We start from the raw sequence: 70,453 nt of genomic DNA on the forward strand, positions 1-70,453 counted from the left end.
AAATGCTGTTTTGATTATATAGTTTGTACGCTGCATGAAGTAAAAGCTACTCTGTTAAAATCTTTGCCTCTTCTTCGCAGCGATCTCCCAAAATCACGCTTCAGACATCACTCCACTCGATTGCCTTTTTTAAAACCCCTCTTTTAATTTCATCACTTGTAACGTAAAATCCCGAGATTCCCGCTCTTTCTTTCTCAGAAGGATATTCATTTTGTGCTCCGATCAATTTTTCTTCCTCTCAAGCTGTTGCACTCAGGTTAGTCGCTACTTGATTTTTCCCTCCATATATATCCCTGATTTGAAGATGTGAAAATCACAAGAACCCTTGAATTTTCTCGGATTGGTTTTTGTATACTCCATGTTTTTAGTGATCTTGAGGTTTTAGAAAACGATCATGGGAGTAAAGTTACCTTTTTGTTTTGTATTGTGGCGAAACCATTGCTGTACTTAATTTCAAGAATTTCGTGCCCTCTGCGTATACTTTTTGTTTTGTGATGGAAAGCGAAACCTATCACTGAAAAAGACTAATTCCTTTTCCAAGAAGAAGAAAGAATTAAGCTTTTTAAAACACCACTGACAAGCTCGACTCTGACTAAATATTTCAGGGAAAAACTTTCTAGGAACATGAACGAACTTCACAAGGACTACTTGTTGCGTTTGGAGAGAGCATGCGGGCCGCTGCTTCAACAGCTTCAGGTGTTACATTATTAGATCTTGTTTAATTACTCATAAAATTGCACTTATTTTTCTTGTACTTTCAATTAGTCCATTTCTTTAAAGGTCTTTTCTTTCGAACAGAGTCCCAATCTTTGACTTCTTGTTAGTTATTTAGTGAAGTTAATTAATTTGTCTTTTTTCAAAAAAAAAAAAAAAAAATTAATTTGTCTTCTAGAGTTAAATAAGCTCTGCTACAAATTTCAGTAGTTATTTCACGTATACCCCTAAAAAATCAAAATTACTTATTACCTCCTCTAAACTTCTAAAATTCACAAACTACAATTTTTTATGCTTTTAATAAAGGGTACAATGAGTATTTTATAAATTTAAATGATTTTTAATTTAAAAGACAATAAAATGGGTAAATTTGTGTGTTTTTGAAGTTTAGAGGGGGGATTACATAATTTTGAAGTTTTTGAGGGGTATACATGAAACTTTTTACTTTAATAAAAGAAGGTATGGTTGCTGCTTTGCAATTCAAATATGGTATACTACAAGTCAATTAAAGTATTCCTGTTCTTTTGTTTCATTTTTCATGTACCATTTCTTAGGTAATATGGGATGAAATCGGTGAATCTCTTGCTGATAGAGAAAAAATATTTAAAGACTTGGAACATGAGTGTGTGGAGGCCCACCAAATAAAACTCGACAAGGCCAGCCATCTTCGAGCTCACTTGCGTCAGTCCATTGCTGATGCCGAGGCTGAGGTGGCAGCTATTTGCTCTGCCATGGGTGAGAGACTGGTTAACAACACACAGGTGCTTAGCCTTAATTTGTAGCAGTAGCAGACTTATCACTATGTCATTACATACCTAGCTAATGGGTAATCTAAACTAAGATAAATTTACTCAATTTGGCATTAAAATTTGGGGGAATTTCATATATGCCCCTCAAAAACCTCAAAAATTACATATCCCCCTCTAAAATTCATAATAATATATTTACCGTTCTAAATTTCTAAACCTCACAAATTATAGCCAAATTATTGACTTCCCTGTTAAAACTTATTTAAATTTTATGACATGGTCCATTTCTCTACTTGTGACATTTAGGCACATGCTTGTGTGCACGTCACAAGTAAGAAAATAAATCATTTGCTCTCAAAACCGACCAATTAGAAAGACCAAATATTTCTCTTAAACATGCTTCATATTTTTTATTGTTTTAATAAAAATTTAAAATGAGTTTTAACAGAAAAAACAATTAATTGGGTAAATTTATGGGGTTTTAAAATTTAGAAGAATAAATATGATATTATGAAGAGAAGGGATCCAATTACACCCTTTTGTGGTGACATCGAATTACACTCTCTATTTTCAAAGTTTTTAAATTCCAAACAGTCGATCCAAACCGTTCAACATAATAAATATGTTAAAATGTGCTTGCAGATCAAATTTTACATTTTTTGGAATTTTTTTACTATTTATTGAGTATTTAACAAAATCGCTATATTTAGACTGTTAAATTTTGTACCCATCTTAATAAATAGTAAAAAAATTTAGAAAAATGTAAAATTTGATTCTTCAAGCACATTTTAACATATCCATCAAGTTGAATGGTTTGGATCAACTGTTTGGATTTTGTAAACATAGGGTGTAATCCAGTGTCACCAAAAAAGGGTGTAATTGGATCCCTCCTCTATTATGAATATTGGAAATTAGTAATTTTGAGGTGTTTGAGGGGTATACATGAAATCCCCCCCCCCAAAAAAAAATAAGTTCTCGTGAAAGCCATTGAATAATACTACTGAAGCCAGATACATGCATGTACTAGCACTCTAGCAGTGAGGAAAGTATAATTAATCCATGCCAAAGTTTTGAACATTTTAGTGTATGCAGTTATCAACATTCATCAAACCATTGTACAATTTCTAACTGGTATGGTAAAGTTTCCAGATAAATCAGAAGGATGGAAGCTTAAAGTCTGAGGTTAGTGCCATAGTTCCTCTACTCGAGGAGATGCGAAATAGAAGGGCTGAGAGAATCGGTCAATTTCTAGAAGTTACAGAGCAAATACGCAAGATAACAAATGAGATCAGGCCAGCAGGCTGTAATCAGTCAGAAATAACCTTTGATGAGTCTGAACTTACTACTAGAAAGCTGGAAGAATTGCACAAGGAGCTACAATCCCTTCAAAAGGAGAAGGTTGGTTTTTATTTCTGACAAGTAAATGAGTAATTAAGTATTGTTCTACCTTACTGACCCAGTTGACCGACTAATACTAGAATATATTCAAGTTAACCCAAAATCATTTGTAAATTTATAAAAATGAATTACTAAAGTTAGGAGCAGAATTTCAAATACTCTGTTGCAATCTGTAATGACTGGAAATTATATCAAAATTTGTTCACCGTTTTAGTTTATACAGATATTTGGGGGTGTTATTGTAAAATATGATAGAATACTGCATATGGCCAAAACAGATAAGAAGAGAAGGACAAAACCAGGAAGTTTTGTTTGCAATTGTACCATGTACTGGTACAATATTCTTGTTGCAACTGTTGCAAGGCACCGACATCTTAATTCTCCATTAAATCTGAATTTTAATTTATTCTTTGACAGAGTGAACGTCTTAAGATGGTCATGGGACAGTTGAAAAATTTGAATTCCTTATGCATTGTGCTGGGATTAGAATTTGAGAAAATGGTTGCAGAGGTGCACCCTACTTTAGATGAAGGAGAAGAATCAAAGAACATAAGCGATGATGTTGTTGATCGGCTAGCATCCACAATTCAGAGATTGCGAGAGGTTAAACTCCAACGGATGAAGAAGGTAAATGCTCTCTACAAGTATATACCAAGGTAGCAAGGTGCAACTTAGCAACAATTTATATATATTAAGCCTCAACAGTGCAATTTAAACCCAACAAAAGTAAAGAAAAGGTTCTATTCAACCAATTTACCATTGATGAAAAGCCCCCATTATTTTTGTGCCCCAACCATGCCTCACATCCTTATCTCAGTTTTCATAGTCCAAACAGTCGATCCGAACCGCTCAACATGATCTCCATATTAAAATGTGTTTAGAGACCAAATTGTATATTTTTTTTGGAACTTTTTTACTATTTTTTAGATAGGTACAAAATCACTTTTTGTGGATGATCCATAATCTTATGAAAAACAGTAATTTTGTACCTATTTAAAAAATAGTAAAAAAGTTCCCAAAAATACAAAATGTGGTCTCTAAAAACACTTTAATATGGATATCATGTTAAGCGGTTTGGATCGACTGTTTGAACTTTGAAACTAAGATAAGGATTTGAGGCATAATTGGGGCACAAAAACAATGGGGCATTTTAACCCTACTCATTGTACAATTAAGCGCAAACAAGCTGAGGAAGTAGGAATAAAATTAAATGAGTAAATTGGTACTACTGAGGAAATTCTGCTTCACACGTTGGATTTGACCGAAACAGCATTAGAAGCTGTAATCATGAGATATTGATTATTTTCATCTCCATATTTCGTAACAGCTTCAAAATCTCGCGACTTCACTGTTAGAGCTTTGGGACCTAATGGATGTTCCAATAGAAGAGCAACAGTTGTTTCAAAACATTACTCGTAATGTCGCAGCTTCAGAGCATGAACTAAATGAAATAAATATTCTCTCCGTCGGTTTTCTTAAAAGTGTAAGCTATATACTTAATATTGCATCAAAAAGAGTGGCAGTACTATGGAGTAATATGAGCCAATTAATTACAAGAAATAATGTCATGTGACTATGTGAGCCCCTAGTGCATATTGGTTCGTACTATGGATCAATATCTCTATTTTTAAAGTCCAAACAATCGATATCAACAGTTCAATTTGACCTCCATATGAAAATGTACTTGTAGATCAAATTTTACATTTTTTAGAATTTTTTTATTATTTTATTAGACAGGTAGGAAATCACTTGATCTAAATATTCTAGACCATTCAAAAGTAGTGATTTTCTACCTATCAAAAAGATGGTAAAAAGAATGTAAAAAATGTAATTAGTCTGCAAGTACATTTTCATATAGAAAACATGTTAAACGGTTCAAATCAACTATTTGAACTTTGAAAACGGAAATATTGATCCATAGTACGGACAAATCTGCGCTATGCATAGTATTGTAGCCTCACTCTTTAACAAGTGTTACATGTGCCCTTTCAGGAATGTCAAATATTCATTTAACCTGTATAAAACATTGCTGTACTCCCACCAAGTTTGTAGTCGCTCATTGTCCTTTATTTTTGTAAAATAAAGAGGTAGAGGGAGGAGAGTAGCTTAAGTATTTTTGGTAGAAAAAAGTAATAGGATAAATTCAAGATGCAATCTAAACTAATTTGTTTATTTTATGTATGTATTTATTATTTTGCTTATTTGTTTAAGGGAGGGATTAATGCATGATATCAGAAAAAGAGATCATGATATTGACTGGTCTTGTTTTGATACTGTTGTTCTATCGATCTGAGGGATTATTAAAGAGAAGTTCAATTGCCACAGGCTGAGGTAGAGGTTTCAAGGTTGGAGAATCTCAAAGCTAGAAAAGGTAAAGATATTGTTCTGAAGAAGAAATTTGAACTAGAGGAGTTGAGACAAAAGACGCATCTACTTCCGGAAGATGGTGAAATCAATTTTGCTTTTGAGGCTGTTGAAGCTGGTACAGTCAATAATCAGTCTTTTTGTTTTCTCAACCAGCCTCTTTTCAAAGTTGTATGGATCTTTCATCTTCTTTTAGGGAAAAAACAGAACAGTTAGGAAATATTAGGGACTCTCTTGAATCTGCTGCAGAATTTCAAAATGGCACTCGAACTTAAAAACCAAAGTTAAGTCTTACGAAGAATTACTAAATTACCCTCAACGTTCCAGATCGATTTATGTAATCCTTACACCCTAGACATTGACAAAGTGTCTACCATCTTTTTTGCTTGACATTTTTTTTTTAAAATGGAAATAATGTTGGGAGGAAGGGTAAAATAAAATTGTCAATATTTGACAGAAAACATAGAGCTTTTTGTGTAGTTTAGCAGATGGTTTGTAAGTTTTGAATACGAGAATTTTGGGCTCATTCAAAAAATAGTAAATATATTGTCTGTTTTGCAAAATGATCTTCTTGTATTTGTCCCTTTCTTGGGATTTTGTATTTGAAGCATGTCATTTTAGTCCTTCCTGTACAATTTCAGGTTGTTTCAATTTATTCACATTTTCTCTTGTGAACAGAGTTAGGATTTTCTTTTTGCATATCAAATAGAGTCATCTTTCAAAAATGGTATTGATATTTAGATAACAATAAGCTGCTTTGATTGACCGTTAGAATAAGAAATGGTATGATTTGAAATTTATATTTCGGTCAAAATATAAACACCTGTACAATAGCCTAACTCGTGGACATTTATATTTTTCATTTTGTCAGGAGCTCTAAGCTACTCTTTACTGATGGAGCAGATTGACAATCAAATCTCCTTGGTTAAAGAGGATGTTTTAAGCAGGAAGGATATTTTAGAAAAGGTCGAGAAATGGTTGAATGCCTGTGAAGAGGAAAATTGGTTGGAAGAGTACAGTAAGGTTTGATATTTTTCCTTCAATATTTTTATATGTTTTCTGAAGTATGTGGTAGCCTGTAACATCCAAAGAATACAAATATACTTGTATCACAGTTTATATAAAGTTTGGCTTTTCTTTGTTTGAACTGATAACATTTAGGACTGGTTGAGACCTGAAGTTGATTTGAACCCAAAATGACTTGTTTCCAAGTCGATTGATCTGTTCTTTTGCTATCTGTAACAGCTAACGACTTTGCAATTAGGTTCAGTATTAGTGAGCATTTGTACATGTATCTCTTTCCCGATTACAATACTATTTAATGCTTAGTAACATATGCCATTGCTTTAGGATGAAAACCGTTATAATGCTGGAAGAGGGGCTCATCTTGCCCTCAAGCGTGCAGAGAAGGCACGTGCTATAGTGAACAAAATTCCAGGTGAGTGGCTAAATTTGTATAGAAAAACTTGCATATATTGTTAAGTTGATAAAGTTTGAGAAGTTGCACCTAATCTTTTACTGTTCTCATATTTTTCAGCTTAGAACAAACTCTTTTGGGTATATTTCAAAAATACCTCAATGTATAAAACTTTAAATCAATGTTGATCAAAGATCACAAAATAACTAATATAGAGCTGAATATTTTTACTTTTAACTCAACAAAATGAATTCCACAGGATGTCTCACTGCCTTGATTTTAATTCGATCTGGGCTAAAGAATGTTTTTTAATACAAGTACAGCACTGTTAGCATTTAACAGGAGATTTCTTTTCAATATCTGCAATTTAACAATTCGGTATGATTTTCTCATCCTGCTAAAACTGGTGGGCTCGCTTATTGCAAAACTTAGAAATGTTGGTTGTTTGCAAACAAATTAATTGGTAAAATCTTTGTAAGTTGGGGGCAATAACATGGACTTGACTAAATTTCACTGTTGTATCTTTATAAAGCAATGCTACAGAATCTATCTGACAAAGTCACCATGTGGGAGAGAGAAAGAAGAAAGGTGTTCACTTATGATGGAGTGAGAATTTATTTCTCTTAGTTTCTTTTTATTCAGGTTATCCCAGTATTAGTACGGGGCATTGAAGAATTTCTTTTTCTTTAATTCATCTCACTTCAGGTTAGTCTTCATTTAATGTTTGAGAAATATAATGTGCATAAGATGGAGAAAGCACAAGAACTAGAACGCCAGAAGGTAATATCTTAAATTAATTATTTCTAAGTTTTTAGCTAAGGTAATTAATGACAGATTCATTCATTGATAATTAATTAACTTGACAATCTTGCAATCGTTAAATAATTTGTAATTTTTAAATTCATCAGTTGAAAAGTGATTCGTACTTTACGCATGTCATGTATGTGATATTTACAATTGTCCATATTTAATGACATATCATGAATATCAAATGACACTTAAATTGTATGAAGTTTGTCAGACAACCCAATCCATAAGGTTAAAAACATGTCTACAATTTTATTTTAGTATTATTTTTTTTAACTATAGTTAATTGATTTGAAAAATGTCGTCAAGGTAGTGAGTTATCAATAGAGTCCAACCCTTTAATCAATTAGTTACTGCCCGATTTTTAAAGTGTGTATGCAAAGCATTACAAAGTATCTACTATCTATCCATGCATATTAGTCTATAATCTGGTTATTACATTTAATTATGAAACTGTGATATGATAGTAAGAAAAGAACCTTCTCTTTTACTACAAGTATATCAATAAGAAATGTCATCTAATAAATTTGTGAATTTTTAAACACAGGAACAAAAGAAACTGCACAGGCTAAGGGTGGCTGAGCAGGAGATCCGTTATGGATCCAAACCAAGCCCTTCCAAATGCCAAAATTCAAGAAAGGGAAGAGGTTCTATTGCTCCTCGCAAAAGGCTCTCTCTTGGTGGGGCCCAGAGTGCGCCACCTAGACCAGATGACCCGCAACGAAAAAAATTGACTCCCTCAGCTAAGAAGACGAGCGATAGGCTGTTTTTCTCTCCTGGTAAACATTGTATTTTCTCCAAACTGGTATTGGACCAAACTGACCGGTACTGTACTGATAAATAATTATTACTGAACCCAACAATTCTAGTAATGGCTAGATCTTGTTTATTTGCTTTTTTACTACCTTTACTTGCACTTTTCTTCTTTTATTTTATTTTATTTTATTTTTGTGTTAATATCCACCAATAGGTAAAAGAAGTGCTTATTGCTCACCATCTCCCACGAAGTTACGTTTCAACGACTCAACTCCTCATCAACCTGAGTTGCCACGTCAACCCTTTTCACAACTACCCCACCCAAATAATGTCATCTCTGCACCACCAAAAATGATATCGGGTGATAATTCAGCTTCTAGAACACCAATTCTGATGCCAGTACATATGCAAGTAGGCCCCACATCATATCTTACCCCAGTCAAGCATCAGCTTGAATCAATCAATGCACCAGATCAGGTGATCGAGTATTCGTTTGAAGAAAGCCGACTTGCATGCTATCTTGCAGCGCAGAATTAGGGTTTGTGAGTTTAGCATGGTTACTTCTTTCATACTTGATCACATTTCCTCCTATGTACATCTAATAAAAGCACTGGAGGTGGCTGCTTCATTTATTGTATTTGCACAATGATCAAATAAATTTTAGGGTTGTTCATAGGCTAAATCTAAAGTGGAAAGATATATCGTAGATAAATTTCTCTGTATGTTACTGACAATGAACAAAACATCTGATAGTTCGTTGTATATGCCTCACGAATCCGAATTTGTTGGTTTTTCTTTAAAAATTGAATGATAGTTTTTAGTTTATTAGCTTGTCGAAAAGAGAATTGCAATTAGATTCTGAAAGACTGTTTATATATACATGAATTGCACGTTCAACATATGGAAGTTAATTCACTCTCACTTCTTTTATAAATTTTTATACTTGTACATCATTTTTATATAAAATGTTACGAATATCCTAAATTTGACCTTTATATGCAGCATATAAATTTTATACGATTGATCACATTGTATAAAAGTCCGGCACCAACCTGATTGTTATCAAGGACTGTGAGTTGACCGATTTGAATTACACAATTTTGGATTTTTTTTTTTCTTTTCTTTTTTTCATTTCTATCCAAAAATAGTTTTTTTTTTATATATTAATTAATCTTAATAAGCTCAATACTGCAAGTCTGCAACGCAGCTTAATTAATCTTGATAAAGAAGTCACGGTTATGGTAATACGCATATATCACAGATCGATCCATGTTATCAATTTATAATTTTTTTTAATTTAAATAGTTAATCCGAACAGTTAAATATAATCTTTATATAAAAATGTATTTAGAAATCAAATTTTATATTTTTGTAGAATCTTAATTTTACTATATTTTTAGATAGAAAATTGCTTAATCTAAAAATTATGAACTATTCGAAAGTAGTGATTTTCTATCTATCTAAAAGTAATATGCATATTTTCTAAAAACTTATAAAATTTAGTTTCTAAGTATAATAATAAAAGAATATTTTACGAATAAAATTTTGCTTATAAGTATATTTTAGCCTCACTCATTAATCCTTTTTTTATCCTGTATGTATAATCTAGATGGGTTCTTCGTTTCTGCAACCAAAATTTTGTATACTGCTCTGTATCGGGTAAAAATAACAAGGAATATGGGTTTGTCAATATTACTACTAGGGCTGCAAACGAATCGAACCAAATCGAATTTATCCCAGTTTGAGTTTGGTTTGAATTAATTTTGAAACGAATTTTTTACAAACTCAATTTTGAATCTTTTACAAACTTTTTTAAAACTAAGAGCGAGAATTATGACTTATGAGTTATGACTTATGGCTGAGTGACCTTATGTCTTAACTTTTAAGTCATCAGTGAACATAAATCATCAGCGGAAATCAACGATTTCCGTTACTTTGAATTTCAAACTAGAATAGTTCGCGAACCTATTTTGAACGAATCAAGTCCAGTTTAAATTTGGTTTGAATTAATTTCGAATTTTTTATGAATTTTTTCGAATCAAATTATGAACTACGAATTTTTTGTGCAGCCCTAATTACTACTGTAGAAACTAGAAAGAGGGAACAAGTGATCGAGTTGTGGTGGGGCCCACATTCCAGGGCATGGACCCCTTTTTCAGAGCATCGATCTTCTTTGGCGCCTTTAATTATATCTTGCGTGTTGAAATTTTGTAATCGGGTTATCGTGTAGACCTTCGCCACATGCAAAACTGTAGAGATTTGTGCTCCGAGGCTGCTCATATTTACACAAAAGACCCCATCAAATTTTCTAATCACATGGTTTCAATTTTTTATTGTCCGTTTGCTCGTACTGGTTCTTAATAACTTTTTGTCTAAATTGTTCATCTTATCTTCATAAAAAAAATAACTTTAAGAGTAAGGCTACGGTGCTATGAGTTGCATAGAGAGCTACGATGCTACAGCTCAATATTCGAGTTTTCAAAATCCTAACGATCGATCCGAACCGTTCATCTTGTTCTCCATATTAATTAATATGTGCTTGGAGACCAAATTTTATATATTTTTTTAAATTGTTTACTATTTTTTTAGATAGGTAGAAAATTACTTGATCTAAAAAATTCTGCACCATTCAGATATTTGATTTTCTACCTATCTAAAAAAATAGTAAATTCTTTTCAAAAAATGTAAATTTTGGTCTCCAAACACATATTAATATGGAGAACAAAATGAACGGTTCAAATCGACCGTTAGGATTTTGAAAGCTCGAATATTGAGCCGTAGCACCGTAGCCCTCTATGCAACCCATAGCACCATAGCCTTACTCTTAAAGTTATTTTTTCTATGAAGATAAAATGAACAACTTAGACAACTAAATAAACAATTGCTACTGCACATTCAACTGAAAACTAATAGTGTTGATACAGTTTAAGGTATGGCAACGAAATTCATGATTGCACCTTTTTAATAAAATGCAATCAAATTTTAATTGAAATTATAAATACTTTAATACAATGAGATTGATGTATAAGGGTTTCAAATAGCGCACGCTATATATAGCGACATTATATAGCATTTTTAGACCATAAAAGTTATGACACTATATGGATATAGAGTTATTTCTTTAGGCGTTCCGCTATGACACAATAAATGTTATTTAAATATTTTTGATATGTAGACGTAATTTATTTTTCAGTCAATATTTCATTGCAATTAAACATTCAATTAATTTTAATATGAATAAATACTCGGATTTATAATATAAACTAGTAAGCATAATATATAAAATAAGAGGGTTCCAATGCCTCATTTTTTTTCATACCTCATCATACCTCATATTTTATATTTTCGTTTTCAAAGTTCAAATTGTCGATCCGAACCGTTCAACAAAATATTTATACTAAAATATGCAGGGAGATGAAATTTTATATTTTTTGGAATTTTTTTGCTATTTTTTAAGATAGGTACAAAATCACTGTTTTTGAACCGTTCAAAAAACAATGATTTTCTCCCCATCTTAAAAAATAGCAAAAAAATTTCAAAAAATATAAAATTTCATCCCTAACCATATTTTAGTATGGATATCATGTTGAACGGTTCGGATCGACAATTTAGACTTTGAATATGAAGAAAATAAAGATATAAAATATGAGGTATGATGAGGTATAAAAAAAATGAGGCATTGGAGCCCTCCTCATAAAATAAAGACATATAATTTAAAAATAAAGAGTTTCATAAAATATTAATATATATCATTCAATTAATTTTCGTTGATAATGACAAAAGAAAAGCCACACTGTCATCTAAAGAGAAAATAAATAAAAATGGATTAAGGCATTATGAAGTTCAGATACAAGGATATTTGAAAATACCCTTCACTCCAGGGAGGTTGCTGCCTTAATTAATAATTACTATAATTAGCCAAGCAAAGGAGACAATGCCGAGGTGCAGTGCTCACTAGCTCGCTCAGGCATTTCTCCGACCAGCTTGCATATATATATGCATATCGCTGCTGAACGAAAAGCGAAGCTTGATGGGGGTTAAAGAAGTGGCACCTGCAAGACAGACGATATATGGATTTACTAAGCTTAAACAAGGAGCAGATAGGTCAGTCTCGCCTTGTTCTTCTATATCGACAGGCCCGGGGACCAGTCCGACAGCGACCTAATCGACAGCTATGACATCATTGCAAATTAGCAGCACGCACTCCTTTACAACATTCACATGTACACACATATTCCATGAGCTCCTCCTTCAATTCATACCTATCAAAAGCATGCATGAGCAAATTAACTTGTATAGATATTGGTCCATTGCATTTTCCTTTTTTAAAATTGGATACAAGTTATTAGAAATGGAGGGACCCAAGCATGTCATCATCAGATTTTCTGTGTTCCACATTAATGTCATGGTTAATATTATGTATATAATTAACTATGAAAACAATCTATTTTTTTTTTCTTTTTTTCTGTTGGTAATTCTGGCAAAAAAAAAAACGTTACAAATGAATGAGGTTATCTTTTAATTTCTAGCAATATGTATTAAAAAGTTGGCATAATTGTAAAGTGAAAAGGATGGATAGAAAAAAATTGAAGTGATATTTTACTTATTGCTTCACTAATTTATGGGTAGGAGGGGGAGGAAATTAAAGGTCCTTGCTTAATTTGCAGTGGAGATGATGTTTTTTTTTTTTTTTTTTAAGTTATTCAATTAACAAATGAAAACAATATATACTTATAACTCTAAAAAAGTGTGTTTGGATGCAACCACAGAAATAGCAAGAATAGTTTTAATCTAGAGTTAGTGCTATTCCATCGTTTGAATAAGTTAACAAGAACAACGTTAACTTCAGGAATAACTTTATTCTTAGAATGATCCAAACGTCGAATAGTAGCTAGAGAAGAATAGTTAATCCAAAAAAAGTACGAACCCCATGCTATTTTTGACAATCCAAACACATTCTAATGAAAACAATTACCTGAGGCGTGATGAGGTGACTGAGAAGAGCGGGGATAAGATGGAAATTTTCCAAAAATCGATAATAAGATGACAATTTTGAAATATTAAGATGGTAACTGAAATAAATTCCGGGTGAAAATCACGAGGAGCAGATGAAGAATTTTGTTCAATGACGCTAGCTGATGTAATCTCAAAATAATCAGATCCATGTATCTCACAACGGACGACAAGGAAGATGGTTCTACTGTTCATATGAGCCTGCCAATTTATGATATATAACATTAAATTGTCATCAACCAATAAACAAATGGTAAAAAATTTAAAGGGGACGTGAAAATTAAAAATTATAGAATTATTAGTCCACAAATTTAATTTACAATAATTTTTTCATTTGATTTTACATATGAAATTATAATGAATTGTATAGAAAAAGAAAAAATATTAGTCAATGTATAACCTGAGTATATCAAAATTATTTAAAAGTACCGAAAATAATTTAATGACAAAACAAATGTCTCAAAACAAACTACCGAAAATAATAGAAATCTGCCTTGAAATTCATATCAAATCAAAACGGACGAGTCAGATTTTATTCTGCACGGTTAGATATTGCACTGCATCTGAAATCTTCTCAGGGCGTAGCGAAGTTTGGTTGACCAGCAGCTAATTAGCACCTCAAATGAATTCGAATCATATGAGGTAACAGAACATTTCTGTATGAATCTGGACCGTCCGATGGAGATCCGCACGACTATTAAAGCGAGAGCTTCGCACCGGATTGGCTCAGACCTGGATCGGATGGTTGTACTCCCAAACAGAAATATTCTGTTACCTCAGAATATACGCGTTGCCGCATTTCCGAGTTGAAATGGGTCACAATTTACGAGGGCAAAAAACGAACCATATCCTCTGAGGTAACAGAATATTTCTGTTCCGATCATGGCCGTCCGATCGAAATCCGGACCAATCTGATCTGAGATGAAACACACGAGGACACTTTAATATTCGTGCGGATTCTATTTGGACGGTACTGATCCAAATATGAATATTCTGTTAACGTATTCGATCCGAATTCACCAAACCGACGAGTGGACACCAGTTCCGAATTCAGATGCAGTGCAATACCTAACCGTGTAGAATTAGATCACGGTCGTGCGTTTTAATCTGGCACGAATCTCAACATAGATCCCCATATTCGAATTATACACCGAACTGATTTTGACCGCAGGGATACTCACTCACGCATCCGAAGTCCCAAAAATGAGAGGAAAATTAATCTGCTGTTATTCAAATGCAATAACAGGAACCTGTTATTCCGATAACAACCGTTCAAACTTTTGAATGCACTAACAAAAATCAATGTTCTAAATAGCGCGCTATAGCGTCGCTATTTGGGTATAGTGCAATTTTTTTAATCCGGCCGTTATGACGCGATAAATACTATTTAAATCATTGACAAAAATTATCCTGCATAAATTTCAACGAATATCAACGGTTGAGATTGAAATAACAGGTTCCTGTTATCCCTTGGGAATAACAGCAGATTTATTCCCCAAAAAATGACACCAACCTGACTCGACGGATCCGATAACTCCCAAAAGTCACAATCGGCTCTGTTCCCTCCATCTCGCCATGGCAGCTCCACCCTCCTCGTCCACCTCCCCCTCCACCACCTCCACCTCCACCTCCGTCCTCTCCTCCGCCTCCTCCCTCGCTGACTCCCTCTTCCAGCGCTCCCTCGATGACCTCATCAAATCCCTCCGCTCTGACCCCTCTTCCGAGACCGTCATCATCTCCCGAGCCATCTCCGAGATTCACCGCGAGATCCGCTCCACTGACCCCCTCACCAAATCCATCGCACTTCAGAAACTCACCTATCTTTCCTCTCTCTACTTCACCTCCATGTCTTGGGCTTCCTTTCACACCATTGAACTTCTCCCTTCTTCTTCCCTTCACACTAAGCGCCTTGCCTACCTCGCTGCCTCACTCTCCTTTCACCCCTCCACCACCGACCTCATCACTCTCTCCACTCACCAGTTACACAAGGACCTCACTGCTCTCTCCAATTCCTCCTCTTCTTCCCCTTTCTTACCCTCCCTTCCCCTCCAATTACTCTCTTTAGCCGCCTCCCCTGATCTCTCTACCCACCTCGCACCAGACCTCGTTCCACTACTCTCTCGCCCATCCCCTCTCCAGCCAAAAGCTGTCTCAGCAGCTTACAGAGTTCTCTCCCTCTGTCCGAGCACTGTGCCTGTTTTATTCAAGCCACTTGTTGATTGCCTCTCCTCTGACAACCCGCTCACTGTCTCGGCTGCAGTTGGTGCCTTTTGTGAGCTCTCTGCTCATCCCAATGACCCTGCGCCATACCTCCCCCTTGCTCCAGAAATATACAGAGTTCTGGTTAATTCAAGGAGTAATTGGACTTTGATTAAGGCACTAAAGATCTTTTCTAGGTTGGTGCCCTTGGAGCCGCGGCTTGGGAGTCGAGTTGTGGAGCCCATATGTCAGTTGTTGCGTGAGTCTCAAGCCAAATCTCTTGTGCTTGAGTGTGTAAAAACTGTTGTTACTTGTCTGCCTACACACACTGAAGCGATTAAGTTGGTAATTGGCAAGATCAAGGAGCTCCTCTCTTCAGACGATGACCCAAATCTCAGGTAATGTACTTATCCTCCAACAACATTATAGGAGATTATTAAAAAAATATCATCATTATCACTTCATTTTTGTATTTTTGGTGGTGCAATATCTTGTATGTTAGTCCAATGAATGATCAGAATTCCGAATCATTATTAATCGAAACCTACCGATTGCCCACCATACCTCAAAACTATACCAAGAATGGGCACCGTGCGAGTCCAATTGCACACTGTTACAGTGCTGTAAATGGCAGTTGATTACCAGATCGAGGCCACTGAGATCTCTGTTTCATCTTCTTCTTTTTTTATTTCTTTGGTGCATGTTCATTGTTTACTTGTGTTTTTTGCTCGAGTCAGGGCTGACTATTGCATTACCAATACCATGGCAACATTTGTGCTACGCCACTAATTGAATGCATGAAAATTGAAATTGTAATAACAGGTACCTTGGGCTCCAAACCCTTAGAATGCTGGCCCCACAACACTTGTGGGCCTTGAAGGAGAACCGTGAAGTCGTGGCCCAATCTCTCACTGATCCTGACAGGAGCATCAGTTGTGAAGCCCTTCGCTTGATGATGGCAATGACACTCCAGGGTAACTCAATAGAAATCTGCACTCTACTTGTTAAACAAGCAGCCAAATCTGATCCTGAGTTCTTAAACGAAATCCTTGATTCTGTTCTCACCTCTTGTTCAAACGATTTCTATGAACTGGTTGTTGATTTTGATTGGTATGTCTCTTTGCTTGGTGAAATGGCAAGGATACCGCATTGTATGAAAGGAGATGAGATCAGCCGACAGCTAGTGGATATTGGGTTGAGAGTTAGGGATGTGAGGCCTGAGTTAGTGCGGGTGGCAAGGGAGTTGTTAATAGATCCCTCTTTGCTAGGAAACCATTTTTTATACAATGTTTTGTCGGCAGGCGCTTGGATTTCTGGTGAGTATGTTGAGTTTTCAAAAGACCCAATGGAGCTTGTTGAGGCATTACTTCAACCGAGAACTAGTCTCCTCCCCACTTCGGCAAGGGCTGTGTATATTCAATCAGTTTTGAAAGTTTTGACCTTTTCTTGCAATTCTTATCTCAATGAATCTGGTTCAGCAGCGGATAATACTGTAATATCGCGTATGCTCAGCTTGATTGAAATGACAGTGGGCCCACTTGCAGAGTCTGATGAGGCTGAGGTTGAGGATAGGGTAAGGAACTTACTTGGTGCAGTTTGTTTGCTTGGAAATATTAAAGATCTTTCAGGGGATAAAGACAAGGATGGGATGATTTATGAAGTTGTAAAAGGTATGGTCAATTTGTTCTCTGACGAGATGGGCCCAGTTTCTGCAAATGCACAGAAAAGAGTTGTTGTGCCAGAAGACCTGGATCTCAAAGAAAATCTCGCTGATCTGTCAGAATTTATTAGTGATGATGAAGTTGACAATGCTACCCAGTTTAGGTCAAAGGACTCAATTTTGTTATATCCTCGGAATCACAATGCTAGTGAAGAGGTTGAAGTGGGGCCCACGAGATTAGCTGAGTCCACTTCCCTTGAAGAGCACCGTAAAAGGCATGGGCTTTACTACCTTTCATCAGATAAAGAGGCAAGAGAATCTGAGTTAACTGAAGATTACCCACTTGTAAATGAGAAATTACTGCCATTGAATGGTGAACCTACCAGGCGAGGTAAGGTCACAAAACCAAGACCTACTGTGGTTAAATTGGATGAAGGGGAGGATTTGAAAACCTCATCTTCTCTTTCTACAAAAGAGGAGGTGAAGGATGATACCTTGTCTGGTGCAATCATGGATGCTCTAGTAGGTAAAAACGGCGATGGACCCGCCTCTGCTTTTGATGCTTCTAGTTCAAGACAGGGAAAGGGTAAAGACAAAGAGAGAGAAATTAAATCTATGAAGAGTGAAGAGCGAGAGAGTAAAACTCGACACAAGGGAAAGCGTAGGCATAAGCATAGAAAGGAGCCTGAGCCTGGTGTAAGTGCATCTCAGGAAAAACATGTAATCCAAGATTTTCTTTTATAAATTTTGGTTGATTTCATTTTGTTAAGAGCTCATGTTGTTGGTTTGAATTTTCTTTTTCTTTTTTTACAAGTGTTGACTTTTGTTTTGTTGTTGAATATTGTTTCCAAAATCAGAAAAAAGATTGCAATTCCAAATGTTAGTATTAAGTGGCCAGAGTTTCTTAGCTTCTTCAAATTGTACTGTGTATTTTAAGCAGTTTTTGTTCCTAGGTCCTTTATGTGACTATTTTTTTTTTTAATCAAGTTTCACAATTGTTAATTATTAAAACATATTAGAGAGAGGCTAGGGTAATATGCTTATCACATATCAACTCATGCTATGGGTCTATATATCTATTTTCAAATTTCAAACGGTTATATTTTACATAATATTTTTACTATTTTTATAGATAGGTAAAAAATCATTAATTCTAAACCATTAAAAACTAGTGATTTTCTACCTCTTTAAAACAATAGTAAAAATACTCTAAAAAAAGGAAAATTTAGTATGCGAGTACAATTTCAAATGGAAATCATGTTTAATGGTTTGGATCAACAATTTAAACTTTGAAAATATAAATATGAATTCATAGCACGGGTCGATCCATAATATGTATAGCCTCAATTCTCATGCTATGGGTTCATATCTTTATCTTCAAATTTCAAACAGTTACATTTTTCATAATTTTTTCCCTATTTTTTAGATAAATTACTTGATTAAAAAAATTTGAATCATTATAAGTAGTCATTTTCTATCGATTTAAAAAAAAAAAACTGTAAAATGTTCTAAAAAAAATGTAAAATTTGATTTCCAAATCCATTTCAAATGGAGATCATGTCCAAAGGTTCAATTTTTTGAATTTTGAAAATAGAGATATAAACATGTATATTACATTTCCAATTCTGTATTCCGGGTCTATTTTGATCCTTGTTTCAATTAGTGCATCTTAGTTTCCACATCATAGTAGTCACAAATTGAATTAAATTGTAGTACCTGTTAACCGTCAATTAGCTCACATTGGAAATTTCCCACAATTAATTGACACCGACTAAAATTAAATTTATCCTCGAAATTTGAGATGCATTTGATGCATGCCTTATAAATACAAGGTACCATACCCTAGCATGAAACTCACATTTCACCATGTACCAATCAAGAGAGAAGAAATGTAACAGTATTGGGATGGCACAAATCATAGCCTGCTGCTTGATTTGTGTTTTTGTGGGTGTTTTCATTGGGAAACATTTGTTTGAATCAGAGATGTCAAGCATAAATACAGTTAATCTCCTCATAAATCAACAAATGAAGGAATGCAAAATTCAAACCTCGGTATCAAGAATGCCCCATATGTTGTTGCTAGTTGGTTTTGTAGTACTTGTATTTGTTATATGGTATTGTGAACCATCTGATGTTAGACATCACATGATCATAGATGAAGAAAGATGCATGGCATGTCGTTGCAAATTTTAATAGCAGTTGGTAGGTATTTATAGTTGGCATTTTAATGGCTTAGTTTTTTTTTATAAGCCATTTTTTTTTTGCCTTGGTACTTTTGTCTTCTGTATAAGAAGTTGAGAGATTTATGATGAGCTATTTTGCTTTTGGGTTCAAGTTTAATTTGATTAATTTCTTAAAATGCTTAAGCTGTGTGTACATTTACCATGATATGGATTTGTTTGTGATTGATGTCTTTTCCATGTACCGTTTAGTAAAATACCATAAAGAATCAGTTTCACATTACGTATTATTTTGCTGGTAATCGATTATCTTTAAAAAAAAATTAATATTATATTTCTGTAAATTTTTATGTATATTCTTCAAAAAATTCGTTTCCTTCCTAAATTATATATACAAGTAGTTTAAAAAATTCTACAAAATAGTAGAAATAGAAATTGTAAATTGTAAAATTTGATATTCCATAAGATATCAATTGATATGTTGTTAGTATATTCTAGAGTATACTTTAAATTTTTAAATAGTAACATTGGAAAATTCCAACTGAGTTTTGAAATTGTGACCTTCTTTCTGTAAAAAAAAAAAACATTATCTTTTGTCACAGATAAACTGAAGACTAGTTTTTTGAAATTTTGATATGTAGATTTTATTGAACGGTTTGAATCTATAGCAAATGAAAAAAAAAAAAAAATTAATCCGTATATGATAAGGTCAGTACATTAGTATAACTTTATAATAATTATCTTCAAAATTATAAATTCATATTAATCTTTCTAACCACAAAATTCTCATTTTAGATTATTTAAAATCTCAAAATCTCAATATATTTTTCCAATAAACAAGTTGAATATCGATACTTACAAAATATTAAAAAACAAAATCAACAGCCTTCTGCACAAAAAAAAAATTATCTTTTGTCACAGATAACCAAAGACTAGTTCTCTTAGATTTTGATATGTAGATTTTAATGAACAGTTTGAATATATCGCAAATGAAAAAAGAAATAAGATTTAATCCGTGTATGCTAAGGTCAGTACATTAGTATAACTTCATAATAATTATCTCCAAAATTATAAATTCATATTAATCTTTCTAAACACAAAATTCTCATTTTAGATTATTTAAAATCTCAAAATCTCAAATTTTTTTCCCAATAAACAAGTTACCAAAATTTTTATTTATACCATAATAAAAAAATAAACCAAAACACTCTGATTTTGAGATAATTTCACATCTATCCAGACCGCTAAGCCAATATGCGGCATCATTCTTGGAGAAGGCTTGACAGCTCCTTCGAAAGCCCAAAAAGTATGCTGTAATATTAAGTATATTTAGGTTTTGACAGACTATCAAACTAATCTGCGTCCTTTAAAAATGAAGCCACATATTGATTTAGAAGTTGAAATTTCCCATAATTTGGATTTTTTATTTTTTTTTAAAAAGGGTATAAATAAAAATTTGGGAACAATTAAATATCGATACTTACAAAATATAAAAAAGCAAAATCAACGGTTGAAAGTTGAAACGCTTCAAATTTCTCCTTCCATCTTTCACAAATCACAGAGGGCTCTTTCGTAGGATTGCCCTTCCACAAATCTGGAATCCCTCGATCAGAATCAAGAATCAAAAGATTCAAAACCTCTACTCTGAGAATCTCTCCATTTCCTCGATACCACCGACCACTCCATTCCACCTCTTCCTCTCTCCGCCACGGAGTTCACTTCTACTTCCCCTCCCCCTCCCCCTCCTCCTCCCCCTGCCCCCTCCTCATTCGACATGAGTGCAGAGGAAGCGTCGCCACTGTCCGACGGAGGCGACAAGGCGATCACAATGGCGACGGAGGCGACTGAGGAGCTGTACCGCGTACGCGACACCTACTTCCCGACCGACCCCACCGATAAGGCCTCCAAGATCCAAACCCTAGCTGACGCCGCACTCGCGCAACTCGATTCTATTCCGCTTGGTATTACCTTCTCTCTTACTAGTGAAACTGTCTACAGTGACAAATCCATGACTATTGATAGTAGAGCTTGACACTATATTAGGAGGTTTCCTTTTAAAGGCTGATTAAAGTTTGGAAAACTTGAAGAGTGAATACATGGTAATTATCACATAAAAAGGATTTCTGAGTGAAAATATAAAAAAGATAGTGGCAAAATTTACCAGGAGGTTGAAAAATTTGGTTGTGCCTTGAAAATTTTCTTAAGGTTGTGTATCGAATTGTTAACCCAACTTTGATTTGTCCAAAATAGATCACTTGATTTGTTTTATATCTGATTTGCGGATAGTATGAAATGATTTGTCAAATAACTACAAGTTGTAAATAGTACTTAGTTTGCTCGTGGATATACTTAAAATTGAAACTCTATGAGGTTCTGAGCCGTTTTTTAATTGCTATTGTTATTTTGCTTGTTTTTTGTAGAACAAAGGAAATCACCCCAACAGCGTGCAATGCTCGAATTCCTCAGGGGGAAAATACTAGATGTATTTCCTGATTATCATAAGGAAGCCGAAGACCATTTATCAAAAGCAGTATGGAATAATATACTTTAAATGTGATTATTCTTTATTTTATGTAATATTAATTGGAAAGATATGACTACCAAACATAGTAGCAAGTGTTTAATAATAAGTGAAAGAGTTGAACTTGTTTTGCTGGCTTAAGTTGAAAAGAATTTATTATTTGGTAAATTTATTTGCTTTCACATCTTGTAAACCATGAAATTGCTATATCTTGAGCCTCTTTTTTTTAATTTAATACTTTCAGGTGAAGTTGAACCCATCTCTTGTAGATGCCTGGCTATGCCTAGGTAATTGCATTTGGAAAAAAGGAGATCTGATTTCTGCAAAAAGTTGCTTTACTCATGCACTGAGCAAGGTACATTTTTCACAACTTGCACATTATATTTTGATGTATGACACTTTTGCTAATATGCTACGAAGCACAATATTTGATGAAATGTTCCTTTTGCTTTGCATAAGTATTGAAAAATTTGATATGCTAACCTGTAAAAAACTTGCAGGGTTCAAACAAGAAAGTTTTGTGTCAGCTTTCTATGCTGGAAAGAAGCATGTCTCAAGGTAAAAATATTTTAAATATTCATTGAACAAAGCTGATGTTGGTTTCTTTCTGAAATCTTGATGCCCAAATGCTTGTCATAACCTAAAATCTGAATAATATATTATGATTATATTATAGGCAAGGAAGATCAAGTTACATTGGTTGATGAAAGCATTAAACATGCAAAAGAAGCGGTAATGTTGGACATTAAGGATGGAAATTCTTGGTGTAAGATTCTACCTTCCCTTTTTTTTCATAAATTAGGGCTTCATAACTGTCATGTACCTGTATAAAGTAGGTGCTACATCACTGTACCAGACATCATTCCCCCCCGGTACCACAGATCACTGTACCTGACATCATTTTCCAAAATAAACTAAAGCCAGAAGTCTATTTAGCTGTAGCTCGTTTCTTGTCCAAAATATAATTTGGGGGGTTTTCTCTATATGTTTGTAGGAATAGCAAGCAATAACAATTTATACATAGCACAAGTACCTTGTTTGGAATTCTTATTATACTTTGCTTTTATACAGATAATCTTGGAAATGCATATCTGACAAGTTTTTTTGTAACTGGTGCATGGGACCACACCAAGCTCAAGCACTCACTGAAAGCGTACCAAAATGCTGTAAGAAATTTCAGATTTACATAAGAGATGCACCAGTCAGTTTCACGGTCAACATAACTTATTTAAATATAAATTGATTTACTTTTTTCTATACTCAGGAGAAGGACGAGTTGATGAAATCAAATCCAGACCTTAGCTTCAATTGTGCTACTGTAAGTTTTGAAAAAAAAACTAATGCACCAGTCAACTTGTTTGGGACTAAAGGCTTGGTTATTGTTTATTTCAAAATAAGCATGCATATTCTATTGTTACATCAAGTACACTTAAATAATTCATCATACTAGAAACTAGCACTGCTATTGTGCCATTGATAGTTTTATGTGATAAAAGTATTAAAATATTGGTCACTTTGCCCTATCTTTTGCTATAATTTCTTATGCTCAAACTGAACAAAAATAGTCAAACTGATATATATTGATCATATATGTTTGAGTTTATATAAGAACACCTGGGGCGGGTTAGTTGTTTTGCCTCAACTGAACCTTGTCTTTGATAATTGGTTGATTATTACTAACACAAAAATGCTGGATGTTGTTGCAAATGATACCAAAGATGTCGGGTATTATTTGCAAATCTCAGAAGTTATTGAAGATTGTTTTTCTTAAAACCCCCTTCTTTTAGGCCAACAAGTATCTGGAAAATTATGAAAGGGCCCTTCATAGATTTGAAGCTGCCGCTTCACAGGACCCAAGCCTTGGTGGGGATGAAGAAGTTCGGAAAATAATAGATGTACTTGACAAGTTAGATAATTCAGTTAAGGTACTTAATTATCTTGTATTTAAATAATTGTATCAGGGTGGTACCAAACTAGAACGGTACTGGTAATATGATTACAGTTCAACCATATATTTTTGTTCTTTATTTGGGTTCATGGCATCTTCTATTTACGGGTAAAATTGGGGAAAGGGGTATTTACCATACTGAATTCCACTAGATTAAATTGGATATGTTTCTATTGATCACCTCTTATATTCTATTGTAACTTTTGCTGAAGGTGCGAAACAAGAGGTTAGCATCCACAGCCTTAAACTTGGGTGAAGTCAGGTGTAAGTGTTATTTTTGTCCCTTGAATTCAAACCTGTACAATGGTTTTTTTACCATTGAAAACTAATTATTGTTGGTTTTAACATAGTAGAACCGGCGTACAAGAAAACCACTGTGAACTCTCTTTCAGAAGGAATCAACAGTGGTGCAGCAGTTCTGGCAAAAGTGCTTCTTTTGGTAAAGCATGATAATATTGCACCATTGTGAGTCCCTTTAAGGATCTTGTTATGTTAAGAACTTTATTTGTTTATTTTTTGAATAATGAAGGGTTGGCACTGCTGTTGATACCATCTTCCATGAGAACTGTTTGAAAACTGCTTAACTGTTATATTTCAGTGTTCTTTTGATGACTGTATATGATGTGTTGGTTTAATAGATTTTGTGGCTTTTTTAGGTATTATTTGCTGTGCGACTCCAATATGTGTTGCTTCATTCTATCGGTTTTTGGGCTCCAGTTTGAAGCCGTAAGAACAATTTATTTCCCCAACTTATTTTTGTATTTCTATACATCATAGCATGTAGAACCAAGGAGGATCTGTAATCCACAAAAATATGCATGTATCTTTGTTCAATAGGTTAGGGAAGGTGATAATTTAACACTACTCGAGCCTTGTTACAGGGCAGTTGATGTTTCATGGAAAGGAAAGGTAAGTATTGGTACTATTATTTTCTTATTATTTTCACTAAAATAAAAATAGTAACTTGGAATTGGGTCTTAACTGTTAGCACGTAGGTTCCATTTTCCTGTTAAGAGTGCTAAATGTTGTTCCACCTGTTGTTGACCGTTGTAAATTTATCAAATAAATAATCTTGGTTAGAGCTAATTAAATTTCAATATGAAGCAGCATTATCAATTCAAACTGATACGTGTCGACTTTGCTGAACAAATTCTGATAAATGGGAAGCGGCCTTCTCTTCGGCATGTTGCACGTGCTTCTATCATTTCACAGAATAAATCATGACATGTAGTTGTCGCTTTAGTATTTTACGTTAGAGAATATTCTTTTGTTCAAATATAATGAAGCTTGTAATGTTAGCCAAGTATTTCTTGCTTTACTGTGACATTGTGCCCATGTAAGTTTGTAATATTTTTAGAGCTAACTTTTTTTTTGTGGCGTCCAAATCAGTTTTATTATCGTTCGTGTGCACATATTTTCTGCTGGTCAAGTCTTGTTTTTCTGGATCATCGTTAGTTTGTTCTCAGTGTTTTAAAATACAGTTTTGAATAGTGAAAATAATTAGTCGTGTCGTTATGAATTTTGTCAAGGAACATCACATATGTTGGTCACGTGACATGACTCGCGTGTCACGTGGCTCGTCTCTCTTTAATTGAAAATAACATGTCACGGCATGTCATGCAAAATGATTCAATTATATTATGTCATGTGATTCATTTTTTCAGCATTGTTTATTTATTTTAGTTTATTTTACAATATTTTCTTATTTATTTTAGTTAGTACTTTTTATATTTTTCTATGAAGTAACTTAAAATCTGAAGAAAAAAAAAAATTAAACACTATCAGTTGTGTCACATATAACATGTGGTCACACGTTATGTGATCATTTGTGTGATGCAACTATTCCTCACCAATCACCATTCCCTACTCGGCTACTCACCATTCACGTGTTACGTTTTTTTCTTCACTAGTTTTGAATATCTATAAGAAAGGATGCAGGATACTGCTTGTGATGTTGCTACTTGCTACTGCTTCTACTCGACCTCTACGCAATGGCCTTTGTTTCTCCATCTAATTTTGCTCTCTGGAGTCACATATGAATGTCATAGATCTTTTGTGGTTTAAGTCACACTTTGATTCTGTGGTATGAAACAGCAGAGATATTCTATGACCACTTATTCTACAAGGCGTTCCGCATATTGCTCTTTTTTTTTCAGATTTTATTTATGTGACATGAGCCATCATACTTGGTTGTTCAACTCATATTCTTTAACATAATTATCATGAGGCCATATGCTTATTATAACATTTCCTTCCCAAGAACATGCTTGGAGATGACCATCAATTATGATTTCAAAATTTAATGAAATCTAAAGAGTAAAGAATAAACATAGACATTACAACTATCTACAAATGATTTAGTCAAAGCAAATTGAAATACAATTCTATCAGGTACGATCATTTCACAAGGTCTCCGAGTTGAGAAGCCTTTCCACTTCATCATTTGCCTCAGCTTGTATGCGCCATTGCTATGTAAATATTAGGTACAAAAAAAAATATTTCTTAAAATGAGGAGCTATATAATATAGCTCGCATTTCACAAATAGTAATTTGAAAATTTTCACAAATCGCATGCTGAAAAGTTGTACTTGCCTCTTCAAGATTATCTATTTCCATCATCTGCTGTATTTGCTCTGAGATTCTTTCCTGAAAACAAAAAATTAATTAATTAATTCTAAGAGCACAAAAAAGATCCACTAATGTTAATTTTAAGAATAACAAATACATGAACATCACTGCAATTTTATGCAAGTTGGTTAATAATATATTACAAATAAAAGAGTTTAAACAACTCACAGCACTGCTTGCCGTTTCAGCCGCAAGAACATCAGAGTTCATTTCTACTTCAATTTCGATCATGGAAGATATCTGTACTACCAAGAAGTATACTATCAATCATCTACTCTTTCGTCAAATACAAATTGAAATTAATATATCGTACTGATTATTTACTTTAGCGTAGCTTTCTATCAGCTCGATTCTTGCTAGAAGGGCATTTTCCAGGTTTTCACGCACCCGTTTTACTCTACCACGTCGTGCACTGTGCAGAGAGTTTACCAATATCCACTAGTGAATTCATAAAGGTGTGATACTTTACATTAGATCGATGGCTTTGAGTGAGCATAAATATACCGATATGATGGTTCTCCTACTGCTACTATTTTATTCTCCAACTGAGACATCCGAGCTAGCATCCACACCTTTAATTCAAAAGTAATCCCCAAATAAGCAGAGAAAACAAACTTACAATATGTATTTTAATAATTAAGCAAGAAAAGAAGGAAATATTATATTAAGAAGTTTTCAACTTGTTTTGGTACAGGTATTATGCTGATCAGTGCCTCCCGGTACATATCATTAAAACATAACTGCAATGGTATTGACCTTGGGCGAAGAAAGGATAAGACAAACCTCTTTCTCAGCAGCTTTTCTTAGATCCTTTATACGGTTCTGTAGCAATTCGTACTGTGATAAAAGCTGTTGCTTCAGGGCAACTATATCTACTGTCTTTTGAGGAAGCTAAACAAAGAAAAGTGGAAAAGAGAGGGAAGAAAATCTTAAGCTTTGATGTTAGAATAATCTGAAATATCGAAGTATGATAAATTTTGACAGTGATGCAACATTATATGGTAAGTTTTACATATCAAAGGTTTGGAGTAGAGAAGAATCTACCTACAATTCAAGAGAAATTCGACTATTTGACAAATAAGCCATAAATAAGCACTACATTCTTGGTAAAAAATTTTTTGCGTACAACGGTTCCATGACATGGCCAAATTGGTTAAAATTGAACCATAAAAATGATTGTGGAGATATTTTACCTTGCGCAGTTCAGGCAGTACCAGTTTGTTAACCACAGTATCCAATGCAGCTGATGCAAGCACAGTTGATGATATAATTCTAGGGACCCCCGGATCAATAAATCCAGAAATCACATCTCCACTAGAAAGCAATACGAGTGAACCCACTATCAGATACGGGTTGATCAAACCTGACCCGGCTTTTGCATCAGGAGGTTTGAGCAACTCTGACACCTGACCAGTAGTATGGTTGGTGATGCACATGGGCTCACTGGGCCTGAGCCCAGATGATCTTGGGCCAAGTCTCAGTGGGCCCAGTTGTCTGTATGAGCTTGATGGTGCCGATAGGGAGATTGTGACTCTTTCTCCTTCTTGAGCAGGTAGCTCAGGTGTTTTGGTAGCAAACCGGTGTGTGCGAGCCTTACCGGAAGGAGTCTGTACCTGTATCGTATTAAAAAAATTCTAAATATAAAATACTAATGGACTCCAATTCGATCAGCCCCAGCATTCCCGATATTGTTATATATTGTTACAACCTTTTTAAGCTCTAAGAGCAACTGGTTCGTCCAAAGGTACCAGAGTTAGAGATTCTGAATTCAAATCCTGTAACGCCTCTATTAATATAATTTACTTCCTGTGATAATTTTACACGTGATGGATCTGTCAGTAAAATTTTGTACCTGAGGTGGGTATTGAAAAAGTAAAATACAAAATGGCCACTCTTTTTACTAGAAATAGTTCAATTTAAGGACTTTATACCACTAGTTTATGATGACTTGTAACAATTCAGTATGACTTTCAAATTTTGCAGCTGAATAGTAGCGGATAACCGGTATGGATTTCATAGCTTCTGATAAATCAGTACAGTACCGTCTCTGGTATGGTCAGGACCTGGCTAGCAGGGCTGGCATCATCCGGTTTCTTTTATCTTTTTACATGAAACAAAAAGCATAGAAAAGCACCAGAAACAACTTACTGATTAACTTATAACTAACCCTAGATATGAAATCTCACGATGCTAAGAAAGAATGGATACCACAATGGAATGGATAGCAGAGGGAAGTTCATCTTTCTTTACTTTGAGAAAAATCAAAGCCTTTTCCCAACCAGAGGTGTCCATGCTGCGTTCGGCAGGGAGAGATCCTTAGAGAAGTCAATGTATACCATTAATACCGTGTTTAGTAACACATCTACATAAGACTTTGTTTTAAATCATGCTGGTATAATTAGGTGCTAGAATATGCCCGGTTCATTGCAGAAAAGACGACTTGTAATTGTTTCACTGCTAAAATATGCGTACAAAGTAGAACTTCATTTGGTAGTTTATTCAGCAACTACTGACCTTATTTCTTCAGACTCAATGCTGACTATGTCCCCAGAAAAGAGTTCATATTGGTAACGGCACTTGGAGCACGATGCAATCTAAAATAGGAAAACAAATAAATTTTCCTGCCAATAAAATTGTACCAAGATTTATTGATTGAGATAGTTCTGGGATATTGTTTCATGGCTGCAAGAGGAATAATAACTTGACAAATACTACTTAATACTTCATAACTGATATAGGGGTATAATTTCTATTTTTACATAGTGATACTCAATTAGACCAGAGAGTATACTATACCTGAGTTCCATTCTGAGGTTGTGCTACGGCAATTGCAACCTTACAAGTCGGGCACTGAATAACCAACCCAAATAGAACCTAGAATATGAGTTTAAACAAAATTGGCACTTAGCAGGATTCCCCACTTTTCATGTAAATACGATCGACATTATTTTCAAATAAAAGAGAATGCTACAAATGTTACCTCTTCTTCGGAAGAAATACCCATTCCACAAACATAACCAATAATCCTAAGTGCATCATTCACACGCAATGAAGTCGCTAATCCCTGAACAAGTACTGCATAAGTGTGAATATCAGGCCGGGGCCACCTCCAGGTTTTAGTGACTACCTTCCCATCCAACCCATCATCTAATTTCATAGAATTATATATATTCGTCAAACACAGCATGTTATGATGTAAAGCTACTATTGGTTCCTAAAATTTGTTTTGCTAAACACCAAATTGAAACCTGGAGAAAATCCTAATCGCATGGCATCAAACAAAGATAGAGCCAACTCAACGTTTCCCCTCTCAAGTGCAGCTGCAACGAGAGAATTGCAATCTGAGGTATTCATTTTGACGACGCCATTACTACCTCCTGACTCAGTAATAACGTCGAGCACTTGGTCTGCATCTTTCGCTCCAGAGAGACGCCTCAGCAGTTCATCATCGAGAGATCCAATGGAAGGTTTCTCAGAGGTTACTCCATCTTTGCTGGTGCAATATGCTCTTAATACGGGAGTAGGAGGAGAGGAGGTGAAGGGAGAGAGAGAAAAGAAAAGCGTACAGTGGGAAGTAGCGATGGTAGCAGGGTTTTTGAAGGAGTGAGAGAGAGGAGAGAGGGGAGGAGAGAGAAGGCTGAGAGCCATTGCCTCCTTCAAGAGTTCCACTCTGCTTGTCAGAGAGAAGGAAAGAAAGAAGGCGCGCTTTGGCAAAGTGGATTAGAAATGGAAGGCTGCAACGAATGGTGGAATTCAGATCCAGTCAGGTACCTGACCCAATAAAATGAGATCCATACCGTTTATTTTAATCTGACATGAATCTCCAAGACAGGCCCAAAGAAGATCGCTCTGGGATTGACTCAGGTTGCTCAGGTACCTGAGGGGATCTCACAATGCGGGACACTTGTCAGTCATGAGTTCAGCGCCTCTCCACTTGTAAGTATTGGTGACGCCCGGACAGATCGGACCGTCCATTCCAGATAGAAAGGTTCAGATAGGATTTAACTTTATGTGACAACATGGTCAGGTACTCGGGTGTTGTGATCTGTTGTTCAAATTCAATATCTGATTGACATCTCCGGTGAATTCCGCACGGAATATCAGTGTGCACACAAATAACTACTATTGGAATAGTTACAACGGTTGTTATTTTCTAATAATTGTAAATATTAGAATAACTACTATTTCGAAGTGTGAATAGATAAAAAAAATATTTTCTTTTTAAATTTTAGTTGATACAATTTCAAAATGACAAAATTGACATTACTTATGTTATCACCATATCGTGACAATTCATTTCAAACCTCACTTATCAATATTTTCTCTTAATTAACACATTGTTAATACTCTTCTTTCTCGATTACAACTATTCATTTTTTTTTTCTAATTTAGATGATAATAATCTTAACTCGTTCTTCATTTTTTTTTATTTTCCTCCTTTTTGATCCCTTTTTCTCCAAACATATAAAAGAACTAAGAATATTCCCAGTATTCATTTTATCTATTCCTTATTTCAACCTTATCTACTAATTTATTTAAGTTTAAAAACAAAAGGTTCGCATTTCTAAGTTCAGTTTTCTATCATGGATTTCTGTATTCTTGTGGTATCAGCTTCAGTCTTTCAGAGAGTTCAGAGTTCAGCCTATCAAGCAAGAATCACATTAAATTGCACATGGTCGGCTACGTACTGTATTGTATTTACGTAGTTTAAGAGCAAGCTTGAGCTTGTGATTCAATTACTTTCATTTCTTTAAGCAATCCAATCGTTCGTCTGCTTGTCACGCCGATCGTAAATTCCTGCAATTATTCAGAGAGGCTCCCATGAAATTATGTTTTGAATTTTTGCACTATTCATTACTGTTTTATTTGATAAATCTTTGTAATAACATAAAATTGTACATATCATGTTGAAATTTTAAATCCGGAACTTTAATTATTAAAAAGAGGAGGGATCCAATTACACCAGTTTATGGTGACACATCTTAACACCATATTTTTATAAGTTATTTTTGTGATTTTAAAATTCAAACAGATGATCCGAACCGTTCAACATGATCTCCATATTAAAATGTGCTTGGAGATCAAATTTTACATTTTTTTGGAATTTTTTTAGTATTTATTAAGATGATCCGAACCGACAACAGAGAATTTTACATTCATTACTGTTCACGTTTAACGGTTCGGATCGACTATTTGAATTTCAAAATCGCAAAAATGACTTATAAAAATATGATGCTAAAATTTGTCACCATAAAATGGTATAATTGAATCCCTCCTCTTTCTAATAATTCATTTTAATTTGAATTCTCATTTATTTATTTAGGTACAACCGTACAACAAATATTTCAAATATTTTCTTTAGGTAAGATGGGGGAATCCCAGCCGTCCGATTACATCTTGTCCTATGTTTCCTGGAATATAGCCACCAAAACTCACGAGAGTATGGATACCTGCGGGCATCTATCAACCTTTTCACATCTATTGACATTCCAGAATTCGTTCTATGTAACAAGTCACTGAATCATAGATGTCTTTACCTGCCAGTGACTCGTTATAGGACGTTCGACACAGAATACGAGACAGAGAATTTGAATGCAAAATTTCCCGTTGTCGGCTGTCAGTTGTCACGGCCATGCCTACCAATCTATCTTTTGTTTCCTTGCTTAATCCCACAGTCTCTCTTTTTCTTCACAGTTTTGCAAGAGAAAAATGGAGACGAGTGAGAATGAGAAACCAGAAGCGAAAGCGAAAGCAGGAGCGATTAGTGTAGCTCCAGTGAGTAGATGTTCTTCCTTTCTCTGCTCAGAGGCGACAACTGAGGCGGAGCAGTTTGAAGGTTCTCTTAGAGTACGTTGAGTTACCATTTCTCACTTATTATTGATTCTTTTTTTACTTGTTGATAGCAATCAAGGTTTTAAGGAATCATTTCAAAGAAGAAAATGTGTAATTATTTCGCACTTCATTTGGTTGATTGTTCGATTCTATCGATTGTAGGGGACAATTCTCATTTGGTTTCCCTTTTGACAGCTCCAGATTTTAAGTCCTCTGTCGCATTTATATCATCTGTTGGCTAATTGGTACAAGAAAAAAAAAAGTTTTTTGGAAAGCATTCCCCCCATGTGAACTGACTTGAACTTATTTTTTTTTTTCAAATTAAATGCATGGTTCCGGATTTGTTGTGCATTATAAATCATAACATTTGCATAACTCATTTAATCTGCAAACACATGTTAATTATACACTTGACACATACATGAGGAGGGTTCAAATGCACCATATGGTTTTGTGCTCCAATTATGCTTCACATTCTTATCTCCGTTTTCAAAGCCCAAACAGTCGATCTAAACTGCTCAACATGATCTTTACAATAAAATATGCTTGGAGACCAAATTTTATATTTTTTGGAATTTGTTTACTATTTTTTTAGATAGGTACAAAATCATTGTTTTCAAGATATTCTGGACCATCCAAAAAAGTGATATTGTAGCTATCTAAAATAATAGTAAACAAAATCCAAAAAATATAAAATTTGGTCTCCATGCATATTTTATTGTGACAATCATGTTGAGCGGTTCAGATTGACTGTTTGGACTTTGAAAAGAAAAATAAGGATGTGAAGCATAATTGAAGCACTAAACCATGATGCATTTTTTTGAGAAGAAAATCATGGTGCATTTGAACCGTCCTCATATATAAATGCCACCTGTCCCATTAATTGATTATAATTTAATCATTATGTACTTTTTATTTGTCATACTGGCACCATGAAATGCGATTGAAAGAAAGAACAACAATTGAATATAACTAATTTTGTGTAAAATGATACCAGGAACTGAAGGACTTGCGTTCTCAGCTTCACCAGGCGGCTGATTACTGTGAGGATGCATTTCTTAAGGAAGAGAAGAAAAAGATGTGAGCCTTTTTTTTCCCGTGTAGTTTTGGTTTCTTTTTGCCAATACATGATTTTGTAGCCTTGTAGGCCTCAGTTGTACAAAATATTTCGCTTCTGGTTTCTCATTCTCGAGTTTCCCAAATAAGCCGAGACAATAGGCTACGGGACTATGCATAGCGCATGTTGGTCCATACTATGAATCAATATCTCAATTTTCGAAGTTCAAACGATCAATCTGAATCATTCAATATGATCTCCATATCAAAATGTACCTGTAGATAAAATTTTACATTTTTTAGAACTTTTTTACTATTTTTTTAGATTGGTAGAAAATCACTTGATCTAAAGATTCTAGACCATTCAAAAATAATTTTTTTCTAAGTATCTAAAAATGGTAAACAAATTCTAAAAAATATAAAATTTAGTCAAGTATATTTACATACGGATATCATGTTGAACAGTTGAGGTTGACTATTTGAACTTTGAAAACAAATTTGTTGATCCGTAGTACGGACCAATATGTGCTATGCATAGTAAGTACCATAGCCTCACTCCATACATAAATATGTACAATGAACTTTGAAATATTTGTAAAATGTGTAATCAAATGTAATTCCCTCTAACAAATCAATAATAATATCTAGTTTGAATTAAATAATAGTAGTAAACATTATATGTGTTTATTTGCATCATGAAGGATACTGGACAGTACAAAGAGCTACATATGTGATGCAATTGTGGCTGTGATCGATCATTTGGGGACAGTATCATCGAAACTAGAGCTCGAGTTGTGCAACATTTCAAAGGCCTCACAAACCGAACAACAGATGGATTTGTTGAATCAGGTGAGTAACAGGAACAAAATTTATAATTAGTTTGTTGTTAGTTTTTGTTTGCTGTTCTAATAAAAAGAGATTGATGCTGTCAGAGGCTTCTGATGTGCCAGCAATTCACTGTTACTGCTGAACTGGCAACAATCCAGTACAGAGAAAAGTTACCGCAACACCACCATCGCTATGTGTCTGACGGTCAGATTCTTTTATGATTTAAGACAAATTTTCATGCTATTTAATTTATTTTATTTTTCATTTTGTAAGTAAATTTATAGTCTTTATAATCTAGTGCAACTGTGAACAATTGTCACTAAATAAAAAATGACGGGGCATCAATAAGTTCTCTGTTACTTCACCATAATTTTGTTTCTTTTGCCAGTAATTTTGGCATGGTTTATTTCTTGGTGTCATAATTCCGAACCTTTCAATGTTTTAAATCAAAATTTTATTGTCATTGAAATTACAGGTCAAATTTTGAAGCAATATGACTCCAGATCAAGGTAGTTTTTTTTTTCTCCTTTTCAGTACCATTATTGTTTGTAAGATGATTGATATAAAAGTTTTCTTTATTTAGTAACAGGGAAGAAGGGGGTTGTCAAAAATTGATGGATTCACATAGAGAAGAGAAACTCGCATTATCGGGGAGATTTCAGCGTACGGAATGTGGTACAGAATTCAAACTCTTTAACATTACTTGTATAAACCCTAATTATTTGCCATAAACAAACTAAACTCAAACTTTATATATGCTGATAATTAATTATTAAAGGGAGTTTGATGAGATTTGATCAAATTACATGGTATTTGGTACAGCTTTAACCAAACATCTGGTAGATAAATTTCTCCCTTTCGTCTTTCTGAATATTGCACAAATATAAAATAAGCCAACATTCTTCTTTCAAAATCCTTCTGCGAGAAATTAGTTTTTTGGGGAAAGATTCTTCGACTCTTCTCATGTGCTTGATTTTTATTTTCAGGAAAAGAGCAGCTCATGATACTAACACCATCAACTAGACTCAAGGTAAAGCAAATACTTCCTTTTCTAAAATCTCCAAGAATTTGCAAATTAGTTAGGGAATTTAGAAAAGAAACAGAGAAACATGCTTATGTTACAAAATTATACCTCACTCTAATGAAAAATCATATTTTCCAAGTGAAGGGAAGAGAACGTTGAAGAAAGGATATGATGATCCGAAAATATAATAACATAAAAATCGGTTAGGACAGATGAATTACCAGTTGAGATTTAAAGAAGAAACTGTATGAGAAAAAAAGGTTTATCAGAAAAATGGAACCAAATATTCACAAACATGCATTGTTTAGTTTGTAATTTTTATTAAGGGTTATATGAAAGAGAATAATTAATTTGGTTTGATATGCGTTACAGGACTCGCATAAATTTGGAGGTGATGATAAGAAGAAGGTGCAGCAAGGAAGTAATTTCCTGGCATTTCTTAGCAAGAATAGAAAGAAATCTCAATTCCTGAAGCGCAGAGTTGGTTAATTACTCCTTGGCTTAATGACTTGTAATTGTTTTACTGATTCATTATAAATTTATGACACTACGTACTTTAGGTATTGTACTAAACCATTTATGGGTTATTATTTTTTATATACCTAATGTTATATATACAAGAAGTTCTTATCAGTATAGTACTTGATGTGAATGCAAATTTATTTGTTGTTCTAACCATACTGACAAATGAATTATTTGGATTCAGTTCAGCGGAGTCAAAAATCGTAATTTAGAAATAATTCGGATATAATTTAAGAATGATCCGGAAGTATTTGGACTGGAGAATTCGTCGTTCGTGTATATATAAAATCACGAATAATTTGTAAAATTCGTGAATTACTTACAAATAATTAGGTCAAAGTTCGGTTCGCCATTATAAAAAAAAAACGAATTATTCACTAATCTTGTGACTATGATCAGTACATGTACATCAGATATTAGGTAAAATTGAATGAGCTTCTACTGTTGGATTTTCAGGGAGTTGCTTTGACATATTTTTCAGTTATTTTTTTTTAAATATAGCAGAGAGACAGAGTTTAAGTCAAAGGGAGATTCTAACAGATTCTTTTTTTAGAAAGTCACACAACTCCTGAACAGAAATATTCAGAAAAAAAAAATGAAAACATTTCTTTTACAGTTGTAGAAAATAACTGTGCTTATAAGCTTAATTGGAAACCACTAACCTCCTTTGGATCCACCTTTCATCCTCTATGACCATAAAACTCTAAAGAAAGGCAATTGATGCCTGTTAGGAGAATCCAAATTGCATTTCCCTTTCCTTCAATCCATTACTTATTTCTTAAAGGGATGGCGATATCTCTCCTCCCTTTCCTAATTGTTCTCTCCTCCGCCGCAGTCTCCTTCGGCACCTCCGATGCCTTGGACCTGACATCGCATCCTAGATTGACTGAGTCGCAAGTCGCAACTCATTTCAAGGCATGGGCTAACAAGGGAACTGCACGCGCATTCCTCAAAGCTCACAATGAGCTTCGCACAAAATTCGGTGTCAAACCTTTGAGGTTACAATTATGTAGCTTTTGTACTTATCAATCTTAATAGTATCATCAAATTTTTTTAAAATCAATGGCACTTTCAAGTTATGAGGATCAAATTATATAAAATTTTCATACTGAGAATGAGAGTTAATTATGCAATTTCATGACATTTTATTTTGAAATATATAGAAAATTGTGTATAAGTAGAATTTTCTTTTGAAAATAAATAAGGGTCAATTGACCCCAGTCTTTGAATGTACCTTGTCCCTGGCAAGCCTCATACTGAAATTATGTAAAATTTATTTTACAAATAGTATAACTTTCTTTCTCTTTGCTGCACAGGTGGGATCGAAGTCTGGCACGCACTGCCCGGCATTGGGCCTATAAGATGCATAATGCGTGCAGCCTGACGCACTCTCAAACTCAATCGCGTTATGGAGAGAACTTATTCGTCGGGCAGGGAAAGTGGACAATCAAGGAGGCTGTGGACGAGTGGGCCAAGGAGAAGAACAACTATCACTGGAAGGACAACAGTTGCAACGCCAACAAAATGTGCGGCCATTTTACGCAGATGATCTGGGCTCAGACCGAGGCCGTCGGCTGTGCCAAGATCCACTGCAATGCCACCTTTATATTCATAACTTGCGACTACTATCCGAGCGGCAACATTCACGGTCACTGGCCCGTTGCGAACCATCAAAAGTTTGTGCACTGATTTAATGGGAGGGGAAGATTTATTTTTTTGATGGATTATATGTATGTATAGGGAAGGATTGGTTTTTGTTCGTTTAATTTATTTTTTTTTTTGTCTTCCTAATCATGGGTAATTTATGATTTAATTATTTTGTTGCTTTAATACAGTATGGTTGATGTGGTGTATTTATGTATATATAGTACATGTGGCTTTAATTTTGTTGCCTGTTGGTAATCATCGAATTAATATTATTAATAATTGGCTCCGGGAACATAATTTTACACACGTAAAAAGTTGCGAATGATATCAATTGAAATTAAGAATTTCTGGTCGCCGAAAGGCCAGAAATATATATTTTTTTCACTTTCATTAATTCAATTTTATTACAATCAATTAATGTTATCAAATTCGAACCGAATATATATCGACCTGGTAATACTTCGGATCAACGGTGACTAGTTGGACCGGTTCAACAGCTGATTTTTCGAATACTTTTACATTTTACATGTAACAATTGACACGTGAGTATCGATACAACTTGAAAGGAACATTTACAAATTTAGTCTGATTACCACGTGCCAAAAGCATACACGTTGCACACTCATGCTAAGCGCCAATCTCCTCCCAAAAATTTCTCAAAAATTCACCAGTCTCTGGTTACCTCGGCACCCACGTCACTCACGTCACTATCACATACCATAAGGGCACAATGCGTGCCACGTGGCATCCATCCAGCGGTCCTAACTTGAACCAACGTGTTCTCTGTTAGAACCACCCCCAGGAGGCCAGGAGCAATTAAAACCATTATATATTGACACCTCTCTCAAACCCTAAAAAGCAGATCAGCTGCACTATACTGTGATTTGATCACTACATAATCCACAAGCTTTACTGTTTTCTCTCAGTAAGAGCTCAGCTGTAATGGCAACTTCATCATTTGCACTCAGCTCCTACATGTCGGTGAGGGCACCAATTGTTGCTCAGAGGAGCCGCCTTGTCGGCCTCCCCTCCGTTAGATCGTTGCCACGGAGGACTGTTGTACGTTGCCAAAATGAGGCAAGTATATATATATATCCTCATAAATTTCTTTTTTTACCTTTGTTGTGTCTAGGGGTGTTCATTGGGTTCGGATGCAATTCTAAATCGGTTTAGTTCGGTTTTATTTTTGAAACCAAATTATAACTTTGGTTTGCCTAGTTTGGTTCGGTTGAAACCGAACCGAACCGATGAACACCCCTAGACTTGTGTCTGAGTTCTATTTACATGGGCATATATAATTTTGTTCATCCATCTTTTTTTCTTTTTAAAGAATATAATATATCTTGGATTTTAAATGTCACCATTATATATATTGAACCCGGATATTTGTTATTATTTTAAACTACTGAATAGACACGTAAAAGAGTATCAAATACTGTACTTATTTCTTATGATCTCTGTCAGTATACTTGATTTGAAACCAACAATTTATTTATTCTCATTAATTATATATGTAGCCGGAGCAGCAACCTCTGGAGCAACCCACAGCATCAACACCACCATCTCCTGCTCCAAAACCTAAACCTAAGGTACCTTACAAAAATAATTGAAATAAAAAAGAAAGAACAGTTTAAACTACTGTTACATGATTTAAGTTTCTAGTTTCTACAACTAGTAATTAATTGAAAAATATTTTTAAGGTGAGCACCAAGTTCTCGGACATGCTAGCATTCAGCGGTCCAGCACCAGAGAGAATCAATGGACGGCTAGCCATGCTTGGTTTCTTTGCAGCAATAGCTGCAGAGGCCGCAAGCGGCGAAGATTTATTTGTGCAATTATCGAACGGTGGTTTCTCCTGGTTTATTGGCACAGCGGTACTATTCTCGGTTGCCTCATTGGTACCCTTGTTCAAAGGAGAAAATGTGCAATCGAAAACCACCGGGATCATGAATGAGAATGCCGAGATGTGGAATGGAAGATTTGCCATGCTAGGCTTGGTGGCCTTGGCTTTCACCGAGTATTTGAAGGGTGGGCCTCTTGTGTAAATTAGTTCAATGTATTCTTTTATTTAATCATGGAGGAGATTAAGGAAAAGGTTTTGTTTGTAGTAGTAAAAGAGAAGAAGAACACTAAAAAGATTGCTTAACATGACTACATGAGACTAGTGCTATTAACTATATACAAAATTAATCTTACTCGGGGAAAGTTTTGCATTAGAAAGATATATTGATTCACAGGAGACTTTGTTTGTCCCCTCTTGATTATTTTGCTACACTAGAAGTTCAGACACACATTTAATATAATTCTATATAAGTTTAGGGCCTGTTCGGCCGAATTACTGTTCACAATTGAATTTTTTTTTTCCCACAGAAACAGTGTTTTTCAGTTCAATTCCCGTGCCCATTCCCATTTGTCGGCCGAACAGGCCCTTAGTATTTTCTTAAAGACCCAATTATAAAGCTAAACAATTAATAACGGTATGCATTTCTCAAACGAACAGGATATCACAAAGCGATTAATCAGAAATAATCGATCATAATCGAAAATAATCGACCGGTTTATCAAAAAAAAATATGTGATAACTTCATCGTCTCCAATAACTAATTGACTGATTAATTAATCGATATAAACGGCCGTTCTTTACAACACTACTACGTACAAACCAATTAATGGTACTAGCTAGAATTGGGCTGAACGATCCGGGTATATGCTGTTGTGTTCAATGTGCTCGTGCAATTAATCATGCAACCAAGTTTAATTATTTCAATTAATTCGTTGATCAGTATATAGCAATGTTATCCGAATAAGACCGGACATCGATCGGTAAATTTTCTGGTCGACGGATGGTTTAGTGGTTGAACCGATGGTTAATTACAAGTTCAACAGCTTATTTTTCAAAATAATTATTATAATTATTAATTTATAATCCGAAAGCCCGAAATATTATTTACTATAATAAACTACACATATGTATCTCAAAATGACCGTGTACCATGCTCAAACTAATCAATGCAGTAGAACATAAATGTTTTTGGTTATATGACATGTTGTCAACTAGGGTTGCAAACGAATCAAATCAAACTTATTTCAGTTTTGAGTTTGAGTTTGAATAAGATTCAAACTGAACTGATTTGATTTGTTTCATAATGATCTCCAATCGAACGAATTAATTGTAATTTTTTTTAATCAAATTGAAGTCAATTATCAAATCACGAACTATGGATTTTTTTTTTGGCAACCACCGGTAGTTTATGCATTAGTTTTCTTCACGCGAAACAAAATTCATGTAGTTTCCTTTTACCTTTTACCTTTCACGAATTCACAATGTGAAAAATAAAATTTATTTCCATTGTTAATTTGTTACGCTGTTGAAGCATTTTTCTATTATAAGTTGTCATAATATTAACAATTTTGAGCTTTGATATAAGTTTGGTTCCTGCATTATTAAAGATTGATGGTTGAAGTCATTAGTTGCATTATTTGAAATTCGAATCTAAATAGTTCACGAACCAATTTCGAACGAACTATACCCAATTTGAGTTTGACTTTGAATAAGATTCAAACCGAACTGATTTGATTTGTTTCAGAACAAACTAATTTCAAATCGAATTAATTACGAACTTTTTCTGAATCAAACTCAAATCGAATCACAAGCTACATATGAACTTTTTGTGTAGCCCTATAATGTCAACAATTAAATAAAAAAGCAACAACAAAGTAGAAATAAAATGTGACGTAGAATAGTAGCCTCTTACAAAAAGCTTAAAAGCTTAAAAGTTTGCATTTGAATTTCTATTCGACGGCAAACAAACATATATAGTACAACGTTGGAAGAAGCGGATGAGCTATCTTAATCTATCCTAAATGTTATTAAATATAGCCTTGAAATGAACTAAAAAAAAAGGTGCACCCAAAAGAAAAAAAAAAGTTAAAAGAACAATATCCCCATCAAAACTTCTCTTTTTAGATATATCCCATTACAATTCAAAATTTAGTTATATCCCATCAAAACTTAATTGTTTTATTTATATACCCATTTTTTAGTTTAACCACTTCAAATTTAAAATTAATATTACTGAAAAAATTAAAAGACAGTTTTGCCCTGCATCAATTACTGTGCTAATCCCTCATAATTCTTTCCTTCCCTCTGAACCTTCCATTTTCTTTTTCCTGCGTTTCTCCCCTTGATACGACGCTCCCCCTTCCCCTCAGTTATTCTCTTCGATCTAATTAGTTACTACATATTTCAAAGTAAATTGTCCAACAGGAGCTAAAGAGCATCCTCTCAAAAATAGCTGTTATTTCATCGGTTGGCCTTCTACTTGTCTTGACATCCAGCTTTATTGGAGCAGCTCCAACCAACAGTAAGTCAGTAACCGACTTCTCTGATCTCAAAAAAAATGGTGATCACGTTGAACATTGAAAAGGCTTTTTTTGTGAAGGGTTTGCTTCAAGAGTTCAATTTTGACAAAACAAATATCAAGGGTTACAATTTATTCAAAAAATTATCAATGAATGTAACATTCAGGATTTGGGCGATTCAGTGCTATTGACTCTTGGCCCTCACAACTCTTCTGCCTTGTTAACATTTCTTTTATAATTAAGATTATATCTGTGTAAACAATCTAAAAACATATAAAAATCATTTGCTATTTTTTCTTTTTTTTTTCAAGAGATGCAGTTGTCGATGAATAAGATTTGATGCTTACACGCACCTACAAAACCATGCAGTTGAACTACACTGGTACTGGTACCAACAAACAGTACAAAGTCGCATCAACAGATTATAATCTTTGTTTGAAATTCAAAAGATTTTGCTTGGAAAATGTTTTGTGCCCAACAAAATTGTTATCTCAAGGCTAGCATGTACCCAGATAGCTATGAATTCAAGTAGATTATGACCAAACTATGAAATTCAAATAAAACAGAAAGATTCTGATTCCAGTTTTACCCTTGTTCATATACTTTGAAAATTCATCTGTCATGATATCACTTCTTCAACCCTGCTGGCTTTGAGAAACCAGTTTATTTATGTCTACAACACAACAACACATCGATACACATCACAAATCAATATAACAACCAGGAGCTTTTAGTATCTTACTTTATATAAGCATTATACCCACATATCAGAATCACAATACTGTTGGGTCCCTTACTCATTCCTCTTGTTTTCTTTTTTATTTTCTGTTATTTGTAATTACTAAAATTTGTAGGATCTTATTTGTAAAATTTGTAAAGACTCTAATAAATCTCAGAAAACAGAAAATGGGAAGTGCTTTTTTCCCGACAAAAACTTGATCTATCTCCTCTTTGATTTTCTCTCTTTGAAACCCTTGTTTTTCTCTACAACTGGTATCAGAGCATAGAGAATCCTGGTGCTTCTGTTTTCTGATTTCGTTTTGCTTTCAGCGTGCTACAGTGATCCGCGAGCTACAGTGAACAGTGATTTCGTTTCTGGTTCGCTGCTCTCCTTTGTTCCACGGTGAGCTGCGATTTTGGGTGTCTTCTCTGTAGACCGCGTGGGTGAACCAAGATCCCTTTGGTTAATTATGCATTGATTGCTGTAAGAATTATTTAATCAGAATTTTTTAGTATTTGGTGCATCAAAGTCTCGGTTTAGCGGTGATCTAAATTTTTTTTTAAATGGAGGAGAGTAATAGTGGTACTATGATCAAACTTACTTCGTCCAACTATTCTATTTGGAAGTCTCGTATGGAGGATTTGTTGTATTGTAAGGATGCTTATGAACCCCTTACGGGTACAAAACCCGATAGTACCTCCGATGCGACTTGGAAAATTTCTAATCGAAAGACAATTGCCATAATTAGACAATGGGTTGATGATTCCGTGTATCACCATATTTCAACCGAAACCGAGGCTAAAATTTTGTGGGAGAAACTTGAGGGTTTGTATGAGCGCAAGACAGCTCAAAATAAGGCCTTTTATATTAGAAAGTTGGTTAATATGAAATATCAAGAAGGGTCTTCGGTGTCGGATCATTTGAGTCGGTTTCAAGATTGTGTAAACCGTTTGTCTACCATGAAAATGGTTTTGGATGAAGAGTTACAAGCCTTAATTTTGTTGAGTTCTCTACCCGATAGTTGGGAAACTTTGGTGGTGTCTTTGAGTAACTCGGCACCGGATGGTGTTGTGACCCTAGCCTTGGTAAAAGATAGCATGCTCAATGAGGAGTTGAGGCGTAAGGAGTTAGGGATCACTAGTGAGTCTTCGGCTCTTGTTACCGAAAATCGGGGTAGAATTACTCATAGAAACTCTCATTATGATGACAAGCGGGATAAGTCAAAGAAGAGGTCAAAGTCTAGAAAGGGAATTATTTGTTATTATTGCAAGAAGCCCGGTCATATGAAGAATGAGTGTCGGAAATTGAAAGCCAAGAATGATGGTCTTAAGAGAGATCAATCTAGGGGTAAAGGCGGTGATGATGAGAAGGTGCATACCACCGCCATTGCTTCCGATGGAGAAGTATTCATTGCTTGTGATGAAGGTTTTGTAAATTTCACTAGTCAAGACTCCACTTGGGTAGTGGACTCCGCGGCCTCATTTCATGTCACATCTAGATGTGACTTGTTTACTTCCTACAAGGAGGGTAATTATGGTGTTGTAAGAATGGGGAATAACGGAGTTTGTAAAATCTCCAGAATTGGAGATGTATGTGTGGAGACTAGTTTGGGATGCAAGCTTGTTCTCAAGGATGTTCGGCATGTGCCGGATATGAGGTTTCACTTAATTTCGGTTGGTGCCCTTGATGATGATGGGTACCAAAGTTGCTTCTTTGGAGGAAGATGGAAATTATTGAGAGGACATTTAGTTGTTGCTCGTGGTTCCAAATCCGGTTCGCTTTATGTGACTCAAGTAAAGGTGTGTGGTGAGGTGAATGTCTCGGAATGTAACTCAACCGATTTGTGGCACTTGCGGTTGGGTCACATGAGTGAAAAAGGCATTGAGATTCTTTCCAAGAAAAATTATGTCTTGTGATGACACCTCTCTCACTTCTTGCACACATTGTTTAGCGGGCAAACAACATCGTGTGGCCTTCAAAAGAAATCTCACAAGCAAGAAACCGGATTTGTTGGATTTGGTGCATACCGATCTTTGTTCAATGGGAGATAGAACCATTGGTGGTGCTCTCTATTTTGTGACCTTTGTGGATGACCACTCTAGAAAATTATGGGCATATTCCCTTAAAACAAAGGATCAAGTGTTGGATGTGTTCAAGCAATGGGTTGTGGAGGTTGAAAGAGAAACCGGAAAGAAGTTGAAATGTGTCCGGTCGGATAATGGAGGAGAATACCGTGGTCCCTTTGAGACATTTTGCAAGACCAATGGTATTAAACTTGAGAGATTCGTACCCAAAACTCCACAACAAAATGGCATAGCCGAAAGGATGAACCGCACCATTTGTGAGAGAATTCGATGTATGCTCTCTCATTCTAAACTTTCAAAAGGTTTTTGGGGTGAAGCCTTGAACACCGCGGTGCACTTGATTAATCGTTCTCCTTCACATGCGTTAGACGGTGATGTACCGGAAAGGGTTTGGAAAGGTAAAGACATCATATGATTATCTTAAAGTGTTCGGTTGTAGGGCCTTTGTGCACATACCCAAGGATGAAATGTCAAAGCTTGATAGCAAGACCAAAGAGTGTATTTTTTTGGGTTATGGAAATGGTGAATTCGAGTATAGGTTGTGGGATCCTATTGAAAAGAAGTTAGTGAGAAGTCGAGATGTGGTGTTCTTTGAGCAAGAAAACATTGAGAATGTCGGAAACCTCGACAAGACGAAAATTTCTTCAAGAAACTTTGTTGATCTAACTCCTATTTCAAACAACAACCAAAATACCCAAACAACTCAACCAAACATAACCCAATCAACCGAAACAAATGACCTTCAAGAGGAGGAGAATGACTCTCAAATCGAAACCTCTTCAAGTGAGACTCCTCAAGTGCAAGAATTGAGGAGATCAACCCGAGATAGGCGGGCTACTACAAGGTATTCTTCTAATGAATTTGTTTTGCTTGTAGATAGTGGTGAGCCCGAATGCTTTGAAGAAGCCATATTGTCGGAGCACAAAAGTGAGTGGTTGGAAGCCATGCAAGATGAGATGAAATCTTTGCATGAGAACAACACTTTTGAGTTGGTGGAGTTACCAAAAGGCAAGAAAGTGCTCAAGAACAAATGGGTGTTTCGGATTAAATTCGAGGGTTAAGAGGCAAAACCGAGGTACAAAGCTCGGTTAGTTGTGAAGGGATTCGACCAAAAGAAGGGAATTGATTTTGAAGAAATTTTTTCGCCCGTGGTCAAAATGTCCTCAATCCGGGTAGTGCTTGGTTTGGCCGCTAGTATGAATTTGGAGATTGAGCAACTAGATGTCAAGACCGCATTCCTCCATGGTGATTTGGAGGAGGAGCTCTACATGGAGCAACCCGAGGGTTTTGAGAAGAAGGGGCAAGATCACTTGGTATGCAAGTTGAGGAGGAGCCTTTATGGCTTGAAACAAGCGCCTCGAAATTGGTACAAGAGGTTTGAATCTTTTATGTGTGACAACAAATTTGAGAAAACTAATTCTGATAATTGTGTTTTTGTGAAAAAGTATTCTAGTGGTGATTTTATTATCCTCTTGCTCTATGTTGACGACATGTTGGTCGTTGGAAGTGATTTGACAAAAATCAAAGCATTGAAAGAGAGGCTTGGGAATGAATTTGCCATGAAAGACTTGGGTGCGGCAAGGCAAATTCTTGGGATGAGAATCACTAGAGACCGTAAGGATCGGAAGCTTTGGTTGTCACAAGAGAAGTACATTGAGAAGGTACTTCAAAGATTCAACATGAACAAGTGTAAACCGGTAACATCTCCTCTTGCTAGTCACTTTAAATTATCTCATGATGGTTGTCCTAAAGATGAAAATGAGAAGAATGAGATGAGAAATGTGCCATATGCCTCGGTTGTAGGCTCTTTGATGTATGCAATGGTGTGCACGAGACCGGACATTGCTCATGCCGTTGGTATGGTAAGTCGTTTTCTTTCTAATCCGGGTAAGGTGCATTGGAATGCCGTTAAGTGGATTCTCCGGTATTTAAGGGGCACAAACAATTATTGCATTTGTTTTGGTGGCACAAACAATCCGGTATTGGAGGCATATACGGATGCCGATTGGGCCGGTGACATAGATTCGAGGAAGTCTACATTCGGTTATTTGATTTGTTTTGGAAACGGAGCCGTGTCATGGCAATCTAAGTTGCAAAAGTGTGTTGCACTCTCTACTACCGAAGCCGAGTACATAGCCATTACGGAAGCATGCAAAGAGTTAATTTGGATGAAAAAGTTCTTGCATGAGTTGGGTGTTCGGCAAGAGAGGTATGTATTATTTTGTGATAGTCAAAGTGCGATTCACTTGAGCAAGAATCCGATGTTTCACTCTCGCTCCAAACACATTGAGTTGAGGTATCATTGGATACGTGATGTGCTTGAGAGCAAGGAATTGGTGTTGGAGAAAATCCACACGAGTGAGAATGGTTCGGATATGTTGACAAAGTCGATACCGTCATTGAAGCTTGAAGTTTTTTGTGAGAAGGCGGGTTTGGTTGGAGGACACGCTCCATGAGTCGGGAGGAGGAGTTTGTTGGGTCCCTTACTCATTCCTCTTGTTTTCTTTTTTATTTTCTGTTATTTGTAATTACTAAAATTTGTAGGGTCTTATTTGTAAAATTTGTAAAGACTCTAATAAATCTCAGAAAACAGAAAATGGGAAGTGCTTTTTTCCCGACAAAAACTTGATCTATCTCCTCTTTGATTTTCTCTCTTTGAAACCCTTGTTTTTCTCTACAAATACCAACATAACATCAGCATAAATAATCCACGTTACATTATCTGGAATTCAAATGACTTTTATATATTATGAAAACTGCAAAAAACAGTCTAAAATATTTTTCATCCTCAAGTTGAATAAAGGATTGTGTGGCAACACGGTTATAAACAAAACATAGTTCTGGACTCTCATCCTCACGATAGAGCCTACTCACATCCTCCAGTAACTCTTACAAAACTGGAAGATATCTTCTCAAAATATAGAGTCTTTTTTTGCCATAACAATACTTCTCCTTTTTTTCCATTGTTGATTAGTCTAAATTGCCCACCATTTTTAACCTTCAACTTGTAGCGCGATGGATTTATGCCGGAAATAAAAGAAAATTAATGAGATTACTTCAGATAAGGTGAAAATGTCAGAATTTTGAACTGTCAAGATGAAAGTACCTTGAACCATCGACAATCACATCTTTTCTTTTTTCTCACTGACTTCAACTTCTTATGGTTCTTTCCGTCTTTGTTGCTCAAGGAATTGTCATCCTGATTATGATTAGAACTGATAATCAACGAAGAAAATGGATCAATATTGTATTATTGTTTGAATCTTCCTCCATGAAACATGTCTTTGGTGCCTGGTAGAAGAGAGTGCAAAATCAAAAGTGCTTATTGTAATTGTATAGCTTGGACAGGTAGTCTGTTTTAACTTCTATTGCAACAGTGATTTTGTTGATGTAAACCATTTATATGAAAGTGCAAAATCATAATGCCTCAACGAACGAAAGACAACATTTATATGATTTTGTTGATGTAAACTATGCTAAACATGCTTCCAATATTAACGATTCCAAATCAGACAAAATACTAATGTAGAAAAATAAATCTAAAATAGATCCATCATTTGAAACCGGTAACAATTTTGCACTACAAATTAAAGTAAGGTTTTCTTACTCTTTACGGTAATACTGATAAGTAAGAGATTCATAAAGGTATGGACAAGCTCGCTACAAGTTACAAATTACTGTACGCATTTGATATCCTAAAACAGTTGAATATAAAGAAAAAGGAAAAAAAAAACAAGTTCATACCTGAGATCAGAATATTTGGATTGTGCAGAGAAAACGAAAGAGAAGGGGGAGCGTCGCAGCTTCGTGGGAAAAAAAAGGGGGTGGTTCGTGGGAAGGTTTAGCTGGAAAGAACGATGAGGGACTAGCACAGTAATTGATGAAGGGTAAAATCATCTTTTATGTTTTTTTATTAATATTAATCTTAATTTTTAAATGGTTAAATAAAAAATGGGAATATAAATAAAACAATTAAGTTTTGATAGGGATATAACTAAATTTTGAATTGTAATGGAAATATATCTAAAAAGAGAAGTTCTGATGGAGATATATATAAATTTCTCAAGTTAAAAATGTTGATGCAGCCCATTCAAAGAAGAGAAATAAAAAAAATAGTAAGTTCCTAAAAACCGGGTTCACTAATGAAAAATCGGTAAATTTAATTGATTTTGACCTGTTTAATTACATAGGCGGTCTCTTTATTGAATCAAACCAAGATTAGTGTCTGATTTTTTCCGGTTGAACTAACTGGTCTGGTCTGGTTTTAACAACACTGGTTACAAGATAACAAACATTTTAAGTTCTGAAATGAAGTAAAACAAAATAGACAAAAATGGTAAAGAATATTTGTCTCATGAGTAGTGAAACTGCAAGTTTTATTTGGAAAAGAAACTTAAAAAAAATAATAAGAAAAAAAAACACACATCGTTTTGCACTGCCCTTGTGTATTTTGAAGTTGATTAATCTCTCAAACAACTGATGTACCGTTTTCTTGCTTTGTATCTTTTAGTTACAAGACTCTTGTAACATGTTTTAATGAAATTAAATGGGGCCTGACCTCTATTTTTTTCTCAAAAAAAAAATGATGTACCGTTTTCTCACTTCTTCTGCACATGAAATTGCCACTTTTCTTTCAAGAAATGAAAATTGGCTCATTGATACTATTTCACCGTTTCATACCTCTGTTTAAAATTTAAGTGATAATGGGCTTTTAAAGGCCCAGTGAACAGAGTAAAAGAAACTCTGAGCACAACTTTCAACAATTCCTAAAATGTAAAAGCGGATTGTCAGCCCAATGGGCCTGCATTTATTGGAAGCCCAAAATATTGGTTTGCTCTGAATTGCTTTTAAAATGTATCCGAATTATTTTATTAACACCTATCTCATTGGGCTGCGAAATTTCTTTATGTTATTTCGATATCATAAATCCTATCTAGGCTCTTACATATATTAAAGGGCTAGGCTACTATGACATTGGTGTTATTTGAAATTAAATAACACCAACTTTTAAACCCTTAGATCTGCCTTGAGATTCGTACAAAATAAAGTGCTTGAACAGTAAAAGCAGATATTACGAATCTCAAGGCAGATCTAAAGGTTTAAAAGTTGGTGTTATTTAATTTCAAATGACACCAATGTCATAGTAGCCTAACTCTATATTAAATGATTGCAATGATTGGAAAGTTCGACAACATTAATGCAAACTGGTTTATTTTTTTTTATTTTTTCGATCAATGCAAACTTAGCTTTCTCTGAAAGCTAACCCCATAAATTATGAATCAAAGACTTGTAATATGAAAGCATAATAAATGACTTAACTTGAACAACATAATTAATTAAACTTGTACAAGAAAATAGAACATAAAACAACAAACTAATATGAGAATTCTACTCTAATTATAGCCTCATACAGGTGCCAGCCAACTACATACATACTTATTTCATATTTTTACAGAATATATATAGAGAGTTTCAGCTGCAACACCATACATATCTACTAATAGATACTTATTATTGCAAAAGAACCATTCGAGTGCTTGAGGCACGCTGCATGGTGTCTCTCAGAAAACCCCATTGAAGAAATGCATGCAACATTTTTCTCAAGAAGCTTTACTGAGATTCAGGGAAGATGATGGCTTTTGGTGATTAACTTTTTACATTTTTTACTTATTTGCCCTTGGATTTTTAAGAGTTCATTCTTTGATCTTTGCGAACCGACCGCGCACCCTCGGTTGACTATCTGCCAAAGCCTTCCTGCATGCATACTATTAAAAAAAAATTAGGAATTAATAAATTAAAAAATAGATATTCTACTTGGCTTGTTAGATTCCACAACAATGTAAAGTCAATTATTGTTTGCCTTCTGGTAAATAAAAAGATTTGATCTTTATATTTAGATACCTTTATTTTTCGGCCAAAATTTCTCTTGATTTTCTTCTTCCTATACCTAGAAAGCTTTTGCTTCCTTTCTTCACTCTTCAAATCACTCATGGTCAGAAGCCGCTCGAATGAAGTTTGAACACTGCCAGCTGGGTTCACCATTCTCATGTTATTATTTCCCAAATTCTGTAATAAAAAAAAAAACATCTTTAGTCAAATTTTCCTTATATGTGATATATAAATTATTGGAGGATCAGTCAAGTTTTGTGACAAAAATAAAATTCACCTGAATATCTCCTTCACTGTAAGCTCTCCTCAATCCAAAAGCGGTTTCAAAATCGAGCCCCTGAAAGTCGAGAAAATTTGGTCTGACAGAGCATCCCGGGACCCACTCCATCGATTTCAAACAGCCAGAACTGATGCTTTTCTGAATAACCCCCTCCCCTTGTGCACATATTTCACCAACACCTTTCGTCCCACTCTCTTGTACATTTTGAACTGGAACCTCCATTATCTCCTGCACAGGAGGTATCTTCACATCCAACAGATCAGTAAAATTGGTGTTCTCTTCTATGGCCGATTTCTCAAGTAGATCCTTCTTGCACTCGAAGAAGACATCATTTAGCAGCTGTTCGGTTTGCATTAAATGCATGTCAGAGACATTGATTGTGTCGTCGGTGCTAGAGATAATCGAAATGGCAGCAGCCGCAACCGGATCAATACCCAAAACCGGTTCTTCTATTATCGTTTCAGGCGCTTTAAATAGGTCTCCCTCTCCACCTAGGTCATATTCTGACATAATCGAAGGTTGAAAAATGGAACCCTGCACACAACAGTTGCAAAGATTTATCAACTGTTTATAGAAATGAAATATGAATAAAGAGAGACTTTTGATTAAGAAACCCTCAGAAAAACACAAAACCTAAAACTTAGCTAAAAAGATATTTTTGATAGTACAGTCAGTACAAGTCATTTTCTGTGGAAGACTGGAAGTACAACAGAGTTCCTTTTTTCTTTCTTATTTTGATAAAGTAATGGTGCTCACTGCTTAAAAGAAGAGCAGAGGTTTCACACTTTTTTTTCCCTTTCTGGGTGCTAATTGATGGTGCTTATTGCCCCTTTTTACAAGTTGATGAAATTCCCTAATTTTAGAAATGTAAATTATGCAAAAACACACTTTTTAGGGTACAACTATGCAAAGATAACTCTATTTAAGACTATTCTTTGGTGCTAGTCAACCTCTTTAGTGTCTCTATCAAAATTTAAAGCAGATACCAATAAACAGTTGTTTGGCACCAATCTCTAAACCTAATCTATTGGTTTAGAAATGATAGATTCTAATGGCTAAATATCTTTGATTCAGAATACCTCCTTTTTTTTCAAAATATCAAGGATGAAATTTAAAACTAATTGATGGGTCCATCATCACTGAAATTATATTTTAAAGTTAAATGATTGTTTACATGCAATACTTTACACCTTATTGATAAAAAAGATAATGAAAAATTAGAAGTTTAATAATTATTCTTTATTTGATTGTGAAAAAGAGTTTAGAATTGTAATATAACAAATTCTCTGGTTAACCAAAAGAAATATGACACGCAATATTTCAGATTTTTTTTTTCCAATTTCCACTGCATAAATATGAACATCATTAATTAAAAACTCGTACCACTGATCTAAGAAAACTCTAGAAGTTGGCAATCAAGTGTTTAAGAAAATACCCAGCCGACATCATTCAAGTACACGATTTGTGTATAAAATTAACAAGAATATTTTTCTATATTGGCTGACATTACATCAAATGGGAGCTCTGATGTGACATTTAACCAGTAGTAGAATTAAATTTGTATCTTCCAGCAAATAGAAGTACACCATTCATAGGAAGAATCAAGAGACACTTCAAAAACAAAATATGTTAAAATTTTACTACAAGAGAATCAAAGATAAATTGCATAAACATAAGATCTAGTTCATTTGCTTTAATCAGCTTTTCAATTAGTCTCCTCTCGAGAAATTTCAGTAATTCAGTACCGATTTTGATAATTCAACACACAAAAACACACAACAAATTGAGAATTTTGCTATTTTATTTAATTTAAATTTTACAGAATCAGCTAATTCCACTATTTCATAAAGAATATTACTAATTTCAAGCAAGCAATTGATAAAAAAAGGAGCATGGTGAGCATCATTCAAATCAGCTCAGTCAATCAACTAAGACTGCTCCTTAGTTGAGAAGTAAAAGGGAAAGAAAGAAAATGACGAAGAATTTAAATTTGTCTTCTTGTTTTTTAAAGTTAGTGGCTTTAAATGCACACTAACAATTTCATGGATAAAAAAAGAACTTACACGGATCAAATGACCCTCTTTCCTAAATCTAAACTCATTTATTCTCAAGAATTTAAATTTGTTATCTTTAGAAGTGAGAGGGAACAAAACTGGAAGAATTGAATAGAGGGATTAATTATATTTTTCTCTATTCACCTCCTTTAATCTTCTCTCTTTCTCTCTTCTTCCTTTCGCTCCTCTCAATTCAGGCATTCACCGATCATCATCAATTATAATTGGAAGCTGGCCATGTGGATTCATACAATAACGGACGTCTCCAGTGTCGTTCAAATTGGAGAGGGACTTAAAATCTGTAGTTTCAAGCAAAAAAAAATGCAAAAGAGTAGGAAATTACCACGGGGGACCCAACGTCAGTGAAACAGGAGCTGGAGGAGATAAACCCCGCATCGGCCATCGGAAATCGCTGCTGATACTGATCGCAGTGCCCGAACCCGTTATTAGTTAGGAATCCGGGCGAGATTCCAAACTCCCAACCCGCATCCGCATACATCTCTCAACCCGTTATCGTCCTTTCAATTTTGGCAATTTTGGCTTCTTTCAGTAGTGGTTTCTTTCGAGAAAGAGGAAACTATAAAGTGAAGTTAAGAGAAGTGAGAGGCGGCCGTAGAGAGAGATTTATACGCGAAGTGGAGGAACAAAACGACAAAACATCTCAGGCCCCAAGTGTTATTTTCTTTCTCTTAAAAATAGAGAGCGAGAGGTGCATACACCCACCGTGAACCAACCTGTCAGGATCCGCTGTGACAGAAGAACAGCAGACAGGGTATGTTTATTCTGAACCTTTTTTTTATTTCTAAATTTGGAAAGGAGTGCCCTGTGGGTTGGGGCCTGGTATCCTCTGAGATATCTCAGACTTTACGTGACTTTATGGAAAATCTCAACCGTTTAAATACGCTTTGCACGAATATCAAAGCACACATAATACTGACCTCCTACATCACCCCCGAATAGGCACCGGACACGTCGGTCACGCAAAAGTTGAGATATCTCAGAGGACATGCACTCGTGGGGTTTGGGGTTCATATTGTTTATGCTGGTGCCTACGGGCTTTCCCTAAAAAAAAAATATTGTTTATTCTGGTGCTTGACTTTTGCTACCACGTGCAACCCGAATGTAAGCACTACACAAGTGCACATGCAACTGGTACCAACTTTAATAAATGTATCATTTTCGTTGTAAATCAATTTTACACTACAAATTTTAGACATTTGCTAATACCCGTTCGGGTACTGTCCGTTTTACCCGGTCCTTATCCGTTATTCGTATCCGTGTCTGGGTATAGGCGGATAAACGGGTACACAGGTATGGGTTTGAGACGAGTAGGGTACCAATATTTGAGAAAAAAATCCGCTTAACCCGTACCCGCCTTACCCGTACCCGAAACCCGCCTACCCGGACCCGTTGTACCCGTACCCGCACTCATTTACTCGAACCCGCCTACTTTACCCATTCTACCTGCACCCTTTACCCGTTTAACCTGTACCCATTAACCCGTTTAATTTTGAAATTCAAATTTTAAAAAAAAAAATTCCCGCCGGTTTGTAAAAAAAAACAGAAAAAATAAGAAAAAATAAAAACAGTAAAAAAAACACAAAAAAACACAAAAAAACAGAAAAAAAAAACCGTACCCGTTACTCGAGACGGGCACGGGTTTGAAACGGGTAGGGTACACTTTTTTAAAAACCTACCCGACCTACCCGTACCCGTTCTACCCGTCCTACCCGTACCCGCTCTACCCGACTACCCGTCCCGGGTATACCCGAGGTACCCGTACCCTACCCGAGAACAAATGTCTACACTACACTAACAGATCAGAGAATTTTGTATTCGAAGAAAATATTATAAAAATAATATTGGAAAATAGAAAGAGTATTTTGGATTTTTAATGTATAGAAGACCGGTAAAAAAAATCAGATCTAAACTTTAAACCGATAAAAAATCTCCTGACTAAAAGAATTTTGTTTTTGTCCAGTTGCCTTGGATCCTATGTGGATCCGATAAATTTTGGACCTTCAATATAAATTGCCTTAGAAAACCCTTGCCTTGATTACCACATAAGATTTCAGACTTATAATCTTTTTTGAGTGAGTCTATGGTACTATGCATATTACGATTTGTTACTGTGCTACGGCTCTATATTCGAGTTTTCAAATCCTAATGGTCGATCCGAACCGTTCATCTTGTTCTCCATATTAATATGTGTTTGGAGACCAAATTTTACATTTTTTGAAATTTTTTTACTATTTTTTTATATTTATTGAAAATCACTGTTTCTGGATGGTCCAGAATTTTCAGATCAAGTGATTTTTTAAATATCTAAAAAAATAGTAAAAAATTTTCAAAAAATGTAAAATTTGGTCTCCAAACACATATTAATATGGAGAACAAGATGAACGGTTCGGATCGACCGTTAGAATTTGAAAACTCGAATATAGAGCCGTAGCACGGTAACAACCCGTGATATGCATAGTACCATAGACTCACTCATCTTTTTTTGTGAATTATTACGAGTTACAATAAAAATTCAAAACTTACAAGATATTGGGTGTAAAAAGTTTCTATCGGTTTTTTCCAATTTTTCCAAAAATTTTCCTTTTTATTTTTTTACCTGTTTTCCTAATTGCAAAATATAAAGTATATAAAGTTGTGATGTGCCAGAATGCTGCAGTTTTCTATGGCGTGTGCCAGACACCATGTAGTGACATAATGTGCCAGGTGTGCTCTTTTTATCAATTATTTAGATAGGATATGTATTAAATGTAATTCAATTTATTATTTAGTTATCATTTATTTTAAAGTTAGATAAGCGTTGGAATTCCTCGTGTCTTTCATAATTTATTATGTCTCATATAATTTATTTTTATTTTTAAAGCTCAAATAATCAATATGAATCGATCAACGTTATATTCATATTAAAATGTACTTGAAGATCAAATTTTAGATTTTTTTTAATAGGTACGGAATTACTATTTCTGAACCATCCGAAAACTCAGTGATATTGTAACCTTATGAAAAAATAGTAATTTTTTTTCCAAAAAAATATACAATTTGGTGTACAGAACATTTTAATATGGATATTAAGTTGATCGGTTCAGATCGACTGTTTAAACTTTGTAAATGAAAATAAAGTAAATAATGCACGATGAAATATAAAAGACATGAGACATTTTAACCCACCTCTTAATGTTATTAAAACATATTTACACGTACTATTTAAGAATTAGCGACTTCCAAATCGATTCAAACCTGATATATGCATGTTATCTAAAAAATGAAATATATATACAACTTTAACTTTTAAATTAAAAAAATATTTTTAATAATATTAAATAAAATAATTTAAGAGCTTGAATGTACAGTTATACACTCTTTGGGAAAAAATACATGTGATCGGCAAACTCTGCGGACTGCCGACCATTCAAAAGGGTTAGAAATAATTTCAGCTGAATTAAAATTATTTTGATGTCTATTTAAATTATAGTAAGTATGTTTTAAAATTCACATTAGATTACAACAGGAAATGCAAATTTCATTATACATTAGATTATAACATGTATGGTTAAATGTGTTGGGAAATAAAGAGGTTGTTTAACTTTATGTTTAATTCTACATTAAAACGTGCTTTAAAACCAAAATTTACATTTTTTCGAATTTTTTACTATTTTTTAAGAATTTCCAAAAATCATTGTTTTTGTTACATAAAATATAGTACAAATTCTGAAAACAATGATTTTCGAAAATTATATAAAAATAGTAAAATTTTCGAAAAAAATATAAAATTTGATCTTCAAGTATATTTTAATAAAGAGAGTTTACATTTCTTTATTTTTTTGTGCCTCCACCGTACCTTCATTTTAAAAACGTTAATAACTACAAATTTAAAAATTAAAAGTCAAAATCAAATCGTTGGATATGATCTACATCATTTTATATATGTGTAAAAAATTGTGATATTTCAATTTTGTTTTGATTGTCATCAAGAGTTTGTAAAAACATACTAATGTAAACAATTTTTAGACGTTGATTTTTCAACTTACTGATTCGCATTCAAAGCACTGCAGCGAAGTATCAGTACTAATTTTTTGCTCAAATTATACTCCATTTTCATAAAAAAGAATCAGAATTATTGTAGGGTCGCTTTTAAAAAATGTATATGCCTTCACCATAAATTATTTCTATCAACCAGATTTTTAATTATCTCGACCAGAAGCTGAGCCAATGAGTCCATGAAACAATTTAAAAAAGAAGCTTCTGTTATCATATTTTTCTCAAAAAAAAAATATAAAAAAATATTGTTTAAGTAATTGTAAAATTATAGCTCATGTTGAAAAGTTACCAGAAAATGTAAAAATAAGCTGCTGTTATTATGACGCATGCACCAAATCATTTTTAACAAAATATCTAAAAGAAATCAGAATTTTTTTTAGACCTGATGGCTCTAAATAATGTTCGAAATTCGGATAGAAGTTTCTTATGAATACATAAAGGTATAAATTTGCTCACATCTTTATTTTTAAAAAATGGAGGGGGAGGGGGGTTCTCGAAAAATTGAAAATTACATATTTTTTCCTTCTAAAATTGATAATATCATATTTACCCTTCTAATCTTTAAAAATTCACAAATTTACCATTTTATTGACTTTGCTATTAAAATCTATTTTATATTTAAGAATTGACCGTTTACTTTATTAAAAATAATAAAAAATATATAACATGTTTTAAAAGAAATACTAGTATTCTAATTGATGGTTTTCGAAGATAAATTAATTATTTTTCTACTTATAACGCTTACACAATTATATACCTAAATATCTATGTAAGCATAAATTTATATCTCTTTTCCAAAGTTCTATAAATTCATCTCTAATTTCAAAGTTCAAATAGTCGATTCAAAGGGTTAAACATGATTTTTGATATGAAAAGTACCTAGAGACTGAATTTTATATTTATTTTTTTAGAATTCTTTTACTATTTTTTTGGATAGGTAGAAAATTTCTAAACCATTCAAAAGTAGTGATTTTCTACCTATCTAAATAAATAGTAAAAATATTCTAAAAAATATAAAATTTTATCTCCAAGTATATTTTTATATGAAAATTATATTAACCGTTTATATTTACAGTTTGAAATTTAAATATTTAAAAGTAGTTGAAACAAAAGAGGGGCGAAAGTTTAGTTGCTATTTCTTCATTTCAAATTTTAATGTTGATAAGATTTGTCATCGAAATTTCAACCCGCAACTTCTCATACAGATAATATTATCTTTTGTCATTAGAATTACTGCAGTTTTTCAAATGAGTACAGATTTTTAATGAGAATTTGCAAGTCCTCAAGAAGGTTTAATTGAAACGAACCACAATCAGTTAATGATCAAACAAATTAAATTTGATAGTTGATTCATTTTTTTTTTCAATTTTTAGGGAATTATATAATTTTTTTAAGCCTTTTGAAATTTTACTGAAGGCTGAAGCCCTTGTTTTCCACTGTGCCCCTTGAATATTTTGTTATTACCAAATAATTATCAAATAGAAATTAGACTTTTTGAAATGTTACACATCGGTACTAGAAATTACATTTTGACACAGAAAGCCCGTTTGATGTGGGAGAAAAATGAAAGATTCTTGAAATAAAAAAATATATATATAGAATCGAAGTTTGATATAATAATAGTAGTACGTAGTAGTAATAACCATCATCACAATCTTAACTATAATCAGCATCATACTGTTATATAATATTAATATAATTGAAATAATAGTATTAACAACTAATATCATCACTATCATTACTGAAATTTTTATTAATACCACTGTCAAAAAATAAAAACCACAAATTATGAGAAATTCGAAAAATATCATGACCTCCAAAATTCAATATGTAATCCCATTCTTGGGAGGGCTCTAATTCAATCTGCACTGTAATATACTAATATTTAGATTTATAAGGGGAGGGAGGTGCTCTAATTCAATCTGCGGCCTTTCAAGAATGGAACCGCATATTGAATTGGATGTCCTCGTATTTTTTCGAATTCTCCAATTTCAGTGGTGTTTTTTTTTTCTTTTTGAAATTATATTAATAAAAATTTCGGCTATAATTATAGTATGTGAAGCATGGTGGAGAAAATGGATGGACAACAAGGAGATAAGACTTGTAGTCTAAGAAAAAGATTTAACATTCAAAGAATATGAAAAAATAGGTTTTTTTCCCCTTCCTTTCTCTCATTTCTCACCAAACCAAACAACCTCAGAGCGTTCCGGAAGGAATTGAGTTATACATTTTTTTATTCATCTTTGAAATTTTACATTAATTTCCTTAAAAATAAGAATATGTTAAAATGTCTCATTGTGTTCATGACTCGATCATGACTCGTATTCTTATCTCTATTTTTAAGATTCAAACAGTCAAAATGATCAATATAATTTTCATATTAAAATGTGCTTAGAAACTAATTTTTTTTATATAACCTTTTACCATTTTTTTTAGATTGATATAAAATTAGCATTAACTTTTTACCTATCTAAAAAAGTAAGAATTTTTTTTCCAAACAAATATAAAATTTGATCTACAAATATATTTTACATCAAATACATTATAATATAAAATTATGTTAAATAGTGCATATTGACTTGACTTTAAAAATGATCAAAATAAAAATATAGATACAATCAGAACACATAAACAATGAGATTTTCAACCCTACTAAAAGGATCTTTTAGAATAAATGTTGGCCGTGCTACTCACTTTAAGTAGTTTTGGAATTTATTATGCTTTAAATTACACAATCCAAAGACTCAAAATATCCCCTCTCCTCCTAAATATCCAAATTTATTTCTGGAAGGATCTGTGATGATAGGGCCAAATTGCACATGACAATGAAAAAGCATATTCCATGGAATCAATCTCCTTTACTTCAGAGGGATCTCATCACAATAGATTAAAGAAATCATTAGCTTTCCACTACAATATTTTAATTATGAAAATCATTCACCTTCCACTACAAATAGTATTTTCATGTAAGTTTTGGATGATGGAGCGTTTTGCTTCGTGATTTTTTTTTTTTTATTAAAAATTGTCACGAGCTCTCGTTCTTTTTTAAATTTCAAAATTTTAAATAACAATTAACAAAAACCGAGCACATACATAAAAATCAAGCAACCGAAAATTGAGAACGCTACAATTAATATACTCCTTTAAAAATTTCAATTTATGACCAGTACTTACGAAATAAACTGAAATTTTTTTAATAAGATTTCATTTTTCACATGATAACTAAATTATTTCCTATAAATAAACTGTAAATTTCACTTGGGCTGATTCTTAATTTATTTTATTATTTAATGCAATATGAATATTTTCAGCATATACCATTTAAAAACAATTAATAGAGGTTAAAGTGCTATTGACTTGACCAATTTCTCTATCACTAATTCATTATGAGGACACAGTTGTCTCCAGGAAGGATGCAAAAAGTTTAGACAATGAAAGTTCATAAATGTATTTATTTCTACAAAAATGTATAGGTTAATTTTAGAACATGAGAAGGGATCTGATTACATTCTTTTTTGGTGACACCGAATTACACTCTCCATTGTCAAAGTTTACAAAGTTCAAATAGTCGATCCAAACCATTCAACTTGTTGAATATGTTAAAATGTGCTCGCAGATCAAATTTTACATTTTTTGAAAAGTTTTTTTTACTATTTATTAAGTATTTAACAAAATCGCTATATTCAGACCGTTGAATTTTTGTACCCATCTTAATAAATAGTAAAAAAATTCAGAAAAATGTAAAATTTGATTTGCAAGAACATTTTAACATACCCAACAAGTTGAACGGTTTGGATCGACTGTTTGGACTTTATAAATATAGGGTGTAATTCAGTGTCACCAAAAAAGAGTGTAATCGGATCCCTCCTCTTAGAACATTTATTGGTGACTATGAGGAAGGAGTCCCCTAAAATATTTCATATTTTGAGTTTAGATTTGGATTGTCTGATCAGAATTTGTGTCGTGGCTAAAGGTGGAATGCACAAGATCTTTTTAATATTTGTGCCAGAGCAAATTGAACAGTCTGTATCTAAACTCAAAAATTGAGTTACTTTAGGGAATCCGAATTCGGGTGGGGGAGGGATGTTGGAGGTTATGAAATTTATTTAGTAGAATTAGTGTGTCCTTCAAACTCATAAGATTGACTTTAAACAACAATATTTAACTATTAAAAGCAACATACTATATTAAATTGTCGAATTAATTTTATATAAAATCAAACATTTATAAAAAGATTATGAGTTAATTTTAATACGTTAATTTTGTATAGATTTTACTATTTAACTTTATATAAAGTTTATCTGATTGAGAGTTTCATCATTTTTATTTATTTGTGCTACAGAAAACAAAATGGCATTTCACATTAGAATTTAGAATTTGACAGATCATTCCAAACTCATATTCCTCTGTTGGAAAAGCTTAAGGTTCGATCAAGGAAGGTTATTTGTGCACGACTCAGCACATGATAAAGTTCTCAATGTAAAAAACCCAACAGAGTTACAGAGAGGATATATGGCAGCTACCAAACAGGTGTCCTGTGCAAGATGAATTATGATTTATGAGAGGAATGATCTAACAGATTCTACAACACCACGTGCATTGCCATTGCTGGACTGGACCCTACATAGGTAAAAAGTGAGAAAATTTTGGTAATTTTGACATTTTCTTTTATGGAGGGAGCAAATGCAAATGTACTTTAGTTTGGGACTTGAGAGGTGTTGGCTTGACCGTGGCTCGCATCTGACTTGTTCATTCATATCTCGTACGTTATTGGACCGAGTTGTTAATGAGCCAGCGCGTCACTAGTTTAATCCAAAATTAATAAGTGTAAGTTAGGGCCTAGCTCGCTCACCAGTTCGAGAACTAACTTGGGTAGACATCAATTTGTGAATTTGTGTGCATTTTATACTGTCCAACTCGGTTCAACTCGGTCCAGCTTGATCCAAAAAATTTATAAAATTTATTTTCTTCTTAAAATAAGATTCAATCAGACCCAACGAGCCAGCTCATGAATTAGTTCAGTCCAGCTCATGACAATTTCAAGTTAAAATTTTAGCTCAGATCTCTAAAGTTAGCTCGCTCATGACTCGAATGAGCCAACTCGTGACGAGTTCAAGCAAAGCCCACCTCGTTGCCACCCCTACTTGCAAGTAGAGGTGTATGACTGGATGCATTTACGCTAATTTTAATATTGGCTGTTTATAACTTAATTCTGTACTAATGAATTTCCATTTTTATTTTTTATTTTATCCTTTTCATCTTACCAATTTCAAGCAATTGTAATGAATTTTTATCTCGAGAATCTGTATAATTTTTTTTGTTTTTTTGCTTTGAAATTTTATATCCATTTAGTTTGAATTTATATAATTAATTAAGGAACTTATGCAAGCAGCTTCCATTTTGTAATTATCACAAATTCGTGTTGTGCTGACACACCCACAATAAATTTACGAATAATTTGTGTTTTATTAGTTTTTTTGATGTTTTCGAACCAAATACTAAATAAAACACAAAAAAACGTATAATACGTTTTATTCGCGAATAAAACACGAATCACAAATTATTCGCAAATAAAACGCAAAAAAAAAAAAATTAAATATTTTTCAAAAATTTCTTTTTGGGGTTTTTTTTGGGTTTTTTTTTCTCTTGTGATACCAAATCATTCATGAATTATTCTTGAATTATTTTTTAATCACGAATTTTTAACCCCGCCGAACCAAATCCGAACTATCCATTTGTCGCTATGACTTGTGCCCTCAAAATTGAGGACTCAAAAATAAATAGTCCTAGGATTAAGTCCATAGTCTCAAGAATATGGAAGTTTAATTGTCGCCCCATCCTGATATCTCAAAATTTTAGTTGACATTTAAAAAAAAACTTGACAAAGAGAGGACTAACAACACATTTCAGACAGGACTAAGAACAAAACACTTGACAAAGAGAGGGTACAATATATGGTCATGTTTGGTTGTGGAGTAAGGGGTGGATTAAACTTCTTACTCCACACTTAATCCACCAAACAAGGAGTAAAATTGAAGTAAGTGGGAGTAAGATTTGAATTAATCCAGTTTAATTTACTCCACCAAACATGATTAACTTACTCCACCTTAACTTGAAGTGAGCAATTTACTCCGGATTAAAGTTACTCCACAACCAAACATGACCTATATGATTAGTATGTGCTACGTATGTAGAACAAACAATGAATCTAAACACAACTTAATTTGTGATAATGTTGGAAGAGATGTGTCATAAAGTTTTTTAGAGTGGGTTTGGATTGGTGAAGAATAGTCACTAATTCAGGTTAGCACTATTTTGAACTACTATTTTTTGTTTAAGAGTGTGTTTAGATTAGTAAATATGAACTATTCTTTGTTTATCTTTTGTGAATTTTTTAAACTATTTTACTAATCCAACAAAACTCTGTTTAAACATTTTCCATTTTTCTTCCTTTTTTTCAAAAAGAGATTGAGAGTCAAATCATCAAATTGTCTATTATTTAATGTGAATTTTTCATCCGAATTTTAAACCAGCAATATTTTATAACATAACATTGTTCTTTATATTCAACCAAAAATTAATCCTCAAATTGTACTTTTGACTGTTATTAATTAAAATAAATAATAACTTGACTCTTTTTCTCATAAAAAAAAAAGTAGACAAAAGCATTATTCCATTACGATTTACAAATCTGTTTGCATAACCAAAAGGACACATTTTGACAGGATAATTTTTAATTCACGCAGATCACAAGATATACATAGATCAATTTTCAATCTATTATCAAGAGCAAAATTAGAGTGTGATATGCTCATCAAGAGAGGTTGGTGAGCACATCTCTAAAAGGCTATCGAATTAACTTCGAACTATGAATCAAAACCGTTGAAATTCATATATTTCGTAAGTGATGCATGTACATGCAAAATTTTTAAAGTTTCGAATTCATTTAACACATGGTCAAGCGATCAAAATAATGAATATTTTATAAATTATTTTTTAAATTGTTTTATGTATTCATTTTTCATTATCTTGTTGACCGCTTGACCATTGCATCACTCATAAAGTACATGGATTTCATCAAAGGTTTAGATTTATAGTTCGAAATTAATTTAATAGTTTTTTTGGTATGTTCACCAACTCCTCTTGATGAGCATATCACACTCTAGTTTTATGTGTGAATTAAAAAAACATATATATATCCATCGGAAGCAGAGGATTGGGTCACATCAAATTAGAAGTAGGTCAAATGATAACGCTAATATGATTATATAATTAGATGAATTATAAGATCTTTTGTGTGCACGTGGAGTCGTGGACCAATTAATCAAACACTTTGACCTAAATAATTTCATGGGTTAACCTCTATTATTTTATTCAATGGATATTCAAATTGAGTCCGTGTCCCCCCAGGTACCGGAGGTGCAATTGAAAGAAAATGGACGGCTCAGATCAATTTCATCCTTATCAAACTCAATCTGGTGCCTGATGAAGTTATAGGAGTATGCTTTGAGATTCGTGTCAAGTGAAATGAACAGTCTAGATTCACCGTTTGTACCTCAGGTACCTGGGGTGATACGGATTCATTCAAACTCCCCTGTATGTTCTCTCTTTAACTCAGGTTTTGTTCTACACTCCACATTCTGCAAACGAATCCAACCAAATCAAGCTTACTTTAGTTTGAGTTTAGTTTGAACGAGATTTGAATCAAACTGATTTAATTTTTTTCAGAATGAACTTCAATCGAACAAATTAATTGTGATTTTTTCCGAATCGAATTGAAGTCAATGCAATCACGAACGACAGATTTTTTTGGCAGCCACCGCTAGTTTATGCGTTACTTTTCTAAACGAACTATACTCAGTTTGAGTTTGAGTTTGAATAAGATTCGAACCTAACTGATTTAATTTGTTTCAAAACAAACTAATTTTAAATCAAATTAATTACAAACTTTTTTCGAATCAAACTCAAATTGAATCACGAACTACTAACTTTCTGTACAGCTCTACTCCACAACTTAAAAAAATAACGTTATTCATGAAATGTAAGTACATCTATATATAATAATAATGTTACATGTCACGTAGTCACATATATTTAATTACAGAGATGTACATTTATTAGAGATTTAGAGGTGTAAACATAGCGAATTCGGAGCAGATAATGCTGATATCAAATTCGTATCTACGTTTTTAAGAGCGGATATAACTACTGATATAGATAGTAAAGGATGTCAAAATTCAAAATCAAATTTGTCTTGAATTAAATTGTACTTTCATAACATTATATTTATATTAAATCAAAGGATAATCATCAAATTGTACTTTTAACCGTTATTAATAAAAATAAATAATAACTATACTTTTTTCTCAAAAGGAAAATAGTAGACAAAAGCATTATTTAATCACAAATCTGTTTGCATGATCTGATCAGGAGGGGTACACATTTTGTCAGGACAGTTTTTAAATTCATGCAGATCATTGCAAGGTATATATAGAGAAATTTTCACTCTATTATCTGTACTCTGCATAAAATAAAAATTATCCTGTCAAAATAAGCCGAAATTTCTATTTATACCATAATAAAAGAAAATAAATGAAAACACTCTAATGTTGAGGGATTTCTACAACTACTCATGACATCAAGTCAATCTGCAGCTTCAAAATGGGTGGCCGCCAAATGCCCCTGTAGCACCTGCCGAAACTAAAACCACCCCTATAGTGATAGCCACTATCAGGTTTTCAAAAAAAAAAAAAAACTAAAACCACCCCAAATTATATTAAGAATACAATAATTTATATATTTACTAGAAGTGACTTTTGAACCGGAATCAATAATTCACATACAAAGTATTTTTATTTATTTCCTGTAACACATCAAGAAATAATTTAGTTTTTTTACAACCGAAAAAAATTATGCCAGAAAAATATTTCAATCCTTCTATTACATCTAAATTATAAGATATTTTATCTATTTAATTTTATTTTATTTGTAACATATTTAAATTATTAATTATTCTTTCTATTTTTGAAAATGATTAAACAATTATTATTTTGATCAAAGTCAAATTTGAGGTCCGCAGATTGGCTTGACGGTCTCCCGGTTTTGAGGTTGTAAATTGACTTGGCGGTCTCGATGTTTTCCAAAAGGGAGGTGCTATTCTAAGGGCAATAATTTCAACAATGAGAGCTGAGAGAATATTTTTTATACTAATACCCACTTTGCCCTTCTCTCTTAATACCTATATATGGATGGATGCATAATTAATGGATAACAACTAATGAGAAAATTATCTCAAATATCTTTCATCTGTTTTTTTACATAATGAATGGAAACGTACCAATGCTTCCTAATCAGTATATCTGCCATATCATTTACAACATTCATTGGCAAAAACCTGGCCTGTTCTTGAAAACCCCGTCAATTAAGATTATGTATGACCCTATTTTGAGTTTATCTCTAGATAAAATGAAAATTATACATAGTTTTTGGTTGGGATTCGAAGGATAGAAGGTTCTAATATTTGGGATAAGGATATGCTGTATGGACCATGGAGAGCTTCAAGGACTGTGGTATGAGCTGATGTGTGCACTTGGCTTGATCATTTCATTTTCGGCTAGCGTTTTAAATATTAGTTTCTAAATGATGGTTGTACTTGTTTCAAGGCTATTTCATGCCTCAACTTTATACTGAATATGTACTGCTGTAATGACTCTCGTGTTATATAATATAACGCCTACATGGCTCTTTTTTTTTAAAAAAAATATAGCATTCACTTAGCTGATTCTATTGTTTGACTCATAAACAAGAAATTACAGCATTAATCATGACACTACTTTGGTTTTTTATTTATTGGTAGAGTAAAACAGTGGATGCATCAGAGCAAATCAATTGTAATACAGATGATATGAAATGAAACCTAAGGACATTTGAGTTGCAAAAAAAAAAGTTTGGAAACTAATCAAATTAAAATTTCATTTTAATTAACGTCCTCATGATTAATATTTATAAATTTTATAATGTATTACAAAGTTTATAAATATTTATAATGAGGTTGTTAATTAAAATACAATTTTAATTTGATTGGTTTTGAACTTCTTTTTTCTTTTTTTCAACATAAATGCCCTTAAGTTTCAATTTATATATTGTTGTATCATGAATCAAACAATATAATCGGATATGTAAATGTTGTAAATGACATATCAAATATACCAGCTAGGAAGGATTAGTTTCCATTCTATATGTACAGCAAAAAAAGATGAAAGATATTTGAGATAATTTCCTCATTAGTTATCCATTAATTACGTATTCATATATAGTATTAAGAGAGAAGGGCAAAGTGGGCATTAGTATAAAAAATATTATCTCAGCTCTTATTATTAAAATTATTGTCCTTAGAATAGCACCTCCTTTTCCAGAATCTTCTAAAATTATAGTATTTTGATTTTTTTTTTGTACTCATCGAAAACAGAGGATTGGGTTCCCGTCAAATTAGAAGTAACGCTCATGTGATTATATAATTAGATTATCACTACCAAGGATTTCAACAAAACAATTATATAATTAGATGAATTATAAGATCTTTTGTGTACACGTGGACCAATTAATCAAACACTTTGACCTATATAATTTCATGGGTGAACCTCTATTACTTTATTCAATTAATATTCAACTCCCCTATATATATTAATATATATATTATCTCTTTAATCCAAGTTTAATTTGTTCTACACTCCACAATTAAAAAAAAAGTAAGATAATTCTTGAAAGGTACGTACATCTATATAATATACTAATAATGTTACATGTCACGTATATTGACGTATATTTAATTAAATAAATGTACATGTGTACATATGACAGTGCATTCCTGTATATTTTGTCACGACGTCATCCTCTTTACAAGGCATCAATATGTCGGTTTATAAATAATAAATTTTAATTGATAATCTTCATTTTTTTTTTCCACTTAGGATCTTTTCTTGTCTAATATTTTTAGAGTTTATTTCATTTTATTAATTTATAAGATATAAACTCAAAATACTAAAAGTTAGCTGTTTGCATCATTAATTTATGATGTAGACCAAATTTTATAACTTAAATTTGAAGCTTGAATGTTGAAATTTTAAATATTGATGTGAAAGAAAATCATATGACGTGTATCCCGAGTTGGAGTGTTTGGTGGATGAGGATGAGAGTTTAGGATTATTATTTTTATTGAGAAGAGTTTCAAGAATTCATGTCTTTTATATCTTATTATGTGTTATATTATTTTTTTTTCTTCTAAAATTGTTGATCCAAACCACTTAACATGTTATTCATACTAAAATATATTTAGGGATGATATTTTATAATTTTTAGAAGTTTTTTACTATTTTTTAAAATAGATACAAAATCACTGCTTCTGGACCGAAAACAGTGATTTTGAACCTATTTTTAAAAATAGTAAAAAATTTTTAAAAAAATATAAAATTTCATCCCCAACGATGTTTTAATATGTATATCATGTTGAACTGTTTGGATCGATATTTTTAATTTTAAAAACAAAAATATAAAATATGAGACATGAGTAAAACAAAATCTTCTGAGTTAATACATTTGGACCGTCCGATCTACTTTAAGATATGTACATACCATATCCGTATCAATATTAAAAGGTCTAATATAAAGCAAAGGTCGGATTGACTCCAACCAATATTTATTAACTCAAAAAATGCTCTTTTGAGTTAATGCAGACGATGCGGACTCGGTTTTGGAACCCTTTTTTTTTTTATTAAACCTTATTCATATATTTATTAAAATATAATTTGACATTTAAGTGAACAATGACAAAACAACACGTGTCTGGCTTTAAGGAATCAATGACGTAAATACAATATAGTTTTATAATTAGAGTTAAAACTAAATAATATTAATCATAATATTAATATATGTCACGTCGAGGATTATAGTTTACTAAAACAAAGCGCTTGTAACTTGTTTTGACCCCCAATTCTCAACACAGATGACAATTTTTAGTAATAATAATAGTAATTTATATAGTCAGAATTGGTGTAGCTGAAACTAAAAAATATATGTACTTCCAAGGATTAACCTAGATATTTTGCATAACAAGCATCTTAAATAGGGGTGTCAACGGATAATTTTTTAGTAATAATAATAGTAATTAATATCCGTACCCGTTATAATAACAAAAAAATCTTTACTTTTACTCGTCGTTTTTAATAGGTACAGATCGGATAAACGGACAAAAAATGTCATTGACATTTCTATTTGTGTTTTCGATAAAATAATTTTCAAAACAAGAAAAAAAGAAAAGAAAAAAATAATAATGAATACAACTAATTTGTATTATGAAAATTTATTAAAACGTAAAACTTTAATATGAATACAACTTTTTTTTAAAATTTTCTACTTTATCCTACAATCATATCCAAATACATGTATATTGGTTGTTTATTTTTAGGGGAAGGCGAAGAGATTGATATTTGTCCATTTTAACTTAGATGTAGAATCCGCTTTGGAGATAATTAGTTTTTTTTTGAGAAAAAATGTGAGTCAAGTCCACATTTAATTCTATTGATAATGGTAAAAGATTAGAAGAGTTTTGTAACGGTAAAAGAATAAAAAAGCTCAAACAGCTGAGCCTAAAAACAAAAAGGCATGAAAATCCTGAAATTAAACAACAGAGGAAAAAAAAAAAAAAAAAGCTTAAAAACTTAAAAGCTTAGAAAAGAAAAATAAATTTTGGAGCTCCATATCAGGAGCCATGGAATTTTGCAAAAGAGGCTCTTGATTTTTTCTCTTCCCAACTACAACTTGCATTATCCTGAATACCTATATGGTACCAAGTTTGTTTGTGCCAGTATAACAGTAGTTGCCTTCTACTGTCTTTATGCACTTCCCCTTCCTATCTGGTTGGCCATTTGCGTACCAGTAGCATACTGGTTGGATCCGGTGTATGTTGACTTCGTACCAATGCCTATTTTTTCATCTAATCATGTAATTTTCGTCTCTAAACTTCTCTTCCTTGTTACCGGAAGAATTGAATTTGCCACCATATCTCATCGATCAGTTCCTGCGATTCCTTTGTTATTTTCCCAAATGACCTTGCGCATCGCTCTCTCCAAATTATAAACTTAGTAAGCTGAACATAAATTATAAAAACCAAATTGCAAAAATGAATGAAAGACTCTTCTTATGTTAGTGTGCATAGCTCTACAAAAATAATTAGTTCTAAATTTTGTTGAGAGGGTGTTTGGGGTTAAATTAGAGGCTGTTAGGAGTAACAAAAAGAATAATAATAATAATAAATAGTTCCTTCAGCAGGTTGATTTATATACGTATGTATAAGTTGAGTTTAGTTCATTTTCTAATTTAGTGGTGGTTTTCTCCATTATCTTAATAAAAATTCACTTAATTTCTATCTTTAGTTCAAGCATGTAGCATTTAGTCTTAGCCGTGCCCTATTTTTTGTTCATATATTCAAATCTCGAAACTAATAAACTAGTACTCAAATCTTTTTTTCCTTTTTAGTGTTGATAAGTTGTAAATGAAATGCATGTCTTTAGTAACGGAAATATGTTGCTTCTTAAATAAAATTTGTTGTAAATGACAAATGTATGTCTACACAACAAATGTGTGTCGACAAAACGTGAAATGTTTATGTCCCTTGTTTTTGTTTCCATTTTTTTTGCTCAATTGGTTGTTTACCATCCAATTTATAGACAATTTCTTTTTACTATTT

The 70,453-nt window shown here is 33.5% G+C and overlaps 8 protein-coding genes across 11 annotated transcripts; 6 read left to right on the top strand and 2 right to left on the bottom strand.

Annotated features, from left to right (window-relative positions):
- Positions 1-155: 155 nt before the first annotated feature.
- On the top strand, positions 156-8,971 carry LOC144548610 (65-kDa microtubule-associated protein 3-like). The gene is made up of 13 exons (XM_078297323.1): positions 156-256; positions 606-696; positions 1,269-1,475; positions 2,613-2,861; positions 3,279-3,488; positions 4,189-4,344; positions 5,187-5,343; positions 6,097-6,248; positions 6,576-6,663; positions 7,175-7,248; positions 7,348-7,422; positions 7,997-8,228; positions 8,420-8,971. Exons 2-13 carry the CDS (start codon positions 625-627, stop codon positions 8,740-8,742), a joined length of 1,995 nt encoding a protein of 664 aa, XP_078153449.1. The 5' UTR covers positions 156-256; positions 606-624; the 3' UTR covers positions 8,743-8,971.
- A 5,776-nt stretch (positions 8,972-14,747) lies between these two features.
- On the top strand, positions 14,748-17,868 carry DELTA-ADR (delta-adaptin). The gene is made up of 2 exons (XM_078297317.1): positions 14,748-15,815; positions 16,240-17,868. The coding sequence occupies exons 1-2, from the start codon at positions 14,794-14,796 to the stop codon at positions 17,819-17,821; spliced, it is 2,604 nt and encodes an 867-aa protein (XP_078153443.1). The 5' UTR covers positions 14,748-14,793; the 3' UTR covers positions 17,822-17,868.
- Positions 17,869-20,833: 2,965 nt separating this feature from the next.
- On the top strand, positions 20,834-25,111 carry LOC144548414 (uncharacterized). The gene is made up of 13 exons (XM_078297074.1): positions 20,834-21,218; positions 21,678-21,787; positions 22,023-22,133; positions 22,279-22,336; positions 22,455-22,544; positions 22,850-22,944; positions 23,043-23,096; positions 23,566-23,703; positions 23,939-23,990; positions 24,077-24,191; positions 24,383-24,452; positions 24,564-24,635; positions 24,834-25,111. Exons 1-13 carry the CDS (start codon positions 21,032-21,034, stop codon positions 24,948-24,950), a joined length of 1,269 nt encoding a protein of 422 aa, XP_078153200.1. The 5' UTR covers positions 20,834-21,031; the 3' UTR covers positions 24,951-25,111.
- A 902-nt stretch (positions 25,112-26,013) lies between these two features.
- LOC144548449 (Pentatricopeptide repeat (PPR) superfamily protein) lies at positions 26,014-30,080 on the bottom strand. Of its 2 annotated transcripts, none has more exons than XM_078297111.1 (12): positions 29,603-30,080; positions 29,335-29,501; positions 29,151-29,228; positions 28,869-28,948; positions 28,563-28,647; positions 27,548-27,967; positions 27,138-27,245; positions 26,859-26,926; positions 26,679-26,766; positions 26,523-26,594; positions 26,319-26,372; positions 26,014-26,194 (listed from the first exon to the last, which is right to left on the bottom strand). In XM_078297111.1, exons 1-12 carry the CDS (start codon positions 30,000-30,002, stop codon positions 26,129-26,131), a joined length of 1,686 nt encoding a protein of 561 aa, XP_078153237.1. In that variant the 5' UTR covers positions 30,003-30,080; the 3' UTR covers positions 26,014-26,128. The 2 variants fall into 2 exon arrangements, with proteins under 2 accessions (XP_078153237.1, XP_078153238.1); XM_078297112.1 differs by having other exon boundaries at positions 29,335-29,418; positions 29,603-29,752.
- Positions 30,081-31,997: 1,917 nt separating this feature from the next.
- Positions 31,998-35,771, top strand: LOC144548549 (putative protein ABIL5). 2 transcript variants are annotated; one of them, XM_078297243.1, is made up of 8 exons: positions 31,998-32,201; positions 33,184-33,266; positions 33,944-34,091; positions 34,175-34,274; positions 34,546-34,579; positions 34,654-34,745; positions 35,057-35,100; positions 35,467-35,771. In XM_078297243.1, exons 1-8 carry the CDS (start codon positions 32,064-32,066, stop codon positions 35,581-35,583), a joined length of 756 nt encoding a protein of 251 aa, XP_078153369.1. In that variant the 5' UTR covers positions 31,998-32,063; the 3' UTR covers positions 35,584-35,771. The 2 variants fall into 2 exon arrangements, with proteins under 2 accessions (XP_078153369.1, XP_078153370.1); XM_078297244.1 differs by having other exon boundaries at positions 34,660-34,745.
- A 335-nt stretch (positions 35,772-36,106) lies between these two features.
- On the top strand, positions 36,107-37,546 carry LOC144548680 (pathogenesis-related protein 1-like). The gene is made up of 2 exons (XM_078297397.1): positions 36,107-36,614; positions 36,933-37,546. Exons 1-2 carry the CDS (start codon positions 36,337-36,339, stop codon positions 37,303-37,305), a joined length of 651 nt encoding a protein of 216 aa, XP_078153523.1. The 5' UTR covers positions 36,107-36,336; the 3' UTR covers positions 37,306-37,546.
- Positions 37,547-38,123: 577 nt separating this feature from the next.
- On the top strand, positions 38,124-39,417 carry LOC144548415 (early light-induced protein, chloroplastic-like). 2 transcript variants are annotated; one of them, XM_078297076.1, is made up of 3 exons: positions 38,124-38,340; positions 38,790-38,852; positions 38,964-39,417. In XM_078297076.1, the coding sequence occupies exons 1-3, from the start codon at positions 38,206-38,208 to the stop codon at positions 39,306-39,308; spliced, it is 543 nt and encodes a 180-aa protein (XP_078153202.1). In that variant the 5' UTR covers positions 38,124-38,205; the 3' UTR covers positions 39,309-39,417. The 2 variants fall into 2 exon arrangements, with proteins under 2 accessions (XP_078153202.1, XP_078153201.1); XM_078297075.1 differs by having other exon boundaries at positions 38,125-38,340; positions 38,781-38,852.
- A 10,333-nt stretch (positions 39,418-49,750) lies between these two features.
- LOC144548428 (uncharacterized) lies at positions 49,751-53,248 on the bottom strand. The gene is made up of 4 exons (XM_078297085.1): positions 52,997-53,248; positions 50,597-51,133; positions 50,332-50,496; positions 49,751-50,195 (listed from the first exon to the last, which is right to left on the bottom strand). Exons 1-4 carry the CDS (start codon positions 53,150-53,152, stop codon positions 50,124-50,126), a joined length of 930 nt encoding a protein of 309 aa, XP_078153211.1. The 5' UTR covers positions 53,153-53,248; the 3' UTR covers positions 49,751-50,123.
- Positions 53,249-70,453: the final 17,205 nt, after the last annotated feature.

The sequence above is a fragment of the Carex rostrata genome, chromosome 33 (genome assembly GCF_964058835.1).
Source record: "Carex rostrata chromosome 33, lpCarRost1.2, whole genome shotgun sequence".
NCBI lineage: Eukaryota > Viridiplantae > Streptophyta > Magnoliopsida > Poales > Cyperaceae > Carex > Carex rostrata.

Excerpts from the sequence above, each read along its gene's own strand:
- LOC144548414 (XM_078297074.1), top strand. The coding sequence starts at position 21,032 with ATGAGTGCAGAGGAAGCGTCGCCACTGTCCGACGGAGGCGACAAGGCG. Across the intron at positions 23,704-23,938 it reads AGTTAGATAATTCAGTTAAG|GTGCGAAACAAGAGGTTAGC; the intron begins GTACTTAATTAT and ends CTTTTGCTGAAG. Across the intron at positions 23,991-24,076 it reads AAACTTGGGTGAAGTCAGGT|TAGAACCGGCGTACAAGAAA; the intron begins GTAAGTGTTATT and ends GTTTTAACATAG.
- LOC144548610 (XM_078297323.1), top strand. The coding sequence starts at position 625 with ATGAACGAACTTCACAAGGACTACTTGTTGCGTTTGGAGAGAGCATGC. Across the intron at positions 1,476-2,612 it reads GACTGGTTAACAACACACAG|ATAAATCAGAAGGATGGAAG; the intron begins GTGCTTAGCCTT and ends TAAAGTTTCCAG. Across the intron at positions 2,862-3,278 it reads AATCCCTTCAAAAGGAGAAG|AGTGAACGTCTTAAGATGGT; the intron begins GTTGGTTTTTAT and ends ATTCTTTGACAG.
- LOC144548680 (XM_078297397.1), top strand. The coding sequence starts at position 36,337 with ATGCCTGTTAGGAGAATCCAAATTGCATTTCCCTTTCCTTCAATCCAT. Across the intron at positions 36,615-36,932 it reads TTCGGTGTCAAACCTTTGAG|GTGGGATCGAAGTCTGGCAC; the intron begins GTTACAATTATG and ends TTTGCTGCACAG.
- LOC144548449 (XM_078297111.1), bottom strand. The coding sequence starts at position 30,002 with ATGGCTCTCAGCCTTCTCTCTCCTCCCCTCTCTCCTCTCTCTCACTCC. Across the intron at positions 28,648-28,868 it reads ATTGAGTCTGAAGAAATAAG|CATGGACACCTCTGGTTGGG; the intron begins GTCAGTAGTTGC and ends TGCCGAACGCAG. Across the intron at positions 27,246-27,547 it reads TACTGCCTGAACTGCGCAAG|CTTCCTCAAAAGACAGTAGA; the intron begins GTAAAATATCTC and ends TTCTTTGTTTAG.
- LOC144548549 (XM_078297243.1), top strand. The coding sequence starts at position 32,064 with ATGGAGACGAGTGAGAATGAGAAACCAGAAGCGAAAGCGAAAGCAGGA. Across the intron at positions 33,267-33,943 it reads AAGGAAGAGAAGAAAAAGAT|GATACTGGACAGTACAAAGA; the intron begins GTGAGCCTTTTT and ends TGCATCATGAAG. Across the intron at positions 34,092-34,174 it reads AGATGGATTTGTTGAATCAG|AGGCTTCTGATGTGCCAGCA; the intron begins GTGAGTAACAGG and ends TGATGCTGTCAG.
- DELTA-ADR (XM_078297317.1), top strand. The coding sequence starts at position 14,794 with ATGGCAGCTCCACCCTCCTCGTCCACCTCCCCCTCCACCACCTCCACC. Across the intron at positions 15,816-16,239 it reads GACGATGACCCAAATCTCAG|GTACCTTGGGCTCCAAACCC; the intron begins GTAATGTACTTA and ends TTGTAATAACAG.
- LOC144548428 (XM_078297085.1), bottom strand. The coding sequence starts at position 53,152 with ATGTATGCGGATGCGGGTTGGGAGTTTGGAATCTCGCCCGGATTCCTA. Across the intron at positions 51,134-52,996 it reads CTGACGTTGGGTCCCCCGTG|GGTTCCATTTTTCAACCTTC; the intron begins GTAATTTCCTAC and ends TGTTGTGTGCAG. Across the intron at positions 50,196-50,331 it reads ATTTTGGCCGAAAAATAAAG|TATGCATGCAGGAAGGCTTT; the intron begins GTATCTAAATAT and ends TTTTTTTAATAG.
- LOC144548415 (XM_078297075.1), top strand. The coding sequence starts at position 38,206 with ATGGCAACTTCATCATTTGCACTCAGCTCCTACATGTCGGTGAGGGCA. Across the intron at positions 38,341-38,780 it reads TTGTACGTTGCCAAAATGAG|CCGGAGCAGCAACCTCTGGA; the intron begins GCAAGTATATAT and ends TTATATATGTAG. Across the intron at positions 38,853-38,963 it reads CTCCAAAACCTAAACCTAAG|GTGAGCACCAAGTTCTCGGA; the intron begins GTACCTTACAAA and ends AATATTTTTAAG.